The sequence below is a fragment of the Humulus lupulus genome, chromosome 9 (assembly GCF_963169125.1).
Source record: "Humulus lupulus chromosome 9, drHumLupu1.1, whole genome shotgun sequence".
NCBI classification, from domain to species: Eukaryota; Viridiplantae; Streptophyta; class Magnoliopsida; order Rosales; family Cannabaceae; genus Humulus; species Humulus lupulus.
In genome coordinates this window covers 41371720-41443105 of record NC_084801.1, presented here as the reverse complement: position 1 = coordinate 41443105, position 71386 = coordinate 41371720, and the positions used below count along the sequence as shown (strand labels likewise).

The following is a 71386-nucleotide window of genomic DNA, read 5'->3' as shown; positions in this document are numbered from 1 at the left end:
AAACAGCTGAAGTAGGTTCACCTTGATAGCTCACATCAAAGCAGCGATATCACTTGAGAACCGTGTGCCCTTGCTTGTTGCACAGCTGACAAGTCGGTCAACCATTGAAACCACGAGTGGAAGATGAACGGTCGCCACGACCACGATGTGGACCTCAACCACGACCATTTTTGTGGCCACGGGACTGAGTGGATGCCTCTCTCCAATTAGGAGTGGCATAATTCGTAGTTGGATTATGGAGATCCAAAGCAGCAATAGCAGTCTGTTGCTCAAGCCTCAGCTCTTGGCTTTGCAACATAAATTGAACATCCTGTAAAGTGACAGAGTCTTTAGAAGTTAGATTAACAATAACAGATTCATACTCACTACCTAATCCACCAAGAATGTACATAATCAAATCATCATCTAGAATGTGATGACCAGTCGCCATGAGCGCATCAGCCAAACATCTCATCTTGAGGTTGTACTCATCTGCTGGTGTAGACCCATTCTTAGTGGTTTGAAGTAGACCACGAAGCTGAAGAACTCAAGCCTTGGATGAATTAGAGAACAATTGAATCATAACACTCCACATTTCTTGCACCGAGTTGCAATGCGCGACATGACCCAGCATATTCTCAAAGATGGAGTTGAAAAGCCAACTCATGAGGAATTGATCAAGACGAATCCAATCAGTGAAGGCTGGGTTGGGGACGGTCTTGTCGGCTGCATCTGGATCCACCATCGTTGGCAGAGGCCGAGCACGAGATCCATCAAGAAAACCTTCCAATTGATGTGCATGAACAGTCGACAACACCTGAGATCGCCAGTAGAAGTAATTTTTTCGATCCAATCGAAGATTGAGAGGAGCAATCTGAGTAGGAATCACAGTCACCGGAGCCTGAACGACACCAGAGGATGAGGAGGAGGGAACTCTAGTACTGACACTAGAAGAGGATGCCATGACGAGAAAGAGAGAAAAAAAATTGAACCTAAGCTCGTGACACCAAATTGAGAAAAGAGTAAACTGAAAGGTGTAAGAAAATCAAGTGAGCAAAACATGACTTGATTGTATTTCATTTCAGTATTTATAAGTGTGAAGTGTAATCCATATGAAAATCTGAAATAGAACTACTGTTACTATGTTTTAATAGTTAGTTAAAAAGGTTGTTATATGTTAGTTGTTAGTTGAAGTCATAAGTCGGTTGGCTAAGTTTTGTAAAGCTATATAAGCTGTGCTATTAAGTCATTATAAACAGTATGTGAGATAGAGAAACATCTGAGACTAGAGATTGATAAGATAGAGAGAAAAGCTGACCAAGATTCAAGAAGAAAGGTGCTACTTAACCATGGCATTCATGGTGGATTGACAAGCAAGAAGAAAGTCAGATTAGTGGTGTTCAGTTGTAACATTGCATAGCTTGAATTGGTGTTTGTAATCAATCTTTTGATAGTGGAGAAACTCCTTGAGGGAGAGCTGGATTAGGACTCACATTGAGATCCGAACCAGGATAAATTTCTTTGTCTTGTCTCTTTAATTTTTTCTCTGTTTTATAATTGATTTCATTTCTCGTTTAATCATATTGATTGTTTGAATTGCTGTGATATTGCTGTAGCAAAACTGAGTCTGTGTTGTAAGAAATCACAACAATAAGATTACAAAAGAAGCTTAAAGAAGCTTTTGGAAAAGAATTATGTTACAAACTAACTTAGACAAAATAACAAACTCTGTAACAGAAATACAGCTGGAAGAAATTAACAAGAACTGGAATTAGTTGCAGTACTAACATTTATAAATATAAATAAAAAAATCACTTATAATTTAAAAAAAGGAACAATGGAGGACATCGACATTTGCTCGAAGTTGTAAATGTCTTCCAGCTGTGTACCAATGCTTGACCTAAACTTATCAAACCGCATTTTGGCCGCCCCACTTAATATTGCTAGGAACATAACACATCGTAAGTCGAATCCTTTGATGTGAGCTCACATCAAGGTATTAAATGTGTCTATATGGCAATTTGGATTAGTTGTTCTGTTGTAAGTGGCCATTTTGGGCATCTTTAATCCAGCTGGATATGCAGCTAAAACAATATAGGGCACGAAAGATTCAATCTCTTCATCTAAATCATATGTCATTGCCTTGTTCTTTTCAGCCAGTAAAAGCCTCATTTGCTCCTCGACAAATGCCAGTCTTTCTTGGGTTAGATCTCGTTGTATCATAAGAACCTGTGGGACCTAGTAAAAAACTCTAGTTCCCACGGGTGCATTGTGTGGCGTGCTGCCCCTTTGGCACACCCACATGGGGCCATTTTGTAAGTGAGCATGCCTTGGTGCTTGATCATTAGTCAAGTCTTGCACCAAGCAACCTCATGGGGTAGGGTAATGGAAATTTTGTAATTATACATGTGTCTCCTAGACAAAAATCATATATGTTACTAGGAAGACCTTGTATCCCTAGAAGGCTCCTTAGGGGGAGGTGACTTGGTAACTTAGGAAAGCATCATGGCCACCAGCAAATAGGGGCTAAAGTTGTGTACTCCCTTTCCCTATCAAGGCTATATATTAATAAAATGATGTTTATCCATACTTGCCCTTGTATGCTTCCTTGTTTCCTATGTGTTACTTGTTTGTCATCTTTGTTGGGCCATCGCGTGCCAATTGTGTGCTTTGTGTTGTGTGGACATTCCAAGGAATGACTTGCTTTGTGCTTGCTCATACTTCGTTATTGCAAGTTGCATGTTTGAGATGTGTTTGTGGCTAACCACTGAGTTTGTTTGCCTGCAGGTGTGTGTTGTAGGCTAACTTGCTAGCTTTAAGTGTTTGCAAGTGCCGCACGTTCCGTCTACTTGGAGCACCCAAATAGCCGGCCCGTGACAGTTGGTATCAGAGCCAGGTTAGAGAAATCTTGGCAAAACACACTAATGGTGAGCAACACTCAGAGGATCAAAGCAATTGAGAAGCGTGCGGGGGAATTAGATGGCCTGGACGAAAGGGTTGGGGATCTTTCCTCTGCAAGTCATAACTCCGGATCGTCAGATGAAAGCTGTTGACGCGGTTCTTCGGCAACAGGTAATTAAGAGAAGAAGAGAAAGAGATTAGTACTTAAAAGTAGAACCGCCGCAGATATGAAATCTTTGTGAGAAGAACTAGGTGACCCTAAACACGTTTTTTAAGTGGTTCGAAGGTTAAAATCCTTCTACTCCACTAGTCAATATTATTGATCTTTTCTGGGTAATTGGTTTACAAAATATATAGTTCTTACAAGACTATTTTTTCCAACCTCTATCAATTCCCAGGGTCTCCATATTTATAGGAGAAGGCACCTGGAAATTGGTAGGGAGGTCATCCCGTGACCTTACCATTTGTCATATCAAGTCTGTGATATTCATGATTACTTCCTAAACCTGACACACAAGTGTGGTCTAATCAGTATGGAAGGAGATAATGGGCCGCACGGCCCAACCCATCCGTGGGTGTCTGAATACGCACGTTCCTGCGGCGTGTCCGAGAAGTCAGGGGGATATCGGACACGTGATGGCAGGATTATGCACGTTTATCTTGCGTGTTGACCTCCCATAGGGTCAGAGCTTCCTGAGAAGCTCGCTACCGGAGCAATCCATAACCCGAGCTGATCCTTCAGTGGTCGTCGGATGTTGTTCCCAGCTCCTGGAACAACAAGAAGGAGCAGGAAACTCCATCCCCTCGAGCTAGAAAGGGCCCGTCCTGAAGATAAAGCCTCTGGCCTGTGGGAGCCTCGGGCTAAATCATGTTTAGTCCAAGGATCGTCCTGCTAAACAGCCCGTGGGAAATCCAGGGCGTACATCTGCCCCCCAAGCTCCTGCTCGTGGTCCATGACGTCAGACATGGGAGACCACAGTTGGAGCTTTTAGACTTCTCCCACAACCCTTCGCATTCCATGCTTTTCGCATGCGTCTGATACGTGGAACGCCGCGGGTGGCGACGGTACATTCTACGAGAACCGCATTAAATGGCCTAGCCTACTGTCCAGCCGTCGTCTCACATTTCGAGTGGAGGGTCTCCCAGGAGCCTTTTACACGTGATCCCCCCTTGTATAAAAAGGGGGTGGTCATCCCACGCACGGACCACCTTACCATTCAGAACCTCTCAAATTTCCTTCTTTTCTCTCTGACCTTCCGAAGAGCAAAACCCTCATTTCCATTGCTCTCATCTTCTCCGTTCATGAAGCTTAAGCGTGCGAGTTCCTTCAAGGCCTTGGAGACTACTGTGCCAACGAAGCTCCTACCAGCGCAGCAACCTCGCTCACCATCCAACCCTATACTGTAAGTCTTCTGTCCCTATTTATTTTTGAAAGCATGCCACTGTAGCCTAGGTAAAAAATTTTACTGTAGCCACATGCAGAGGTTTTCTGGGTCGCGCGGATATGGAGGGTGATGGCCCTTCTTTGATTAGGGCACATTTGCCATGGGACATCGCCTTAGAACATGGGTTCCATGATTCTTTCTTAGGAACAATTTCTGGTAGGATCCGTAGGAACTTTGGGTGCAAAAACCGGGTAGCTTAGGGAATACGCCTTAAAAGCGGTTTTGCCACGCCTTGCCTGTTGAAACTTTCCCCCCAAGGCAAAAAAAAAATTTCTTACTCTGAGCCATCTGACACACGAATTCCGAGTAATCTGGGATCTGTTGAGGGCATAGGCGCGTGTTCCTAGGAACGCGTGGCACCACTCTCCACGGGCTGGGCTTACCCCAGCTCGTGTACTTAATGCTTGCCTCACTCTCCTGCTTGGGTCGCCTTTTCTAAAGTGTTTTCTTTTGTTCGATAGGCGACCAGATGGCTCCAAAGAGAAATCTGCCACAGAAGAATGTGGGAAGTTCGGCCTCCCAGAAGGATAAAGGAAAGGCGGTGGTGACCAGCTCGCCAATTCCTCACTTTGGACCGGCGGTGGAGAAGCAGGCCGAGGTGGCTCCTGATGCGTTTTTCGAGGCGGAGAGAATCGTCTCGAAGATAACCAGCCAGGCAAAGATCACCAAAATCTTCCTTAACCACAACATTCCTCTGGGGAAGACCTCCGTGATCGCCCGACCTGCTGCGGATGGGGAGAGGAGCTGCACGCCGCTCGACGAGTCGTTCGCGGCCTGGAGCGGGGAACACTTCAAGGCAGGGGCCTTCCTCCCCCTGGATCAGTATTTTGCTGATTTTCTGAACTACGTGGGGTTGGCCCCATTTCAGCTCCCCCCCAATTCCTACCGTCTGCTGGCGGGACTGAGGTATTTGTTCCAAAAGCATGAGTGGGAGGTCCCCACTCCTGCTGATATCTTGTATTTCTTCTGCCTCAAAGCCAGCCCGGACCAGAGGGGGCGAGGCGACGGGTTCTATTACTTAACCCGCTTCCCTAACACAGCAGCAGTGATCGAGCTGCCGAGCCATCCAAACGACTTCAAAGACCAGTTTTTTATGTCTACTGGGTTCCGAAACTGCGATCATCATTATTTCAACCGCCCTCGTAAGTAATCCTCCATTTAGCTCGCCTTTTAACGGTTATCTTATTTTAGCTCGTCCCTTATTCCAATTCTGATTTCGACCAACCTTGCAGCCATCTACTCGAGGACCGAAAAGTCCGTGACCCTCGGGGGTCAATACGACACACTGGCGAACCTGCCTCCCAGTGAGAAAGACTACCGCGTGCTCCTGACGGACGAGACGATGGTATTCTGCAAGCTGATTTTCCCAAATCAGACTTTGAATTTGAAAAGGCCCCGGGGGCCTCCCCCAGCCCGCGACAACAGGCCGATCGTCGCGGAGGAGGTCGCAGATGACGAAGGCGAGGAAGAAGGTGAGGAAGTTCCTCTGGTGAGGAACAGGAAGCGGAGCTTGGAGGTCGCCCCGGGGATGATCGAGGAGAGGGCCCAATCCGGAGCAGCCGCGGGTCCTTCCGGTCAAGGTAACTTTTACTTATTTAAGAACGTAGATAGGGCCACTGCAGACCCCCGGCTGGTTAGGTTCAACCCTAGGCAGCTCGTCCATCGTCACCCAAGGAATCCGGACCTGGACACGCTTCTGCTCCACTGCGTTGACCAGCTCATGCTGGACAACCAAGAGAGTCGGCCCAAGGGTACCGTAGTAGTAGATAATACCCTAGCCTTTAGGTCGGCCATTTTTGAGGAGTACGGGACCAATTTACGCACGTGGCCTGCGCTCCAGAGGGGCGTCTACGCTCCGGGGATTAGGCAGTACGTAGAAGAGTCCAGCCCCGATTCAGAACCGGACCTAGAACCTTCGCCAGTTCGTGAGATAATCGTCCTAGGCTCTTCCAGCTCGGGGGGTAGGGCTCCCTTAGTATTTGCTTTCTTATTGCCTTTATTTCTGTATGATTGCTGATAACCGTGTTTTTTGCTCTTTGGCAGAAGAGATGTCTCAGCCCGGGAATAGTCTGCGGGGCGTTGTGTTTGGTGGGAATCCCCCAGCGGGGCCGAGGTTAAAGAGGCTTCGCGAGTCCAAGAGCTCGACCGGGGTCTCCACCAAATCCCCAGCTACGGAGAAGGGGAGAGACCCGTCATCCCAGGTCGCGGGGGCGAACCTCCCTGTCGCCAGGACAGGACTCATGCATCCGCCACCCCAACGATCTCCACTGGCCGCCCAGGACGGGGTAATAGAGGTCGGGAATCTGGCCGCGGTAGCCCCGGACGTGCGTATCCCGGTCGACCCCCGGGCTCTGGAGAAGATGCCCGAAGCATTCCGGGGTACGGTGTACGAGTCGGCCAGCTACGCCGTCAGCCACTATTACAATATCAGGGACAAGGAGCTCCGGGCCATTGAAACAACGAGCCCGGTCCGAGTTATAGAGTCCGCTATGGACATGACTTTAACGGTAAAGTGCCCCCTTCTTTTAAGGCTTTGACACTCACACGCCGCCTTTCTCCTTCCAGTTTGCTAATTTATCACTCTTTTCTTGCAGGGCATGGCTGCCGCCTATAGAGGCATCGTTAGGACCAAGGCCCAGCTCGAGGGTTTGGAAGCAGATCGCCAGACTGCCCTCCAGGAGTCTCAGGAGGCGAGAGACGCCTTGGCGGCCTCAAAAGCCGAGCTAGAGAAGGTCCGCTCGGAGAACCAAGAGCTTAAACGCTCCCTGGCCGCATCCGAGCTAGAGAAGCTTCGCTCCGAGAACCTAGAGCTTAAAAACTCCCTGGCCGCATCGCGGGCAGACCTTGAGGTGGCGAAGGCCGAAGTCCAGACCTCCCAGACCGCCCTGAAAGACGAGCGGGTCGTGTCGGAGCAGTCCTTACAGGACCTATTCTATCACTGCTGGTCCCACAATCCGGACGCGGACTTCTCCTTCATGCCGTCGGACCTCTGGGCATTCCTGTTGCCGCGGCTTCAAGCCCGCCTGAATAAGGAGGCTCCTCCATCGGAGACTGGAGAGGCCTCTGCCGCGGCGGAGCAGGGTGAGACCGCGACCTCCAAAGGGCCAGCTGATGGGGCTTAGGATGCTTCTTGTTTTCGTATTTTGAACTCTTTTTTTTTTATTGTAATTATTTTTTTTATGTGAGGCGTTTCCGCCTCGAGACAATTTGCTCAACCGGTTTTACATATATATTTTCATGTATTTGGTCATAATTTATCTCTTTATTTTTATGAACGTAGTTCGAGTTAACTTTATCTGTATCCCGGGCTCTTTAAATAAGATCCGCGTTCAACAATTTTCTAGTTCACTCCTAAGTTTTCTGACCTGGTTAAGACCAGGAGCTTATTTTGAAAAAACTCAGATCGCGTCAACTTTTATCCGTATCCCGGGATCTTTAAAGAAGAACCTCGGTCAACAAATTTTAGCTAACTTCTAAGTTTTATGACCTGGTTAAGACCAGGAACTTATTTTGAAAAAACTTAGTTCGTGTCAACTTTTATCCGTATCCCGGGCTCTTTAAAGAAGAACCTCGGTCAACAAATTTTAGCTAACTTCTAAGTTTTATGACCTGGTTAAGACCAGGAGCTTATTTTGAAAAAACTTAGTTCGGGTCAACTTTTATCCGTATCCCGGGCTCTTTAAAGAAGAACCTCGGTCAACAAATTTTAGCTAACTTCTAAGTTTTATGACCTGGTTAAGACCAGGAACTTATTTTGAAAAAACTTAGTTCGTGTCAACTTTTATCCGTATCCCGGGCTCTTTAAAGAAGAACCTCGGTCAACAAATTTTAGCTAACTTCTAAGTTTTATGACCTGGTTAAGACCAGGAACTTATTTTGAAAAAACTTAGTTCGTGTCAACTTTTATCCGTATCCCGGGCTCTTTAAAGAAGAACCTCGGTCAACAAATTTTAGCTAACTTCTAAGTTTTATGACCTGGTTAAGACCAGGATAGGACTTAGTTTGTGATAACTCTTATCCATAGATAAAAATTAACACCTAAGTCGTTAAGGAGACCTGGATATATCCGGGTACCATATGCCCCCCAAGTAACTGGGAAAGGGTCTTTCGTTGTTACTTTAAAATTACCCTTGCAAATAACGAGAAACATTTGATTTTTATTTATACATGGGAGGTGACCTTCTAGGTCTTACACATGTTTATTGATAATATTTCTTTAGGTGGATTGCATTCCAAGTCCGCGGGACCGCCCCTCCACCAAGTCGAGCTAATTTATACGTCCCTTCTTTGATGACTTCGATGACCTGGTATGGTCCTTCCCAGCTTGGTCCCAGAACCCCATCTTTGGGATCTTTTCCGGCCAGGAAAACTCTCCTCAAGACCAAATCGCCGACGCTAAAGGCACGTCTTTTGACCTTAGCGTTGAAGTAGCGAGTGATTTTCTGTTGATAATGGGCGAGCTGGAGTTGTGAATCCTCTCGCCTCTCATCCATCATGTCTAAGGAGTGGCATAGGAGCTCGTGGTTTTTGTTCTGTTCGTAGGACCGGACCCTGTGCGATAGGACCTTTACCTCCACGGGGAGGACCGCTTCACTTCCAAAGGTTAGGGAGAAAGGAGTGTGACCCGTGGGAGTCCGATGTGAGGTCCTATAGGCCCACAGAACTTGGGGGAGCTGTTCTGGCCAGATCCCCTTTGCCTCATCTAGCCTCTTCTTGAGGCTTGCCTTCAGAGTTTTATTGACAGCTTCGACCTGGCCGTTCGCCTGGGGATAGGCCACGGATGAGAAACTTTTCACAATTCCGTTCTTTTCACAAAATTCGGTGAACAGGTCGCTGTCAAATTGAGTGCCATTGTCGGAAACGATCTTTTTGGGTAGGCTGAAGCGACAAATGATGCTTTTAACCACGAAGTCTAGCACCTTTTTCGATGTTATTGTCGCCAACGGCTCTGCTTCGGCCCACTTTGTGAAGTAGTCAATGGCTACCACGGCGTAACGGACCCCGCCCTTTCCGGTGGGCAGGGCGCCTATTAGATCTATGCCCCAAATGGCGAAGGGCCAGGGAGACGATATCATTTTTAGCTCGGTCGGGGGTGCTCGTGCAACCGCGGCGAACCGCTGACATTTGTCGCACTTTTTTACGTATGAGATCGAGTCTTTGGACAGAGTCGGCCAGTAAAAACCCTGCCGAAGGATCTTCAAGGCCAGGCTTTGCCCCCCAGTGTGATCTCCGCAGAATCCGTCATGAACTTCCTGCAGGATGGCCTTCGCCTCACTTGGAAGAACACACCGGAGGAGAGGTAATGAATGCCCACGTCGGTACAACACCCCCTCGACTAGCATATATCTCGGAGCTTGATAAAGGACTCGCCGTACGTCGTTGCGCCCTTCGGGTAACTTGCCCTCGACGAGGTACTCAACAATGGGAGTCATCCAGGTCGGCCTGATGTCAATCATCTCAATATCCGCTCGATCTCCGTCTATGCTTGGTTTGTCCAAGAACTCAATTGGCACCAACCCCAGGGTTTCTGCCTCCCCCGAGGTGGCGAGCTTGGCGAGAGCATCTGCATTGGCATTCTGCTCCCGAGGTATCTGCTCGATCGACCCTTGCCCAAACGTAGATAATTCGGATTTTACCTTAGCCAAATAAGAGGCCATCTTGGGACCCCGCGCCTGATACTCGCCTAAGACCTGATTCACCACGAGCTGGGAGTCGCTGAAGCACTGGACAGAGCTTGCCTTTAGCTCGCTAGCTATCCTAAGTCCGGCTAACAAGGCCTCGTACTCTGCCTCGTTGTTGGACGCCTTGAACCCGAATCTCAGCGCCGAATGGAATCTATGTCCTTCTGGGGATATCAGAATAATTCCGGCCCCGGAGCCGTTCTCGTTAGATGAGCCATCAACGAAGATCCTCCACGATGAGCCTGAGGATCTGAGCTGCTGTGAATCTTCCGATGGGATCTCACGGAATCCCGCGCATTCTGCCACGAAGTCGGCCAAGGCTTGACTTTTTATGGTAGTTCGGGGAGTATAGAAAATCTCGAACTGACTGAGTTCGACCGCCCACTTTAGCAAGCGTCCCGAGGCTTCAGGCTTTTGCAAAACCTGCCTTAGAGGCTGATCGGTCATGACGTGTACAGAGTGGGACTGGAAGTATGGCCTGAGTTTTCGCGAGGCCGTGATTAGGCAGAACGCCAGCTTTTCCATCAACGGGTACCTTGATTCAGCTCCGAGGAGTCTCTTGCTGATGTAATAAACCGGTTTCTGAGACCGGTCCTCTTCTCGCACCAGAACGGCACTAGCTGCGTCCTCAGTCACGGCCATGTAGAGGAAAAGAGGTTCTCCTACCCTAGGCTTTGATAGCACAGGTGGCTCGGCCAGGTGCGTTTTTAGGTCGAGGAATGCGCCCTCGCATTCTACTGTCCATTCGAACTTCTTGTTTCCGCGGAGCAGGTTGTAGAAAGGCAGGCACTTGTCGGTCGATTTGGAAATGTCCTGTGAGTCCTTGGACATCTTTCCGCGACCTGGGGGATGGAAGCTCGAGCAGTGACCTGATCTTGTCGGGATTTGCCTCGATTCCTCGGGTATTGACTATGAAACCCAAGAACTTCCCCGATGCGACACCGAAAGTGCATTTCTGAGGATTGAGCCTCATGCCATATTCTCGCAGTATGTTAAAACATTCTTCCAGGTCGGCAACGTGGTTGGTGGCAGTCTTTGACTTGACAAGCATATCATCGACGTACACTTCCATGTTCTTCCCGATCTGATCCGCGAACATTCTATTTACCAGCCTTTGGTAGGTAGCTCCGGCGTTCTTTAGACCGAACGGCATGACCTTATAGCAATAGACATTAGTCGGGGTCATGAAGCTGGTGTGATCCTGGTCTGCTGGATTCATCGCGATCTGATTGTAGCCCGAGTACGCGTCCATGAAGGACATGAGCTCGTGCCCCGCCGTGGCATCCACCAGTTGATCGATCCTCGGCAACGGAAAGCAATCCTTGGGGCAGGCTTTATTCAGGTCGGAAAAATCAATACAGGTCCGCCACTTGCCATTGGGCTTTGGAACTAACACGGGATTGGCAACCCAAACGGGAAATCTGGCTTCGCGGATAAAGCCACATTTCTTGAGCCGGGCCACTTCTTCTTCAAGGGCCTCGGCTCGGGTTGTCCCTAAACGCCTCTGCTTTTGAGACTTTGCAGGGACGCTTTTGTCTAGGTGGAGCGTGTGCATGATTACGCTCGGACTGATCCCTATCATGTCCTCGTGCGACCATGCGAATACGTCTAGGTTCTTTTTCAGAAACGCGGTCAGATCCGCCTTTCTTCTATCGCAGAGGTTCTTTCCGAGCTTCACCGTCCGTGAAGGGGTTTGTTCATCGATGCCTACCTCCTCGAGATCTTCAATAGCTTGGAGCTCGGACCTGTCCTCGCCTACTCGGGGGTCAATGTCCTCGCTTAAGGCGAGCTTTTCGTCTTCGGAAACCCGAGGTTTTTCAATCTCAGCCTTGGGTCCCTGCGATTCCTCTTCATCCTGAATGGCCATCGCCACCTGCCCGGGTTTAGATTTTCCCTTCATGGAAATGCTGTAGCATTCCCTGGCAGCGAGCTGATCGCCCTTGATAGTGCAGACCCCTGTCGAAGTAGGGAACTTCATGGCGAGGTGCCGGACGGATGTGATGGCTTCGAAAGCAACGAGCGTTGGTCGGCCCAAAATTGCATTGTAGGCAGCGGAGCAGTCAATGACTACGAATTCGAGCAGTTTGGACACTGTTCGGGACTCGTCGCCTAGGGTGATCACCAGCTCGATCGTTCCTATCGCTGCTGACCCTTCGCCTGAAAAACCATATAGCATCATCGAGGTTGCCTTTAGCTCGGAGACGGTCAGACCCATTTTTTCTAAGGTTGAACGGAATAGGAGATTCACCGAGCTCCCATTGTCCACTAACACCCTCCTTACTCTCCGGTTGGCGAGCTGGACTGCTACGACCAAGGGATCGTTATGAGGGAATTGGACATGGCCCGCGTCCTCCTCCGTGAAAGTGACTGGTTGTTTCTCTAACCTTTGTTGTTTTGATTGACGCTGTTCCGGGACGAACTCCCCTCCATTGTGGGCCTTCAACTCATTTATGTACCTCTTCTGGGCGCCTCTGCTCGTGCCAGCCATGTGTGGCCCCCCAGAGATGGTGGAAATCTCTCCCTCGGCCACGGGGGGAGGGACGTCCTGATCTACTCGAGGTCCAGGTTGACTGGCTGGGATCTCCGGAGCAGGTCGACCTGTGGGGACCCTGTTCCGCGAGTATTGCGCCAACGGACCTGCTCGGATGAGAGTCTCGATTTCATCTTTGAGGTGCCTGCAGTCGTCGGTATTGTGCCCGACGTCGTTATGAAAACGGCAGAATTTGGAAGCGTCTCTCTTTCCCTTAGGGTGATTTATTGGCTCCGGTCTTTTCCAGGGGACTCGCGTAGCGTTGGCCAGGAAAATATTCTCTCTGGTTTGGGTGAGCTCGGTATACGCTGTGAACACGGGCTTGAATTTATCCACGGACTTATTCTTCTTTTGACCGTGCTGGACGTTTTCACCATTTCCTTTTCTTTTGCCGCCACCGGGCTGGTTGCTCTGCGTGACGTCGGGAGTCGCTACTACGATCTCTGTTCCCGCCCCAGCGAGCTTCTCAAGGACCTGGCTGGTCCCCGTGGCTGAAGCTTCAGCTTGCTCCAAGTTTATCCATTCTTGGGCTCTGTTGAGGAATTCACTAACTGAGCTGACCCCCCTCCTTTGAATATCCTTCCACAGATCTCCGCCTACTAGGATCCCGGTCCTCATAGCCATGAGTTTGGAGCTGTCGTCGGCATCTCTGGCTCGAGCAGCGACATTTGCAAATCTGCTCAAGTAGGCTTTTAGCGTTTCTCCAGGTTGCTGTCTCACGTTAGCTACGGAGTCGGCCTGGACCCTGGCGGCCTGAGAGGCGCGGAATGCCCTCTTGAAGTCAGCCGAAAAGGTCTTCCAGGAGCTGATTGACTGCCTTTTACTTTGTTTGAACCACTGCCTGGCAGGTCCAGTTAGGGTGGAAGGAAAGATCAAGCAACGAAGCTCTGGCCCGATGTTATGAGCCATCATTAGGGTGTTGAACATCCCTAAGTGGTCAGATGGGTCTCCATCCCCGTTGAACTTTGACAAGTGAGGCATACGAAAGCCAGAAGGGTATGCCGTTGCTGCTATGTTGGGGGCGAAGAGCTCCATCTCATCCCCTGAATCATATTCGTCTTTTTCTTTCTCTGACAGGAGCTTCTTCATCAGCTCCTCCATTTTAGTTAAGCGCTCTAAGGTTTTGTCCTGAGATCCTGGGTTATTCCGGGGCTGTTCAACAGCTCCGGACCCGTTGTACATATTAGGCGGGTTATTGCCCCTCCTATCTGGAGATAGGTCATTTGGGGCATTCCCGCCATTACGTACTTCGGATTGGACCCCAACTGAGCGGGCCTGGCTACCATCCCTAACTCGATCCTCTCTGTGAGAGTTGAGGCGATCTCGAAGGTCGCCTCCATGGGTATTATGGTGACTTTGTGCTGAACTTAGTCGCTGTCGCAGGTCTCCTCCTGAAAGATCACTCCGTGCACTACCGGTCCTGTGACTCCTGCTGGACAGGCTCGATGTGCGTCTTTGGCGGCTCCGACCTGATCCTTCCCCCGGCACCCTGCTGCGCCGGGAAGGCCCGGCCGATGGCGGGTCTCTCCTACTATTTATGTAGGCCGGGATGTCTCGGATGGTTTGAGGAGACGGATATCTGATGGGAGAGGGAGGATGTCTGACCGGAGAGGCGATCCTAGTGCCGTCTGGACGGACTAAATTTGGTGGGGGCCTCTCGGCCCTGCCAGCTTGATGGTTTCGCGCTGGGCGATCTGGACGAGGAACTGGACGCTCTTCGGGGACGGGCTGACGTCTCCGGATCTCCTCGGCCCTCCTTTGGGAATTTCCCCTATCTCTTCCGGGTGTCCTCGAGGAAGGCTGAGAGCTAGGGGTTGATGTCCTAACCGAACGGCTGTATTGCTGCGGTTCGGTCTGAGGCATTTCCCTGAAGTTCGCCTCTTGATGGCGTGATGAAGGGGTGGAGTTGGCTGCAGGGAGTCTACCCGAACGGCTATACCTGGATCGATTACTCCGGCGAGACTTAGGAGCCTCGCCTTGCCTCTCTCCAACGTTACCGTTGGTTGTGAGAGGGGGTAGTCGACTCAGAATATCCTGGATTTGCTGACCAGCTGCTGCTAGCTGGCTCCTCAGTTGAGCATTCTCCATCTCCACCGCAGTATAATAACCTGGATTCGGATTAGGCGGCCGGGGCGTCGAACTACCAGTGTCGTCTTGGCCGGCCGGCTGCTTTCCTGGCCTTTGCTGGACTTCAGGAACTTGCTCCTCGGGGAGGGCAACATGGCGGGCCTCCTGCCCATCATGCTGTTCTGTCTCGTTGCCATGTTTGGATCGAGTGGTCACCATAGTTGTATGTTTGTGGTAGTACTAATTGGACTTCCTCTCAATGAAAGCACCAAACTGTTGACGCGGTTCTTCGGCAATAGGTAATTAAGAGAAGAAGAGAAAGAGATTAGTACTTAAAAGTAGAACCGCCGCAGATATGAAATCTTTGTGAGAAGAACTAGGTGACCCTAAACACGTTTTTTAAGTGGTTCGAAGGTTAAAATCCTTCTACTCCACTAGTCAATATTATTGATCTTTTCTGGGTAATTGGTTTACAAAATATATAGTTCTTACAAGACTATTTTTTCCAACCTCTATCAATTCCCAGGGTCTCCATATTTATAGGAGAAGGCACCTGGAAATTGGTAGGGAGGTCATCCCGTGACCTTACCATTTGTCATATCAAGTCTGTGATATTCATGATTACTTCCTAAACCTGACACACAAGTGTGGTCTAATCAGTATGGAAGGAGATAATGGGCCGCACGGCCCAACCCATCCGTGGGTGTCTGAATACGCACGTTCCTGCGGCGTGTCCGAGAAGTCAGGGGGATATCGGACACGTGATGGCAGGATTATGCACGTTTATCTTGCGTGTTGACCTCCCATAGGGTCAGAGCTTCCTGAGAAGCTCGCTACCGGAGCAATCCATAACCCGAGCTGATCCTTCAGTGGTCGTCGGATGTTGTTCCCAGCTCCTGGAACAACAAGAAGGAGCAGGAAACTCCATCCCCTCGAGCTAGAAAGGGCCCGTCCTGAAGATAAAGCCTCTGGCCTGTGGGAGCCTCGGGCTAAATCATGTTTAGTCCGAGGATCGTCCTGCTAAACAGCCCGTGGGAAATCCAAGGCGTACAAAAGCAATCGCATAGCTGCGCTAGAGAAGGAAAATGATGTTATGCTATCCCAAATAATCGCGTTGGAGCAAAGAAACACTCCAACAAGTACTTTTGTTTCCCCTCGGTGGGAAGAGCGCATTGCGGCTGTAACGCCCTACTTCCTTAGAGTCGTTACTAAGTGAGTTTAAAATGTGCATTTAACTCGCTAATCGAGGTGTTAAGGAAAAAGTGTGAATAAACCATAATCAAAGTCACAAACTTTGAAAATAACTCTATTTACTGAAAATTATAAAGTGTTTGACATTTGGGATCCCAAAATACTGTTTAGAAATATTTACAGCATATAATTATAACCAAAGTCGACTAGATGACAAAATCTGAGTTTAGTTCAACCATTTCCCAAAAATATCCCTGGTCGTGGCAGCCAGGCAGGCCAAACATGTACGCACCGCCTCACGCTCTTTGTACTCATGGTTGGTCGACTTTCCCCTTGCCCTTACCTGCACCACAGAGCACCTGTGAGCCGAAGCCCAGCAGGAAAACCCTTACAAGCAGAAAACATGTGAATAACAAACACTCAGCATATAAACAGGCCATCAATAGGCTAAACACATACGCCCATGCCATCCCAGGCGCTTTACCAGGCCCTGGGTTCACAGTCCACATCGTGAGGATATCTCAGGTATCCTTTAGGGTCTCGCCCTGGCAACTCGCACTCTGCGTGCTAAACGCTGCCCCCGGCCCCTTGCCGCACTCGGCCTTGCACTCCACGTGCTTTACGCCGTTCTCGGCCCCTTGCCGTTCCCGGCCTTTCCGACCTCGGCCTGCGTCGTTCCCGACTCTTGCCGAACATTTACACCTATGCATACATAGCATAATAAAGAAAATACTAAACATAAACAAATTCAATCAAGGGCTATGCTCTGCAACACAATCACATAGGGCCCTGCCCTGCATACAAGCTCTATGGGAACAGTGGTTTTCTTACCTGTGTCCCGAGCTTCCAAAGCACCGCGATCGCGAGCACAGTCCTCTATCCCGAGCCTCGAAGAGATCCTAGTCACAACGCATGAACCATAATCAACCAGCACGTTCTAATCCACTAAATAGTTGCGAGCCATAATTCTACCCTCTGGGACCTTGGTTTTGTACCAAACCGGGTGATAGGAACCTTCCCGAGCCTTAACGTTCAAATTCCCAAGATAAAAACCCTCATTTTGCCAAAAATTCACATTTGGGCCGCGGCTCAGCCTCCCCTAAGTGTCGCGCCGTGCCCCTAGACAAAGGCAAAGTTGCCTCATATCTGCCAGCCTAGGGCCACGGCGCGAGCCCGAAACCCAGAAATTCCATGAAATTTTCACAAACTAACTCCCCTGGAAATCATCCGAAACGCATCCCAATAACAGAATTGAGTCCCATAATCATTCTAACACACCTTAAGCAGCACATCAGCCCAGAAAAACCAACAAAGATCCTACTATAACTCAGAAATGATCCATCACTCAAAACACATGCAACACTCTAATATTCAGCTTAAAACCAGTGTAATAAACCAAGATCAAAGCTTACATAGAGCTGAGTTAAGTCTCTGAATTTGGTCCTTAAGCCTCAAGCTTCTAGCTTCCAAGATTTCCCAGCCCAATTCCTTATTTTGATTAGCTTCCACCACATTTTTCCTTTGATATGCCTTAGAGAAAACAAAGGGAGAGAAGAGGAAATGCTTGGGTCGGTTTCTACCAACTTCTTAGTGTTTCCCTTTCTTTTGTTTTATTAAACTTAAGTTTTAAGGTTACCTCAAGGCTCGGGGTACCAAAAACGTCCCCGAGGGCAAAATGGTAAATTTCCCCAATATTCCCTCCCAAACATTCTAACCTCAAATATATCTCCAAATATTTATTTCCATAACCCGATAACCCCATAAAATATCTAATACCCGAAATACCCCTCGACTCTCCCCGAGTCAGATATTCAACCCCGTTGTGATTTTCTGACTAACGGCTCCCTAGGACTGTCTCGGTTCGTGCTACGCAGATATATCACACATATATTACATGTATGCCCTCAACGAGCTAAAATTACAAACATACCCCTAATATTCAAACGGGGCCCACATGCATATTTAATTCAACTAAACATGCATTTATATCACATATTCACATATTATATCCATAATTCACTTATTGCCCTCCAAGCACACTAATCAAGGCCCTAAGCCTTATTAGCAAATTTGGATCGTTATAGCGGCGGTGGAGCACATGCTGAAGGAACAACAAGTTTCCATAAATGACACTACGGAAGACTGCAGGGAGGCAGTTGGCATGCTCAGAGAATAAATGACTGAGCTACTGCAAAGGTAAACCTAACCATGCGAGCGGTTGAGAATGCACCTGCAACAGGGCCGATAGGTATGGAATATGGCTGAGTTAAAGTGCCTGAGTCGAGGCCCTATAACGGGGCTAGAGATGCAAAGGACTTGGAAAATTTTCTCTTCGACATGGAACACTATTTTAGAGACGTGCGGGCCGATTCTGAAGAAGGAAAGGTCACCATGGCTACCATGTACTTGTCTGGGGATGCCAAGGTGTGGTGGAGGACAAAGTATAACGACATTGAGAATGGTAGATGCACCATCACATCTTGGGGGGACTTGAAGAGAGAACTGAAGACGCAATTTCTGCCAGAAAATGTCGCCTACATGGCTCGATGCCAGTTGAGAGAGCTTAAACAAGTCGGGACAGTCCGAGAATATGTGAAGAAGTTTTCAGGACTAATGCTCGATATAAAGGACATGCCCGAAGTAGACAGGCTCTTCTGCTTCCTCGAGGGATTGAAACCGTGGGCCAAGCAAGAACTTTAGAGACAACGTGTGTCTAACCTAGCCACCGCTCAAGTTGTTGCTGAACGCTTGACAGACTACACTCTGGAGAGCAGCCTGCCGAAGAGGACTACCCCTCCAACCAGCTCAAGTAGCGCTGGGAGTAAGAAGTCTGGGAAGTCATGGCAGGGCAAGAGTGGGGGAGAAAAGAGGACAACAGAGTCCAGTTCTTCCAGCGGTATAGATGCTGCTGTAGGGAGGAAGCCGCTAGCTTGTTGGCTCTGCAAAGGACCACATAAGTCGGTAGTTTGCCCTTACAGGGGCAAGTTGAATGCCCTCATTGGCCAAGAAGAACAGTGCAAAGGAGAAGATGAGGATGAAGAGTACGCGCACATGGACGTTGTCCGCCTGTTGAATGCTCTCAAGAAGCATGGCGACGAAAAAGGGAAGAAGACCCTGGGGAAGGGGCTAATGTTCGTGGATGCCACCATCAATGACAAGCCCGCCAAAAGTGTGATGATTTATACTAGCGCCACCCACAACTTCATCTCAAAACTTTTAGCAAGCGACTGGGACTAAAACCGGAGAAAGATGCAAGCCGCATGAAAGTGGTCAACTCCAAGGCCTTGACCACAACTGGAGTGGCTAAGGGTGTAAAAGTTAAGATCAACACGTGGGAGGGGCAGACTGACTTAGTCGTGGTCCATATGGACACTTTGATGTAGTTTTGGGAATGGACTTCCTAACCGAGAAAGGTGCCATCCCGATTCCTGCTACTGGGAGTTTGCTCATAATGGGAGAGACTCCTTCAATGGTGCCTGCAAAGGTGAAACCACCCCCTGGTGTGAAGCTTCTATCAGCTTTACAATTTAAGAAGGGTGTGAAGAAACAGGAACCCATTTATGTAGCGGTACCCACCGTGTTCGAAGAAACAATGGAAGAGATTGTTCCACTTGAAATTACGAGGGTCTTGAAGATGTATGGGGATGTGATGCCAGATATACTCCCCAAAGCCTTGCCGCCAAGAAGGGAGATTGATCACTAGATAGAGCTGGTGCCGAGAGCGAAACCTCCAACAAAATCGCCTTACAGAATGGCACCCCCTTAGCTAGAAGAGTTGAGGAAGCAGCTAAAGGAGTTATTGGAGGCATGCTTCATCAGACCGTCAAAGGCGCCATTTGGTGCACCTGTACTATTCCAGAAGAATCACGATGGGAGCTTGAGACTGTGCATTGATTATAAGGCTCTCAACAAGGTGACAGTTCTCAACACCTACCCCATCCCTCTGATCGCTGATTTGTTCGACCAACTAAGTGGAGCCAAATATTTCACAAAGTTGGACTTGAGATCGGCTTATTATCAGGTGAGGATCGCAGATGGGGATGAACCAAAGACAACGTGCGTTACTCGATATGGAGCATTTGAGTGTCGAGTAATGCCGTTTGGGTTGACAAATGCACCTGCCACTTTCTGCACACTGATGAACCAAGTATTCCACGAGTATCTAGATAAGTTCGTGGTGGTGTACTTGGATGATATCGTGGTTTATAGCGCCACGATTGAAGAGCATCAAGAACACTTGGCTCAAGTGTTTTAGAATTTGAGAGAGAACCATCTATATGTGAAGCGCGAGAAATGCTCATTTGCACAGGAGAGGATCAAGTTCCTAAGCCACGTTGTGGAACGTGGGCGAATTAGTATGGATCTGAAGAAGGTGAGGGCAATCCAAGAATGGAAAGCCCCCACAAACGTGAAAAAACTTCGCTCTTTCTTGGGCCTAGCCAACTACTATAGGCAATTTGTGGACGGCTACTCAAGAAGAGCGACACCCTTGACCGAGCTGCTGAAAAAGGGTGTGACTTGGGCGTGGACTGACAAGTGTGCTGAAGCATTCAGGAGTTTGAAGGAAGCCATGATGAAGGATCTTGTTCTTGCCTTGCCAGATGTTAGCAAGCCCTTCGAAGTACAGATAAATGCATCAGATTATGCTTTGGGAGGGGTACTGGTATAAGAAGACCACCCGGTAACATATGAGAGTCGCAAGTTGTCTAAAGCTGAGAGGCGGTATACTGCCCAAGAGAAGGAACTCCTCGCGGTTATCCATTGCTTGCGGGTGTGGAGACATTACTTGCTGGGGTCGAAGTTTGTGGTGAAGACGGATAAGGCATCGGTTAGTCATTTCCTTACATAGCCGAAACTGACCCCTAAGCAGGCTCGATGGCAGGAGTTCGTTTTGAGCACAAGGCAAGATGCTTGAACCAGGTAGCTGATGCCTTGAGTCACAAAGCAGAATTGGCGACTCTAAAGATCTTGGCTAGTTTGTCAGCTAGCGTGGTGAACACTCCACTCAAGGATCAAAGAAAGCCTGGAGAAAGACCCGGTTGTCAGAACCATCCTGAAGCTCGTGAAAGAAGGCAAGACTCGCCAGTTCTGGGTGGAGAATGATCTTCTGTGGGCCAAAGGGGGCCGCTTGTATGTTCCGAAAGCTGGAGATTTGCAGAAGACATTACTAAGTGAGTGTCATGACACCTTGCGGGCAGGTCATCCAGGGTGGCAGAGAACGCATGCCCTTTTGAAGCAGGGATACTAATGGCCACAAATGCAAGATGATGTAGTGGAGTACACCAAGACCTATCTCATCTGTCAGCAAGACAAGGTCGAAAGGAACAAGACACCGGGGTTGTTGGAGCTGTTGCAAGTCCCAAGCCAACCATGGGAGAGTGTGTCGCTTGACTTTATAACCAGCCTACCGAAGACAGGGGATTTAAGTGCGATCTTGGTGGTCGTGGACAGATTCTCAAAATACGCAACATTCATCTGGGTGTCGAAGTACTGTTCGACAGAGGAGATAGCACGACAATTCTTCAAGAATATTGTGAAATATTTGGGAGTGCCTCAGAACATTGTTAGTGACTGAGATGGAAGATTCATTGGGACCTTTTGGTCCGAACTATTCAGTCTCTTGGGGTCACAATTGAACATATCCTCGAGCTACCATCCACAGACAGATGGGCAGACAAAAAGATTTAACGGGATGTTGGAGGAGTACTTGCGCCACTTTGTCAATGCCAATCAGAAGAACTGGCCGCAACTACTCGATGTAGCTCAATTTTGCTTCAACTCTCAAAAGAGTTCTTCATCGAATAAGAGCCCTTTTGAAGTTGTTAATGGACAGCAGCCACTATTGCCCCACACAGCGGACGAATACCTCGATTGGAACCCGCGAGCCTTTCACTTCACAAAAGATTGGAAGAAAACGACAGAGATTGCCCGAGCTTATTTAGAAAAAGCATCAAGAAGAATGAAGAAGTGGGCAGATCAGAAGCACAGACCACTAGAGTTCAAAGCAAGTGACGTAGTGTTAATCAAGCTAAGGCCCAAACAGTTGAGATTCCGAGGGGACAAAGACATCAGACTCGTTTGCAAGTACGAGGGTCCGGTCTCAATCATCTCAAAAGTTGGCCTAACTTCCTACAAAGTCGACCTACCAGCATGGATGAAGATACACCCGGTCCTTCACGTTAGCAACTTGAAGCCATATCATGAAGATCCAAAAAATCTAGAGCGCAACCAGTCAACCAGAGGAGGAGTCATCATTCAGCCAAGGAGCAAGCGTCAACTTGAAGAAATCCTGGTGGAGAGGACGGTCACCACTGATCATAAAAATCATAAGGAGTATCTGGTAAAATGGAAGGGGCTCGCAGATGACGAGATCAGCTGGGAGAGGGCGGAAGACTTGAAGAAGCTCACGCAGAAGATTGAAGATCTATAAGCTACTTCGTCGAGGACGCTGAAGAATTGAGTGGGGGAGAGTGTGGTGTGCTGCCCCTTTGGCACACCCACATGGGGCCATTTTGTAAGAGAGCATGCCTTGGTGCTTGATCATTAGTCAAGTCTTGCACCAAGCAACCTCATGGGGTAGGGTAGTGGCAATTTTGTAATTATACATATGTCTCCCAGAAAAAAATCATATATGTTACTGGGAAGACCTTGTATCCCTAGAAGGCTCCTTAGGGGGAGGTGACCTGGTGACTTAGGGAAGCACCATGGCCACCAGCAGATAGGGGCCAAAGCTGTGTACTCCCTTGCCCTATCAAGGCTATATATTAATAAAACGATGTTTATCCATACTTGCCCTTGTATGCTTCCTTGTTTCCTATGTGTTACTTGTTTGTCATCTTTGTTGGGCATTGCGTGCCACTTGCCTTGTTGTGTGCTTTGTGTTGTGTGGACGTTCCAAGGAATGACTTGCTTTGTGTTTGCTCATACTTCGTTATTGCCCGTTGCATGTCCGAGATGTGTTTGTGGCTAACCACTGAGTTTGTTTGCCCGCAGGTGTGTGTTGTAGACTGACTTGCTAGCTTGAAGTGTCTGCAAATGCCGCACGTTCCATCTACTTGGAGCACCCAAATAGTCGGCCCGTGACACATTGTACAGGTAAAGATCCTCCTGAGCTAGAGCTTGGTTAATAGAAGCATTCCTGCTTTCCTGTGGGTTTATTGGACCATTGCTCAGCCGTTCAGATTAATTTTTGGGTCGTCTTTGGGCATTTAGGTGTTCGTGCAAATCTCATAGTGTTTGATCACGATGATTTTCCCCTCTATTCAAATGCTCGCATTGATCGAGTTCTTGCAAATTCTATGGGTAATTGTGATAATTTCGCAGAATGGTGCTATTACTATAAACATTCACCAACCTATCTAGATTGTGGTTGTCGTTCCAATGTCTTTCTTCTACAAAGTTGACGACTCACTACTGAGGTCGAGGAGGCGGAAGATTGTTCACATGAATCCTAATCTCAGTGGTATGGAATTGAGGCACATAGCATGCTTCTGCTCGTGGTTGTGGTTGAATTCCTGCATCATTCTGCCTATTTTTGCAAGTAGAAACACTTCTTTCTTCTCGAGTGAAATTCCCGCGAGATCTTGGGCGTAGAGATTTAGGTCGCGGAGGTGATGGATGCCTGATTAGAGAAGCTGGATGACGAATAAAAGAAGGAACTCGCCTATTTTCCTATTTCGAACCTTGCCTAGGTCGTGGTTGTTCAACATTAACCCGTATTTCTCTAATGTCAATGAGATGGTCGACATTTCATGCTCCCGAACTATTTCATTTCTGGTCGTGTGACCCTTGGAATGATTGTTTCCTCTGGTTGCCCGACCTTGGGGTTGACCATTAGTTTGCTATTGCACGCCCGTATCTCCAGCCTCTTGAGTCCTATGCATTGCAGTCCTAACATAACAGTTTTTGCTCTCACAAGGCCTCCCTTGAGACCGATTTTGTTGTGAGGTATTCAGTCCCTTATAAATCTTTTGCCCGGCTGCAGGTGGCAATCTTGCCATAATTTCATTGATGCACCAATGAGCGCTATCGAGCTGATCCTTAAGCTACACATTCTCTTGTTCGACAAGAGATACATAATAAGTCGATGCACGATCTCCTTCACCAAGTCTTGTGGGAGATGATGAGCTCCCTGCAAGCTCTCACTGGTTATTCCCAGCGTTAATCTGAAGATGCTTCTCAACATGCCGCAAATTGCCTTCTCCCGTGGGAACTACAGGTACGCATTCCTCCTGAAAATGGGGAAGATCATTTTTCCATCTCATGTTGAACGTTTGGTCGTCATTACTATATTTTTTAGAATGGTGTTCTTTTTTGAGGAAGAAAAGAGACGAAAAGTTGAAACTAGCCTAATGCTCTTAATTAAAACACCAAATTGTTGACTTGATTTTTTGTCAACTAAAAATAAGAGTGTTTAGGCTTAATAAAACCAAATTAATAAAAATAAATATAAAACACAAGAAATTTTTACATGGTTTATAGTTAAAATCTACAGTGCCTGCAAGTCTATTATTTTTGAGTAGTTTTCTCGAGTTTAGAGCACAAAGGACTTTCTCCGAAGTTTTGCATATATTTTTTTTCCATCATTTATATTGTTGTTATTCCCTCTCTATTTATTTATTTATAGGGCAAATTAGCATATAGGTTTCCCCAATTCAAATAAGGAAGTTGCCCTTTGCAAAATATTACAATACATTACATAATAAATGCCCAAGATTATTCAAATTGTTCATTTAATGGACAATATTTGCCATTATTTCCTTGATTCGATCTGATTCCTAATTCAGGATAGAATCCCTGTATTTATGGGATTCGGAAAAGAAACAATCTCGGTGACATTCTTTGACTCCTCCGAGCAAAATAATATTGAGACGAATGTAATTAAGCTCGACTTCTAACTCCCTAAGTTCAAGGAATCTCATGCCTTGGTTCTCATCTATATTGATGAAATATCCCTTAGCTATTTCATATGCTACTCAATTAATGGAATATACGAGCTGCGGTTTGGTGTCCGGAGCTAATTATATTTAGCTCGAATTCGGATATAACACCATTACAAAGCTATATTAGAAATAAAAGCAAACCTAATGGATGCATCATGCATTGTTGAATCGGTGATTAAATTCTATTCAAACTAATAACATTAGAGGATGTCCAACTCCAACTGATATTAAAATAAAAGAAGCATATATCCATGTAAGAAAAGAAGAATCTTTCTTGAAGCTTATACCAAAGGTATATAATGTCTTCATTTCGTAGAAAACCTTATGTCACTGGATCTGAATGAAGTTCTATACTGAAGGATAATGAGATGCAGGTGAAGTTTTAATCGCCCAAGATTCGGTCTGCCAGTGGAGGAAGGTATCCTCTCCAGATTTTTCCGTGATCAGCTTCTCCAACTTTGTCCGTACCAAATTTGGAGCAAACTCTTTTGGGTCCATCGTAATTGATGAGTATACTGCTATTGATGATTTCTAACGACGGTACCTCTCTCACCAACCAAGGATCAGAAAGCTTGAGATATCTATTGTACAGTGCTAACACAAATGCTGTGTTCTCAGTGCCATTCCTGTGACCATGAAAAGTATATGAAAAATTCAATTAGACAAAGAAATTATAGGAAGAATTATATGAACATGATACTGAAAAGTGAAAATCCTCAAGGGGGGAAAATAAGCACCCATATGAAATGTTTTTGACTATCACGCAAGTCCATTTCATTAGCACAAGCTAACAATTACTGGTTTGGGAATAATCTAGCAATGTACCTATTTCAAAATTATGGTGATATTGAATTTAAAACAAGTTCATTAGTTTGCCAAGAACTAGGCTTCCACATTTATATCATTCTCATCTCTCCCGTAACAAATATCAAATTTCGTTTGATGCCTTAACAGTAAAATATGGAATGCTAACACATACAATGTCCAAAAAGCAAAAGAGATGCACAGCAAAATAGAAAAAGAAACATAAACACAAAACCTTTCACTCTGATTTAGAACTTTTCTCCACCATAGGACAGCTTGCAGAAAGTCTCCTTCAAATTTCCTTGCATTGATCAACAGCACATTTAAGTCTGGTACGCATGAATTCTTGGCATAAGGGGTCTCAGAAACCCATGGCTTTGAAACAGATCTTTGGATAGCATCCAACACATCTGTATTAACCAAATTGCTTAATTTTTTGTCACAGTTCTCCGCAGCTGCAACTGCATAATTGCTCAACTCAATTCCAATTAGTTCTTCAACTCTTCCCTGAACCATAGAACACAAATATTGAAGGAATCGAACCTTAAGAGATGCAAGCAACTTAATTACATGACTGGGTCTTAACATTAGGATAATGATTGTTATTCACTTAATAATAAAGATCTATCGTTCATTGGGACATGAATGCAAAGCAGGATGTTTCTCACCCAAAGAGAGGAAATACAGAACCCAAAACACTAATAGACAACTTATTGAGCTATTAGATAGAAATCCATACACTAACCGTCATTATTACACTTGGTGACACATATATGAACTTCTTTAAATACTGGTGGACTTTTGGAATGACAAAAGGTGCTACTTTCTCAAAACTTAATTCTGAATATTCTACCCCAGATATAGCTGTGTTGACTGCTTCCTTGACTTCTTCCTGCCTTAGATTTTAGACAAGCATCAATAAATATCCAAGAAAGACTTGGTGGAGTTCACAAACCGACTTTAAGCAAACTAAACTTACCCATGAATTTTGATGTTTGAGTGTGGAAATAATACTTTCAACTTAAAATATGATACTGTATCTTCAATTCCATTAGGAATAAAGAAATGAAAGAAAATCATTTCTGAAGACCTGAATAGCACAAAACAAAAGTGAATGGGAATCAAAATTTAACTGGCCATACCTATTTCTCAATAAATATGATTCTTTAAGTACATCAGCAAGCCCAAATAGAAGAATGAAACCAAATAGCTATGCACAAAAATGCTGATGCTGTAATAGTTAGTCCATGGAATGCAACATGTGAATCTCAAACACAAACCAACCTTGAGCTCGACAGCGTGGAATTAGCAAGGACAGCAAGTAATCGAAGGTCTAAACAGTCCATCCAGGAGACAATGTGCACCATTCCATCATTTCCATCCTTTTCCGTCTTGAGACTAGAACTTCCCTCAACAAAAGCCCTATCTTTTATTAACTACAAAGATAGTAGCTAGCTAGCATTACTATTTAAAAAAACAAGACTAAATAAGCGGTGTCATTCCTTTTCTTGCAGAGCTTTTCACAGAATAGAAAGTAAATTAACGTGTGGCAACTAATATTTCTAGAATACAGATTGCAAAACTTTCTGAAATTTCATACACACAGTAACACAAACAGGGCCATACACGAATTTCATAGCTACAGTTTTCTCAACAAGTAATAGTATATAGATTATATACATTATCATCAATTAAGCAACTTCTCACTGTCAATGCATGAAAAAGAATAAGATGCCACATACAAACTAGGTACCACTTCATACATCTATGTCTCATTACTGAAAGGAAAAAGAAAAAGTCAAAAGATGCCAAAATTATAACTTTTGCAAGTATAAAACAGAAAGGAAGTTATTAACCACTCACAGTAGGAGGGAAAGGGAACCAATTTCTGAGACGATCAGAGGGGTGACGAAAATGGGTTGCGGGTAAGAACTGCAGGAAGAGGAGTAATATGATTGACCCGAATGCTAGGACCTTGAATACCGGTCGGGGATTCGGACCCGGATCAATGTCGAGTTGTATGGGTCCACAAACCGAAGTAATTACTTGCTCCTTGATGCTTTGAGGTTTTCTCCGGTGATGTGTTGCGGTTGTGGAGTAGAATGGTGAAGACATTATTATTGGGTTTTTCACAGAGGACAATACTTAATCGTTACAGACTTACAGGTCTAACGGATATGGTGAGCCCTGGGATCAATCCAGAGATGTGTATTCGTAGCAGTCAACCAAACACTTCAATTCAATTCAGCTTGATCATAAAAGTCAACCATAGTTATATAGAAAGATACTTTTTTCGATCAAATAATGTTAAGACTTTTAAAATAATGATTAAAATCAATAACTTAATTTTAAACAATTGAGTATTTAAGTACTATAAATGCTTAATGGAATCTAAATCATCTTATTGTGAAAGTAACACCTCACAATAAGATTCAGCTGTTTAGTGGGGACCAGCCACCAGCCAAAGCATATAAAAAAACCACACAAAAGTCTAAAGAGAAGTGAACATTCGAAAACTCCTAGACAAATCAGAAAGTTGAAAACAACAAATCTTAGGAAAGTGTGATTATAATGGCGGATTCCTCAAAGACTCTGATCAAGCTCCTGTCTTGTTTCTTTGTTTTAGTCTTCATGCCAACCGTCCTAATAATAAAACCTCCTCATAAATGCCAGTCTCTTCTAATCTATTCTCTCTTTACTGCATTCTCTCTGTCTAATATGGGTTCTCCAAGAGCTTTTGCTAGCCAGCAACAGGTTAGAAAAACATATTTACTGTAAATTACTACTGAAAAACATTGCAATGCTATCCAATATGATTTGATATTTGAGGTCATAGTGGCAAATTGATTTTTCATTCCATTTCTCATAATAGAATGGTAACCATAATTCGGTTGAGGTAGGCTAGACTGTGTTGAGAATATTTTTAGAATAGAAAAGAAAAATTAAATAATTTTAGACATCTTTTCCTTTATGATTCTTTCCATCACAAATAGTACACATGTGGTTTCAAACACAATCATGTGTAGCGTTATTGACACAATTTGTGTAGTCATACTTCTAATGTTTTCAAATAAATTGAATCGCATTACTAATAGCGGAATAATTTATTGTATCCTACCCTCCTTTTTCAAAAAAAAATTCGAATTTCAAATTTTTGGTTTATTATACAGTTATTGCAAAGTTAAGATGGAGATATTTGAGTTGTTGATTTAGGCTTCATTAGATTAGGCGTGACCAATGTGGGTTTTAAATGCTATATGCCTATTGGATGTTATTTGATGTTACTGGAAAACTTGGCAAAAAAAAAACATCCAGGACAAGTTTGGATTATCCTAAGATGCTCAGCCAAAACCCTTCCAAGAGTAGCCTTTTATTTTGATATGGGTTGGAACTCCAAAATCATTTCTAGTAGAAATTTTCTTACATCTGTCATCTGAATTCACATTTGGTTTAGATTTCGTCGTTCATTTTGCAATATGCATTGTTGGCTACTTCTCATAAAATATAATATATGAGCAGTGCATCAAGTTTCCCAGTGTTGTCAGTCTTTGTCCTGCAGAATATGCTAGCATACACAGTAGTGAGTTTGAGAATTCTTATGAATAGTCTGATGTATTTCTGGAATTCTTCTTTTAAAACTAAATAGGGTAAATACTCATTTGTACTTTATCGAAATAAAAACTTGTTACATATGTTTTCAATAATGCTCATCTGGTAATTTGAAATCGTACATATTTGGATATTTGGTACCCTGAACTCAAATTTAATAAGTAAAATTTTATCAATATGATCAAACTGCCCTTAATTATATGAGTTTTAAATCCAAATGTAATTACTTAATTACATTTAAATAAGGGTAGTTTGTTCATATTGAGAAAATTTGAGTGTATACGATTTTAAATTACAAGGTACCAATTATGTATTTCAATAAAATATAGTTACCAAATGGTTATTTACCCAGCTTGTGGTGCTCAAAGCTATCACCAACCAAGAACGAACTTGAACAAGATCTTTCAAGATTGATATTAATCTTAGTTACAAATAACAAATCTGATATGCAGAATTAACGACACAATTATGGAACTAAATTTCAGAAGTAGAATCAATATTAATCAGAAAAACAACAATGGAATTGCGTGGTTCATCCCTGTTGTCAGGGACTACCTCCACGAGAAAACAACCACAGAAAGGGCTTGCACTTATCTTTATTAATGGTGTCAATAACAATGGCAGGTTGTATATTAATGATTGTCCAAGGAACCCTTCAGGTATCTTGTTCCTTTACGCAAAGAGAAAATGAGAGAACAATACAACTCTTCTAAACTCTCTCACTCACCAGAAACTCTCTAAGAAAACTAAAATTGAATTCTTTTTCTTATTCTGTAAATGAGTTGTGTCCTCCCTTATATAGCTAGTATCAAAATAGAGAACTCCAACTAACTTGACAGCTGGTAATTTTACTCCAGCTCAGTTGCCATGTATTGTTGATATATTTAAGTGGCTGGACCACATTCTTACACAAATCCACCTTGGTTCAGTTACTTGAATATTAAGATAAAATGCAGGATTGTTTCCACTTTGCCTCACATGAGGCATATCAACAGTTACCAGTGTTCAGCAAGTCTAGGCAGTGCCTAAACTTTGCTTAAGTTACTCCTTTTGTGAAAATATCTGTCGGATTGTGGTCAATTGCAATCTTCTTATCTTGGACTTCTTTGCTTGCTATGACATCTCTTATAAAGTGTAGCTTGATATCTATATGCTTGGACCTTTCATGAAACATGGGGTTCTTCATTAAGTGGATAGCACTTTGATTATCACAATGTACAGTGATATCTTCAGAGTTGAATCCCAGTTCATTTGTGAGACCTTTGAGCTACAATGCTTCTTTGATTGCTTCAATGGCTGTCATGTATTCAGCCTCTGTTGAAGACAGAGCTACAACTTTCTGCAAGTTCGATTTCCAACTAACACATCCACCTTGCGTTGTAAACACATATCTTGATAGTGATCTTCTAGTGTCTAAACAACCAGCATAGTCTGAGGCTACATACCCGATTACCTCTCCTTGTTTCAAGTCATTGAACTTGTAGATGAGTCCAACATCAAGAGAACGTTTAATGTATCTGAGAATCCATTTAAGTGCACTCCAATGTTCTTCACCTGTATCTGAAATGAATCTACTAATGATGCTCATAGCATGGGCTAAGTCCAGTCTTGTGCAAACCATTGCATACATAAGGCTGCCAACTCCACTTGCATAAGGAATTGAATCCATGTGCATCCTGTCCATTTCTGATTTTGGAGACTGATCTTTAGACAATTTAAAATGAGAAGTCAGTGGAGTAGATACTGGTTTAGCTTGATTCATGTTGAATTTGTTTAATACTTTCAGCAAGTAATTCTTCTAAGATAGAGATATAAAACCAGTCTGGATCTTTTAATATCAATTCCTAATATCCTTCTAGCTTCTCCCATGTCCTTCATCTCAAATTCACTCTTCAAATGACATTTGAGTTTATTTATTTCTGCCCTGTCTTTACCAACTATTAAAATGTTATCTACATAGAGCAGTAAATAAATTTTTCCATTCAAATATACAAATGGGTCATATTTACTTTTAGTAAATCTAATTCTTGTCATGAACTCATTAAATTTAATATTCCATTGCCTTGGTGCTTGCCTTAAACCATAAAGAGACTTAAGTAAAAGGCAAACCTGAATTGGGTTGTTACTCTCAAAACCTTCAGGTTGTCTCATGTAGATCTTCTCATCTAATTTTGCATGTAGAAAAGCTGTTCTAACATCCATCTGATCTATTTCAAGATCCATTTGAGCTGCTTTAGCCATTATTGCTCCTATAGATGCTTGCTTAACAACTGGTGAGAATATATCATTGAAATCAATGCCCTCTTTCTAAGTAAACCCTTTTGCAACTAGTCTTGCTTTAAACCTTGCTTGTTCCACTCCTTGAATTCCCTCCTTTTTTCTGAAAATCCACTTGCATCCGACTAGTCTTTGACCTTTTGGCTTGTCTACTAAAACCCAAGTTTTTTTTCCTCTGTAATGATTCCATTTCCTCATGTATTGTTGAAGTCATTCAACCCTTTCTTTGCTTTTAATAGCCTCCTAGTATGGTGATGGTTCTGAATTTTCTAAGTCACTAGCTGCTGCAAGTGCAAATGCTGTAAAATCAGCAAATCCCAATCAGTCAGGTGCTTTTATATCTCTTCTTTCATGATCTTTGGCCAGCTGATAACTTTCCAAACTTCCTTGTGTCTCATCATCGTCATCTAAAATTGAATGTTGCTGTTGAGTTTGATCTGGTATACTTCTGCCATTTTCCACCTCAATCTGAACCATATCTGAACTCTGCTCCTTTTCTGAATTCATATTCTGATCTGAGCTTGATGTAGGTTCCATCTTCATTTCCATCTCGTCCTCTTTAAACACAACATCACGACTGATTATGCATTTCTTGAATCCCAGTTCCAAGCACCACAGTTTGTAGCCTTTAACACCATCGGGATACCCAAGAAACATGCACTTTATGGCTCTTGGCTGTAGCTTATCTTGTATGATGGGTGCATAAGTTGTGCACCCAAATATTTTGAGATGATCAAAGCTTGGTGCATGGCCTGTCCATTTCTCTTGAGGAGTTATAAAGTTTAGAGCTGCTGATGGACATCGATTTATTAGATAGCAGGCTGCTTTGACAACCACTCCCCAGAATTTTCTATCGAATCCAGCTCCCTTTAACATGCATCTCACCCTTTCTAAGATTTTTTTGTTCATCCTCTAAGCCGTTTTGTTGTGGTGTCTTTGGTACTGTGTGATGCCTTGCAATACCCTCTTTGCTGCAGAATTGTTTGAACTCGTTTGAGCAGAACTCGAGCCCATTTTCAGTCCTCAATTTCTTAATCCTCTTACCCGTTTGACTCTCAACTAACTTCTTCCAAGTTACAAAATGCCTCATCTTTGGTCTTTAATAAGGACACACAAACTTTCCTTGAAAAATCGTCAACGATGCTTAGAAAGTAGTTAGCACCACCAAGAGTTGAAACTTTTGAAGGTCCCCAAAGGTTTGAATGAATGTAACCAAGCTGCTCCTTTGTAGTGTGAACCCCTGAGCTGAATTTTACCTTACAACTCTTTCCATAAACACACTCTTCACAAAATTGTAGTTTACCATTTAGCTTTCCTTTTCAGATACCTTGTTTCTCTAATTCTGACAGACCTCTTTCACTAACATGACCCAATGTAAGGTGCCATAACCTTGTCATGTTTTTCTCATCTGTAGTTGACACACTTGAAACCAAACCAGTAATAGTTTTGCCAATTAAAAAATGTAAGCCATTTCTACATTCTCCCTTCATCACAACTAGATTACCTTTGATTACTTTAAATGAGTTTTCATCAATTTTATAGTGCATCCATTAATTGCAAATACTCCAATAGATAGCAAGTTTATCTTTAGTTCAGGATCATACCTTACAATTTGTATTGTCCTCTGAACTCCATCATGAAGTTTCATTACAAATGAACCAATACTTTGGATTGTGCAAGCTTTATTCTTTCCCAACAAAATTGTACCACCAGTCTTTTCTTCTAAAGTGCAAAACAAATTCTTGTTAGGACACATATGAAAAGAGCAACCTGAACCAAGAATCCATTCATCATCTGACTCTGTGTTTGTCACCACCAACACATCAGCTGAGTCATATCCATCTTCAGCAACACTTGCTTTGCCTTTGTCTTTGTTCTTGTGATTATTTTCTTGTTTTAACTTGCCTCTTAATGCATAGCACTCATCTCTGAAGTGCCCTTCCTTTTTTCAACATTTCTTGATTTAGATTTGGATCTGTGACCCCCTCGGCTATTGTTTTTATGCCCCTTGTGTTCTCTTTTATCTGACCTTCCTCTTGCAAATTATCCTTCAGCGTTTGATTCTTATTTGTCATCACTTCTTTTCTGAATTTCTTTTGAGTTTAGTGCTGCTTTCACCTCTGTCATTGTTAGAGTGTCTTTGCCATAAAAAATTGTATCTATGAAGTGTTCATATATTTTTGGCAAAGAACTTAGTAGGATAATTTATTGATCCTCATCTTCCAATTTTACACCAATGTTAGTTAAATCAAAAATAATTTTATTAAAATCATCTAAATGCTTACGTAATTCTTTTGTGTCCTCCATTCGCAAGGTGTAATGTAAAGCTTCTTCTCTAGATATAATTTGTTAGCTAAAGATTTCTTCAAATAGATGGGAGGCCAATTTGTTCCATAAACCAAGAGCCTTCTCTTCCTTAGAACTTCCCTCAGTACCTCATCTCCTAAACTCAGTTTAGTGATTTTCATTTTATGGTCTAAGAACGGTTTGTGTTTCATTTTCTTAATCATATTTTTTTCTTCTTCCTAATTAGTAATGCATTTGTTTACTTAATTTACAGGAAACATTCACCCGTAAACGTGAGAGTCCATTTTACAAGGGTCTGTTAAAACATGATCAGAATTTTACCTTCGATTTTCCTACAAGTACTGGCAACCAGAACGTTTCCCGGTCAGACATTGGTCATAGAAGACTTAAAAATTTTGATTATGGAAATGAGACGTCCATGGAATCCTCATTCGAAGATTCACTGACAAATACCAATTTTGAGCCTTTTCAACAAACTACTTTTGAGAAGTCAACAAAAGTTTCCAAAACAACTCCAGCTGTGTTTGCAAGAGCTAGATCGGATTCAGATTACAGTTTTAGAAGTTTACAAGATTCCATAAATGAGCTTGGTGCTTTAACACTTGAGAAATATGAAGGTCATCCAACCTTTCATGGTTCCTCAAAACCAAGTGAAAAAACATATCTAGTAAAGAAAAGAAAAGTAGACCTATCAAGTGTTCCACTTCCTCAATCTGCAGCATCATTTTACAATGGAATCTCACCAAACATGGAAGTTGTCGAACAGTGTGAAACTGCTAAGAGACTTAATTTATATCTAAGAGCAAGAAAGGATGAAGTCAATGCTGGTGTACCTGGAAGATTCTTGCATGCTGTAATTGGCCAAGATGTCCCTGGTAATCCTTTTTAGAACCATTGTTTTCCTATCCATAGTTTATCATGACATTTCTCCTAACCTTGTTTGCACAATTGTGGGGTTCAAATGTACTGCTTGATGATCTCTTGCCATAATATCTTTGCATGTAAAGAACTAAAAGATACACTGTAGTTACTCTCATGATTTGGACTATCAATGAACCGTTGAAACTGTTCTATGTTTTTGAGTAAATCACACTCATTCTGACCAATTGCAATGTTTATATCGTTCTCATTGACTCTAAGCTTGTACAGATGTTGGTTCTGTTGCTTCCACCATCGCTTATGCCTTCTACCTCAATGAAACACATAAAATGGACAAATACTGCACTGTGCCAGTCATCAACATGAAGAGGGAAGAATTAAGCGCTCATGTTGAAATTAAATGGTTGTTTGAGTCATGCCAATTGGACCATACATCCTTAATTTTTATCGATGAGGTGTGCCCTATTTGACTGCATAGAAATCTTAATTAATGTGTATAATTGTTAGCTGCAAGAGAAAAAGCTAGAGAGAACCTTGGTCTACAACTATTTTATTAGACAAGATCATTGTTGATAGTGTAGTTTTCTCGGTGGCACCATTTTAGAAATTGTTTCTATTTATTTGAGTTCATTCAATGTTCTTTGAAAGTTGGAAACATAAATAACATTTGTCCAACTTCCATTGTCTTTGACTACCTTACATCATGTTCCTTCCTATTGGAATCTAAGTTAGTTCTTTCAGTCTTGGTATGGAATCAAGTAATTCGGTTTGGACTTCGTTCTGAAATTATATTGTTTATCATATTGGCCAACTGCTCCATTTTCATCCTTGTCCTCAGTGAGAAGCAGTTATTATCTGTGGTGTATAAATTCATGTACACACAATTTGAATATATATTGATGTAGATGCTAATAGCCACGTGTACTTTATAATTGTATATGCTTGTGCCATGTATATATAAATTTTAATATGCCCTTCCAACTAAATACTGTTTTGTAATTATGGACTTGTGATTAGGTTGATCTGTTCTATTATGATCTGTTTGGGAGCCTTAAGCTAGTTTTGTTAAATGGTCAAAACCTGCCTGCTAAACAAGAGGTATCAGTTCATTTGAAAAAAAAAAAAGTTTAATACTTCAGCAGTTAGTTGTAGAAAATGATATACTTGTCTGTCTTTGTTTCTAAAACAGGCACTGAAGGATGCAATAGTTGAAATTTTAACTAGCCAAAAGGTGATCTATCTAACAACGCACTAAAATTTTGAGTTACTTGTAGATTTTCAGAACTAGAACCAATTAAAAGATTATATCTATTTGGTTGACAGGGTGAATCGGCATATCCTGGGGTTAAAATTGTTACTGAAACTGAGGTATAACATTGTGGTTGAGAGTATATATCTTGCTGTGTTTACATTTTATTTTATTTTTCATAGTTCTGTACCTACTTTTCATAAATATAGGTAGGTTGATTTTGATTATTTTGTGGGCAAAAATGACCCAAAAGTGTAGTCTCATTTTAGATTTGGAGGCTTTACATGAAATAGCAATGAGCTAATTTTCTTCTTTGCTCTATCTGCTTTTTATTCAGGATCTCAGTTATTAACGGATTCAAAATTTTGAAATCTGATTTGTAGTTTTTTTTTTCACACATTTGTGCATCATTGACTCCCTACTCTTATATTAATTGCCTTTTAGCAACTGAATTCCAAGAGCTTACTAAATATTGTTAAGAAGTTGAAATGATGACAAGGGAAAACATTAGAACATTTAAAAAGTGGAAGAAAAATCGCATGCAAACTTCGTATGTGAATTTGAGTTTTATAGGACATTTTATCTGCTATGGTCAAGACATTTTGATGCTCTTCGCTTTTCATGTAGATAATTTTGTTTCTTGAAACAGTCAATCTATATAATGTATAGTTATGTTCGTAACTACTCTAAGATAGTTTATGCATTTGTGTATCTTATATCTGAAAGCACATGTACTGAAAGCATGTAGATATCAATCTGCTGATTTCTCAATGAATGAAACAGGACTGCTCATGCTGCACAATTGTTGCCGAGAAGTTTGCACTGACTTCACCAGAAACGTTGGTTGGGAAAGGATTCAGTAGACTATTGGTAACTTCCTTTAGTTCTATTCAACCAAAGAAAGAAATTTTGGCTATGATTCTGAGTTCATCTTTTGATTCTCTCTCTCTCTCTCTCTCCACTGTTTTTTCAACCTATCTCCCTTCCCAGACTTCCCTATGACACACTTTCTCTCCTGTTTAACTTAGTTTAAGTATACATAGGATGTAATGATATAAACTTGCCCAAGTCTTCTCATTAGATTGTAAGCTGCTGTACTAAAAAATTCATTTCCTGCCATATGTAAATTTTAATATTTTTTGTTCTTCCTTCCTGAATATTCAAGGACTAAATGTTCAGTTAACTATGGAATACTATCTTTTTCTTCATTGGCTTTTCTTTGCTAGCCTTCTTTTATGCTTGCAGTTAGCTGGAATCCTGTCAGACACTGAGGACCTAACCAAACCTCTTTGTTCCTCCAAAGATAAGTACATGGCTACACTTCTAATCCATGGTGCAGGTCGCCTGGGGTACAGTGGCCTTTATCAATTATGTATGTATTCTATCATCTAATATGAATGCAATCTTTGTTAACCAAAGGAAGTTAGTTAGTTGGCTGATTAAGCAAGTTGGCAGTTAGTTAAGTGGTAGCTAATCGATCTGTTAAGGTTTGTTATTATGAGTCTGTTAGTCTTGCTCTTAGTTTTTAGCTCATTATGAATAAGTATTGTATTCTCTTCTTATATTCAACACTTCCATTTCGATAAAGCTTAGTTTATTCACTCTCTATTCTCTCTCTTTCATTGTTCTTTTCTCTGTGTTTCATCAAAGCTAATAATCTTATCATGCTATTTATATGCATAAAAGTCACCTTTTGGAGGTGTAATCTATGGTTTGCAGTGAAATACAAGAAGCATGATGTATCAGAGCTTAAAGTGGTTGACATATTGCGCAAAGATTTCAAGAGATGGACAAGAGTAGGTCTGATATTTTCACAACCTTTGAATAACTATTCAATAATCAATAAAATATACCTGTGATCATTCGTTACCTAGAATTTTAATGGTCATTTAGCACCATCATATTGAATGGATTGTCATGGTACTTTCTAAAATGAAGTGAATAAGATAGGCATTAGAAGCTTCCAATGCAAGAATGACAAGAAATTTAAGGAACCAGTGTCATCCTTGGAGCTATTTTGATGGATTAAACCTATAGACCACAAGAACCTTGGTAAATATTTTCACTGAATTGATATAATTATATATAAATTTGGCGACTCCCCATATGATAGAATATAAAAAATTTCTCAGATTCTGGCTTATCAAAGTCTTAAAGTAGGCACAAGTTGCATTTGATTCAAATGCTCACTGTTATTGATATTAAATTAGGATAAAAACCAGCTCCAGGATATTCGAGTCACTTGGAGAACACCACACGAGAAAACTCTCTGATTTTCACAAATATTCCACACCCCTCTCAATAGTTTACATTTAGACCCTCCTCGAATATGTGTACTGAATTGGTGGTCTAATAAGTGTCACAGTTTATAACTTTATATTGGATCATGCTTTAAATCATGTGTGATCATTTTCATTTTTTTTTTATTCTGTTGCAACATTTTAATTTTTGTACAAGAAGATTCCATTACTTGTTAATTTTTTTGTGGCATCCTTGCTCATCTCATTTATTCCTCTCCGATATGGAACACTTTTCACTTTGTGATAAATTTTTATAACCATAAAAATATAAAAGCAGGTATACAAGACAGTTCTGGTTCAAGATTGTCTAACAACGGGATGAGTTCTATTGGAATTTCTATTGGACAACTTCTCTCTCACGAGAGTGCTGCATCACAACAAATTAAGTACTTTCAGCGTAAGTAGTAAACTTCACCATCCTAATCAGTGATTTTTATAGACATGTTATCTTTACAATCTTTTATACAAATTGACCACATTATATCTGTTTGGAAAACTATTGCAATAAACACAAACTTTTTCCTCTTTGCATGTCAATAATGAAATTACTTATCAAACACCACAACTAGCAATATCCACCAATGCAACACAAACAATATAAATCATAAACAATGATAAAAGTGAGACACCAAAATTTTTACGTGGAATCCCAACGTGGGAAAAACCACGAGGACCGTTGTCTACTTAAATCATCCACTATCACCAAAGTCCAATAATGAGATTACAATGTTCTTCTTAAGTATAACTAAAGGCTCACAACAATATCAAAATTACAATTTTGTATCAACAATACATATAGCCATTATTTATAAAGATGGATAGACCAAAAAAAAAATTTGGGTCTCACCAAATGAGTATGGTGGGAGAGTATCGAAACTGGTAAATTTGTAGAGCACCTTGCAAGAATTCACCACCCAAAATTTGAGCTCAAATGGATGAGAATCAACCACTCAATCTTCAAATCACCCAAAATTTGGATGAGATTCAACCACTCAATCTTCAAATCACCCAAAATTTGCTCAAATGGATGAGAATCAACCACTCAATCTTCAAATCAAAGTGCCAAAACCCACTCTTTCTCACTCTAGCTTTTCTCTCATCTTTCCCTCTTTTTCTTCTCTGTTTTCACTGCTGGCTTCTCTCCTCTCACCACCCGACCCCTTCTTTTACTTTTTTTTTTTTATTAATGCAGCTCACATGAGCTGCCTTCTTTTTTTTTTCTTTTGGGCTCAAAGCCCTTATTTGGTCCAAGGCCCAACAAAGGGGACCTAAAAATATCCATCATTTCCACATAGCTAGTTTATATATTCATGATTTTCTATAATTTGATTAGTTCAAGGGCTTAGCATTTAATTTCCTTAGTCCAAAAGCAAGTTATGATTCTGATAGGCCACCACCATTGACATACGTGTATGCCAGAAGGTATAGAGGCAAAAAGAATGCCAATTCAGCAAGTGAAAGAGTTAGTTAGAGGGGGAATTGTTGGGTGTATGGGGAACACGGAAGTAAGATAAGCCAGAGTATAAATAGTATTTTGTAAAGTGTTTTGGATGTGCAATTTCTGTTATAAACTCTATTGTGTTTGGAGAGAACCAAGCTCTCAAATTCTTAGTATTTTCTAATGAAAAAGTCTGGCTGATTATCCATTTATTGAATTGTGAATTTGGGTACTGCTATCATAGTGGTATCAGGGTCCAGATCTACTATGGGACCTAAGGCAAATGTTCAGTTGGAAATGGTGGAAGAAAAGCTGGAAGGGGTGCAGTCGGAGCTACGTCGGGAGGTTTCGAAAATCCGGGCACAAGTGCAACAGTTCCCACACGATTTGGAAGCTCTTCGAGCTGACACTCAGAGAATACCCAGTTTGGAGAAGAAGGTGGAGTACTTAATTGGGCACATCACTCAACTCTTACACACTTCACATCGCACGGGAACGGGTGGACCAAGTGAAGGAGATGATCGGCATCGAAAGGCAGTTGACGGAGATAGCTCTTCTTCTCACATACCGATGGCAGATCCGGCGATGAACCAACCTCCGCCTAGGACGACGACGAGCAGTCCGTTTGCTGCGACGGAATCGCAAGGAGGACGGGATTTCCGACCGCCGAGGATGGAGTTACCGTTGTTTTCGGGAGAGAATCCCGATGGGTGGGTTTTTAGAGTAGAGCGATATTTTTTACTGAGTCGATTGTCGGAGGCCCGTATGTTGGAGGCGGCCATCATCGGCCTAAAAGGCGATGCTCTGACTTGGTTCCAATGGGAGCATCAACGTCGCCCGATTACTTCCTGGTCGGCGCTCAAACACCTTTTGCTGTTACGGTTTCGAGAAGTGCCCGTCGGCTCCACAACGGAAGAGCTCTTGTCGGTCCGGCAAGAGTCAACAGTGAAGTATATCGATTGAAATGGGAAGCTCTGGCTTCGAGAGTGGTCGGCGTACCTGAACACATCTTGGAAGGTAGTTTCATCAAGGGTCTGAAAGAAGAAGTGAAAGGGACACTGCATGTGCTACAGCCAACGGGCCTAGCCCACATAATGGAGACGGCCCAGAGGATTGAAGAGGGCCATTATTTACTCAGCTTGGGCCTCCATCAGAAGGGAGGAAACAGTAGGTCTACTCCCAGCCCAATTGCGATTCCACGATACACGCCGATGCCATCATCCTCAAGGAGCTCGACTTCTTTTTTCCAGGGACCATCTGGGCAATCGACTGGGAGTGCAGGGAACACAGCTGGGAAACCGATTAGCACTGCTGGACAGAGGAGATTGACTGAGGCTGAATACCAGGATAAGAAGAATAGGGGAATATGTTTTAAATGTGACAAAAAATTTCACAGAGGACATGTCTGTGAGCAGAAAACATTGCAGGTGCTGTTAATGGCGGACGACAGTGAAGAGTCCGAAACTCAGGAAACTCCCCCGCTCAGCCCAGATGCTAGTATCGATAGCGAACTTTGGCAAAACGACGCAATCAAAAGTTAGGACCTTTGTTCTTTGGACCATTCCAGATTCAGTCACAAATTGGGGAGACCGCCTATAAATTACAGCTTCCAACGGATGCCAAAATACATCATGTCTTCCATGTTTCCATGCTTCGACCAGCCTTGGGCCCTCACCAAACAGCAACACCGCTTCCTAAGGACCTGACAGCGGAGCTGGAATGGCTCTTAGAACCGGAAGTTGTATTAGATATGCGACCAGGAACGCACAAGGAGCAGCCGCAGGTATTGATTAAATGGATGCACTTACCAGATTTTGAGTCCACTTGGGAGAACTTTATGACGATCCGGCAGCAATTTCCCACTTTTCACCTTGAGGACAAGGTGCGTCTTTGGGGCGGGGGTAATGATAGGCCACCACCATTGACATACGTGTATGCCAGAAGGTATAGAGGCAAAAAGAAGGCCAAGTTAGCAGTGAGTGACAGAGTTAGTTAGAGGGAGAATTGTTGGGTGTATGAGGTACACGGGAGTGAGATAAGCCAGAGTATTAATAGTATTTTGTAAAGTGTTTTGGGTGTGCAATTTCTGTTATAAACTCTATTGTGTTTGGAGAGAACCAAGCTATCGAATTCTTGGTATTTTCTAATGAAAAGTCTAGTTGATTATTCATTTATTGAATTGTGAGTTTGGGTATTGCTATCAGATTCATGATCATGTTTGGTTGTCCCTCTAATAGTTGGTTCAAATTTCAGGGTTGGAGAAACTTAGGCTTCTCATGATTGTCTCTGGATATTACGATTCGAATAAAAACTTCAAGGTTAGATAATATAATATTTTGTGTTCATTATTTTGATTCAAAACTAGTAATTTTATCTAATTTGTGTTGTACTTAGAATATGCAATAACAACAATGCACGAGTACCATAAATCAAAACTTCACATCTCCATATGATCATCATCTCATATGTAATTCAATAGAGCTTATTATGCATACAAAAATGGGGGAAGGCATTCAAAGTTTGGGCTCCACACATTGCATGAGGTCCCCTTTCACTTTGTTTATCTGATCTAGTCATAGAATTTGACATTTCTAGCTACGTCTGTTGTATTTTAGAGGGAGATTCTAGTCTCTACCGAGTCTGTTGAGCTGATGAAGACTCTGCTCGTGTTCTTTAACTCAAATGCGGCACATTTTCCTCTCAAAGATCTCCATCGACCAGGCAAGTTTTTCTCCTAAATCATACACATGATGAACTTGTTTTATTCGGCGAACATTTACCAGCTACATATCAATTTTGTAATCTTGTTTGAGAAGAAGCTATATCATAAGATGAATTTGTAATGAAGGATATATTTTCAAACAAAATCATACCCAACTACAGCATAGACAAAGTTGGGCTCATTTTACGAGTAGCTGAAAGCAATAGACAGTATAACAAATGATGATTTAGCTGATATGAATATGTTTGCATTGCATTTTCTCATAAATGAATTGAATTAACATGTAACCTTTGTGCAGGTCTTATGAAGGAGATGAGAGCATTCGAAATCGACAAGGTTATATCGAGAAAGACAATTGAACGCCTCCTAGGTGATTTCGGGGGGAATTCAAAAGGGCAGCCAGGGTTGTGATCAAGTATGCTAAACCTGGAGAGTAAGGTTTGTCATTAAGTTTGGAGATGTATGTATGACACAGACATAATGAAAAATGAAGAATACAATATAGCTCACTCTGGTTAATTTCATGTGTTGAAAGGTACATTCAAATTAGAATTATATGAGAACTTTTATAGTTTTCATGTTTTTAAAGTTATACGATTCGATACCAAAGCCAATTTATGATCTATTTGTGATCTTATGTCATGTTAAATGTTTGTAAAGATACAAATCTAGTGCATAAAAAACTCAGTAAAATGAAGAGCTGACTTGAGATAAAAATGTATCCAACTATGTACTGTGATACCATATATGATCCCAGTTAAGATGAGCAGAACTGCTGGATATTAAAATGTGCATTATTTAGACATTTGAATCTCCACATATTAATTCTATATAAGAGAAAATAATGTTGTACATACATTTGAGATGCAAAATTAACATCTAAATCTAACAAGTGACAACATCTAATCTAATAAAATTCGGTCATTGTTGTTCTACTACTAGCTTTTTGAATCGTTATTAGTATAAACTACTTGTTAAAGCAAAACAAAAATTATAATTTATGTTGATACGAACTTGCAACTTGGATTCATCAAGTAAAACAAAAAAAAGACGAGTATTGGAGGCAAAAAAAAAAAAGACTATTTGTCTAAACTGTGGTGACAGAATATTTTCATCATAAAGCTTCAGCTAGGAGAAAAAAGAACAGTATCAAGGAGCTTTTTGATAAGGCTCGGCGTTGGCAATCGAGACTAATAACATTGAAGATTTCATAAGCAAGTACTTTTCAAAAATCTTCACTTCATCTCGACCCCATTTTAAACATTGAAGATGTTTAAAACTTCAAAAATCCAAGATAATAACAATGAAGATGTCATAAGACTCATAACCCATTTTAAACATGTTACATTTCACTTCAAACGACGTTTATAAACGGAATATAAATTGATAATCAGGTATTTATGCCATTGAAAACATTTTTGAGTTGGTCGAAACAAAATCATATTAGATACTAGGGTTTTATTTTTCTTTTGCAAAACTTTTGAGTCATATTAAGTTCTTCTAGTGAATGTCTGATTTGTTAAACTTGCCCACTTCTATCATTTGGACAGCTTAGTTTTAAATCTCCAATATACTAAATATGACTCAAAAGTTTATAAATCTCCAATATACTAAATACTAATATTATGACAGTTCAGCCCCAAAATAACCAGAAGTAATCATTAGATAAGAAAAAGGTCACTGACCATTTTCTTTTTTAATTTTAACTAGTTTTTATTTGTTTTTCACTCAATTTCTTAATTACCTTCTCATTCTGGAAAATACTCTAGCCAAAAGTGAGAACTAACTTGAACTCTTCACCCATAAGCAGTGGCAAACCAGTCATCTCCACTGTGCTGAACTTTCCAAAGCTATAAAAACTTGTTTTAATGCTAGAATTATTTATCAACGTTCCTCCAGAATATAGCTTGTACTCTTTCACCTTCTTCGCTTTTTCTAGTCCTATAAGTGTGATTTTATTGATGATCCACTTCTGAGTCACAGCAAATTGTCCATTGGAAATGTTTGATCCAATGATGACCCCATCCCTTCCTACTGAGCTTGAAAAACTTACTAGACTCCACTTCCCTCCCACCTCTCCCATCTTCACATCCTCGCCATCATCCAAAAACACTTCCCCAGTGCTTTTTGTGCTGATACTAGAAACGACCAAGAGGTTGAAAGCTGTTTTACGAGCTGCTTGAGTTGTCATTGCTTCTCCTTGCAGGGCCAAGATATTGCCTTCTCTAACATGAACATTTATATGATCTGCAGGAGCACTGAGTGTGACATACTGACCTGTTCTTCCACTCACGGAACGTGAGTAGTTGAACAGATCAAACCAGTTTCCTACTGGGAAGTATGCATTAACTGAAACTGTTTTAGGCTTCAATACAGGTGACACCAATATTCCTCTACCAAGTAAAAACTGTGAATTGATCTTGTAAGTTTTGGTGTCTTTAGGAAATGAAAAGAAAAGGGGTCTTGCAATAGGGGTTCCCTTTTTGTGTGCCTCGTACATTAATGTGTAGAATGTGGGAAGTAGCCGGTAGCGGAGGCCAAGAACCTTCCTAGCTGATGCAGCCACTGAATTCCAAAGATAGAGCTCTTGACGAATTGTAAACTTTTCAGAGTGATCCCTTGCAAAGGGGTAAAAGGCACCAAGCTGCATTTTACAAAGTCATGCAATTTAATTAAGATGGATTATAAAAATCATAATATTGTTTAAATGAACGGGATAAATGAAAACTTAACACTGTCCTAATACCAATGAACTTTAAGAATGATGCATAAATAAACCAAGACTGATTAAATAGTTTTTCTATAAGAATGTGATTGTTTGCAAGCAAGAACAGCAAATAACTTGTTAGGTTGTGTAACAACATTCCATATGATGTTAAGAAACAAATGCTCTGAGCATTTACCTGAATCCATCGCCTACAGAGCTCCTCGGTGGTGTTTCTACTGAAACCACATATATCAGCTCCAACCATTGGAATTCCAAAGAGTCCAAAGTTCAAAATGGATGGAATGGTATAAGCCAAATCATCCCATGTGGCTGCATTATCTCCAGTCCAATGAGCAGTGTACTTACCAGAGCCAACAAAAGTTGATCTAGAAAGTATAAAGGGTCTTTTACCAGTCACATTGACTAAGGCAGCATTGGTGACTTTGCATTCAAATAAGCCATAAAGGTTATGTGCATTGTACTCTGTTACATTACCATAATGCAAACATGTTGCTGGTAAGGTATTATTGTTAATTGGTCGCCTAATTGCAGCATTGTTGATTTTGTAAGGAGGGTTGTCAAGTTTAGAAGAATACTTTGGAGGTGAAGTAATGAAATTGGAAACCTCATTCATATCCAGCCAGAGACCATCAAAGGGAAGAAAATCTCGAAACAGTTTGATCTCAGTACTCCAATATTTATATGAAGCAGGATTCAAGAAATCAGGGAAGTAGACTGGTCCAGGCCAAACCTGCCCCAAGTACGGAACACCATCACGCTTTATATAAACATCAGCTTCCATCCCTCTTAAGTAGGTATCATAAGTTTTGTTCACACCAATGCCTGTGAAGGGGGGTTAACCACAATTATTACAACAGAGTAATAGTGAGGAACAATTTACATAACTTATTTGTTAAAAGACAAAAGTCCTCTGTTTTTTGTCAGTGCATACCAGGATCTATGATGAGGACATATTTCTGTCCATTTTGATGAACTTTGTTAACAAAACGCTTCATCTCTTTGACTGGAAAATTAATAGGATCAAGAGTGAAATCCTTAAAGGCATCCATGTAGTCAATGTCTGTCCAGATAACTTCAAGAGGGATTTTAGCTGCTGCATAACCAGCCACAACTCCTTCGACATCAGAAACATTCTTGTAACCGTAGCGACATTGATGGAATCCTTGAGAAAAGGAAACGAACAAAATGAAGAGTATTATTCTTTGCATTTCCAGGAACGTAAGTAAATTTTGCTATATGGTTGCAACTTCATGACTTCTCAATTTCAAATTAACTACTCAGAGACTCATAATTCTTTTTTTCTTTCTCAACAAATTTGTAGAAATCTTGAAATTTCTCTCAAGCTTTGTTGAGCGACAGAGAGCTAACAACTTGTAACTAAGAAAAACAATTAGCAATCCTAGAATACAAGTTTCCATCCAAACATAGTGGGAAAAGAAAAATGTTGTTCTTTATGTAAAATTCCTATTAAACAAAAACTTGCTTTAATTTCATTCTATGCATCAAAGTATGAATAATCATTTATAGCTAAACCTCTAACGCAGTTTCCTACATAATAGAAACTTAATCATATAGCCCAAATCTGACAACAACAAAACGACAATCAACATACCAGCAAAACAATAATTTGACACAAAATATGTCTAAAAATTTACCATACATTAAAGTGGTGTGCAGTTTCCTTTTCCTTTTCTTTTTCTTATTTGTTTTTTAGAAAGATCAGTATAGAGACAGTTCTACCTACCAAATGACCAGTAGGGCATTGGGGTCGGACGACCAATGAGCGCAGTATATTGGTCCAACACCGATTCGGGATTGGGCCCAGCAAAGAAATACAAGTCAATAAGCCCTCCAATCATCTTGTAGGTGATCCTGTCTCCACTATAATCTATATCCATACCATTACTATTGAGCAACAAAACTCCATGAGTGGATCCAGATGGGGACCTCACATCCATATAGAAAGGGTGTGAACCATAGAGATTAACATTGGTATTAACACTACCAATGTCAGCATTCCACAAAGTCAGAGTCTGGTTGGGGCTCAGCCTGAACGATTTCCTTGTTTGCTCGCCCAGTCCGTACAGGTTGGACCGGTCCTTGGGGAGAGCCGAAGAGATCTGTAAGAACTGGTCCTTAAAAACCAAGCGAGTCTCGGGTTTTGATTTCACCGGAGAAGTGTCGAAAAGGGTCTCTCCAGTGGATCTCCGGGAGATGGTGAAGCCGAATGGGGTGGTGTTTTGGAAGGTCAGGACCAGGTCTGAATTGGGTTTCGCCGGGAACTGAAGTTCTGGCGAGGTGAGGTGGTTTTCTGGCAAGAATCGGTACTGGGATTGGGTGAGGCTTTGGCGAGGGACGATGTCTTTGGGTACTTCCCATCGCTTCTTTTTGGCGTCTGTAATTCGGATTCTGAGACGGTCTGCTGTGTCGTAACTGAATTGAAGCAATAGTATCAATAATATTCAGAGCTTATATGTATACATATACATATACATATTGCTGGCGTAATATTCTAATTTTAAATGTTTGATCCAGAAAAGACAAAGTTCTTTTAAAGCATTAATATGAACTCCACAAAAATACACTTAGATTCACTATTCCATAACCAATCAAATGTTATTCGAATATGATTTGTGTAAGCACTAAACACATATAAAGTGACTTGACCTTATGTTAGTTTTTAAGTGTCAGAAACATAAAAATCTTACATTTCTTTGAGATGCAGACAAGAAATTGAATTTTATACACTGTTTAACTGTAGTAACAATAATAATAAAAGTATATTATATCAAATTAACTTTCATGATTAGTTGGGTTTCCTGTATTGGGTATAATGAGGGTTTGACCAATCAAAAAAACAATTTGGGGATAAGGTTTGGCTAATTTCTTTACTTAGCAAAATAAAAGCTTTAAACAAACAAAAACAAAGAAAGTGAGAGAAATTCACCTAGCAGTGAGAGTAAGAGATTGAATATCAGAACCATAAGTTGAACTGTTCTTGATTAGTTGAAGACTGGCAGTCAACAATTTGCCCGAGTACTCACTACTAATAGATTTGATTTTGTAGCCATACCCAACAACAGCTGTTTCTTGAGCTGTGGAAGAAAGAAAACAAGTTGAGAAATGAAGAAGAAGAAGAAGAAAATGATGAATTTGATTATGGAAAATTAGTGGTGGAATAGCTCTGTTTTTGGAGCTATCCATTATCACTTGGACAAGGAAACACAGGCGTTGTTAATATCTCTACTTGACTTTTACAAGTCCCATAGTCACCAAGGCACCAATGTGATCCTCAATATTCAAGATGAACGACAAAAACGTACCATTCTATGGCCCCACTTTCCCACTTTTCTTTTCCGCTTAGTCTACTTCGATATGTTTTTCTTTTTCAGCTAACCCAAAAATTCGGTCTACTTTGATACCTTGAACTGTTTTTTTTTCTTCTTACTAAATTAGTGGTTTCTCCAAGACATGCTTTGCACGTGTGTAGCTAAAAATCTTTTTTATGGATAATTGTTCACATAGTCTACGACGTGATTTGGGGTTTATTACGAGTAAAAGGAAGCTACATTAATGAATTGAGGATATCGAATAATGTTATGCAAAGCAAGAACACTCCCAAACCGGCCAAGAACTTCAATGAACAATAACCTCCAAGAACACATGCACAATTTACGTAGTTTCCTAGTGAGACAATTAAGATCCCACTAGACTAGTCCACGGCAGAAAACTCTCTCTAACTTTATTGATATATCTAAAAATAAGTTTACAATTGAGTGTGTCTTTACAAAAGATAGAATAGTGCTATATATAGCGAACCCGAGAGTACAAAGAAATAACAGTAATAACTGTTACTCAACTAACTAACTAACTCAATGAAGACTGAGGTAGATTGACAGGTCATTACAACAATTCTCCATCTTGATGTATTAATGTACATTACAAATCAATAAACAAACAAAAAACATTTATAATGTAAACTAGAACAGAGATTCCTCATATCACAATGCTCAAATGTGTGTGATTTGAAGAAAGCCTAGACAATGTCTAAACTTGGTTGTTGGCTGTGATTTTGTGAGCATATCTGAGGGGTTATTTTCTGTGGCAATCTTGTGCAATTGAACCCTTCCTTTTGCAATGATATCTCAGATGAAGTGTAATCTTACATCAATATATTTGGTCATCTCATGAAACACTTGATTTTTGCTTAGATGCAGGGCACTTTGGTTGTCCCAGTAGACAATTACATACATTTGATATATGCCTAGCTCTCGAGTGATCCCTTTAAGCCATAAGGCTTCCTTAACAGCTTATGTACATGCAATATATTCTGCTTCTGTTGGTGAGAGAGCTACAATAGATTGAAGGTTAGCTTTCCAACTAATAGTACAACCATTAAGTTGAAAAACAAAACCAGTTTGAGACCTTCTTGTGTCTAAATCTCCTGCATAGTCATAGTCAACAAATCCCAATATACCTGTTTTGTTGCAATCAGAAGCATATATTAATCCTATATCAGATGTTCCCTTTAGATACCTCATGAGCCACATTACAACTTTCCAATGTTCAATACCTGGCTTCCCCATAAACCTACTCACAACACTAACACCATAGCATAAATCGGGTCTTGTACAGACCATGATGTACATTATGCTACCTACCACATTAGTATAGGAAATAGATTCCATTAACTTTTCTTCTTTATCAGTAGAGGGAGAATGTTGCGTAAATTTAAGCAATTAAAATGTGCAAGTATACACAGTCGGCAACGAGTAATATAGTAGTAAGTGAGTATCGTCTCCACAGGGATTTCAAATTAAGCAAATGCAAAACCAACTAAATAACAATTTAAAAGTAAAAGAAAAAGGAATTATGAGAATGAATGTAATATGGATCTGAAATTAAATGGTTGCAATTAATTCTAATTAAAATATAGCTAAGATGTCAGCAAAATTTAATTCGAGAAAAGTGTCTATGGACTAATGGATCTGAATGGCTATTTCCCCCTATGTTGATCTGCCCAGTTGTTATAGCAATCGTTCAGCAATTATGCACAGAGTTAACAGATTTCTAAATAAGCCAGTGAGATTTTTCCAAAACCCACTGAGGTAATTCCACAACGTAATTCAATACATTCCTATATTAAACCAGGTTGTAAAACATGCAATTACACACCAAATCTCAGGTTATACAAGGTAGCAAAATATTCCTATTTCACTCACTAAGAACTACCTAAACATGGTATTCCTCTTGTATCATTCAAGTTAACTCCACTAGATAGATTCTTCCCAAAATCAGATCTAGCTAATTAAATTGTTAGTCATGGCCAGTAATTAACAATCATTTAACATTCATCTCACTTGAATGAACAAAGGAAAATTACTAAACTCATGCATTTCATTAATAAGTCATAACATAGGGTTCATAGCCATCCAAATCTCAAAATGATTAGTTCATGTCTAAACTGAAAATTACAATCCCATGTAAAAATAGTTCATCCATGGTAACAACAGTTCACAGATTAATCAAAATAAGAGTATACACTACAAAAGAAGGAATGTAGAAGAAAGAGAGAGTAGTAAAGTCTTGTGCTAAAACCCTCTTCCTTCCTAGCCGTGAGCTTCTTTGATCTTTCCCTTCTGTGTATCTCTCTGTTTTTTCTCTTTTTTTCTGTACTCTTCTTGCTGAAAAAATGTATATTCCTCCACGTACTGTGTCCTCCACCCTTCTATTTCGGCTGTCCTCTCTTCTTGGGGTACTTTCCTTTTCACCTTACCCTAATTAGAAAGCTCATTTCCATCTTTGGTCCATTACTCCTTGCCACCTCAGCCAGCTGACTTAATTCTTTAAATGGGTGCCACATAGGCACTGAAATCAGTAAATAACTGCAGCTGGCTTTTGTCCACGTCAGTCTTCATTTTCCAGATTTGCTAACATTCTGGCCTACAGCATTCGAGCAGCAATTCCAACTTTCTGTCCCCTTTTTCTTTTGATTCCCTTGGCGAGTTTAAGGTTCCTTCCCTAGATAACAAAACACACATATTTACAATTACTACCAACAAATCACAAGACTCTTGAATTGACACACTAATTAGAAAATAAAGGTAAAAACTAAACAAACTTACAATTAACAACACCCTCATTACTCTTTTCACCCAAAATTCAAGTTCAAAGTTAATAAAAATAACTCTAAATCATAGAGTTATCAGAGAATGAGAATTTGAGAGTTTAAATTGTTGAGCTATAGGGGTACTTACAGAACTGACCTTATCAAAGCCAAACTAAGATAAAGTTTTTAGAACATACCCCTTTTGAGATAGCTTCAATCTCCTTAGCTTTCTGTCTCTAGTGATCTCGATTGCAAGTATTTTCTTGGCAGACCTCAAATCCTTCATGTCAAATTCCCTGTTTTAACTTTGTCAATCTCAGTCATATATGTTTGCTAGCAATTAGCATGTCATCCACATATAACAAAAGAAAGAAAATTAACTTTGCATTCATAACATACACACAGTTGTCATAAGCACTCCTTTTGAAACCAATTTTAGTAACAAAATCATCAAATCGCTTATACCATTGCCTTGGTGATTGTTTTAAGCCATACAAAGATTTCATTAATAAGCAAACTTGATTTTCTTTACCCTTTACCTCAAAACATTCTGGTTGTTTCATCAGGATTTCTTCTTCAAGATCACCATGCTTATATGGATATATGGATAAGCATGCTTATATGGATATATGTATATATGAGATGCATGATTATGAGTATTAGTATGCATGTAGGCCCTGTTTAGATTATAGGGGCATATCTGTAATTTTGGCCCGTCGATGGCATAAATGTGATTATTCGCGATAAATTGTTGAGACCACATTATTATGTGGATATATTTGCAGCATATGGCTCGAGACGGTCATAGTGAGCGATTTGGCGAAATAGTCACGGCGAGGATTTATATCCGGCTCGGGGGAACTTGAGGGTATTTTCGGAATTTAGAGGATATATTGGAGATTATTAGACTTTGTGTAAATAATTAGTGATTAATTGGGCGATGGGATTTAAATGGTAAATATTAGGAACACTTGAGGAATTAGTGGGAATTGGGAATAAATGGCCATTCTACCCCTAGGCTGGGGGAAACTTTGAGGACAATTGAAGGAGAATTGAAGAAAGAAAAAAAAAATTGAGGTCTTTCTCTCTCTCCCTCACCCTCACGCACACACTCTCTCTCTCTCTCACTCTTCATTATTGATGCTTGAAGCTAAGCTTAGGCTGGGGGAAACTTTGAGGAAAATTGAAGGAGAATTCAGTTGGGACTTGGAGGAAATTTAGCTGGGTGATTGGGCTATGATTGAGGTAAAATTCTGAGCTTTCATCTCTGAATTTGATTAGGTTTATGTTGAGGAATTTTGAGTATTTGAATGTATGAATTGGATTGAGTTTTGGGTATCAATTGGCTGAGTGTTGAGTGGTGAATTCTTCTAAGTTGGGGTATTGTTTTTGGTGCAAATGTTTAGGAGATTTATGTTTAAAGTAAATGAATTAAGATGTTGAGTTAGTGGTTGGTTTGGTGTTGAATTTGGGGAAGTTTTGAGGGAAAATTCTGGGTAGAATTTAGGTGTTGATGGGTGGAAGAAGAAGGAGGAAAACCCAGGTTTTCCCTGGGTTCGCAGGGCGCGCCGCGACCCAGCCTGGGGGAGCCGCGACGCATGTGGCCCTCCTAGCCATGGGAGCTCTCTGACTTGGGGGCGCACCGCGACTTGCTTGGCCAAGTCGCGACCCGCCTCCCCTTTGGTGGGAGAGCTTTCTCTCTGACTTGGGGCAAGCCGCAACTTGTTGAGCCAAGTTGCGACCCGCTTGGGGGTTTTGAGCTTGGAAGTGTTGTTAGGGCTCGGGGGTTCAAACCTAGGGGCTCGGGACAATTTCTACAGCCCGGTTTAGTAGAAATTGAGGTCCCGGAGGCTAGTTTTGCTACCTAAGTATTTTATTTCTGATTGGAAGTTGATAGCTATCGATAATTCTTGTGACTAGGTTTGTCGCCAAGGCTCGAGGCTAGGGATCGTGCTCGAAATCAGTTCACCTTCTCCACCCGAAATCTAAAGTAAGAAAACTACACCCGGTTGTGTGATTGTGTTGGGACTAAGAGTTCCATATACTTGTATGCAATGTCATATGATGGTATTATGTCATGTGAACATGAAATTAAACGGCCTAAGAGTGTCAGAATTAGTATTGGCGCACATGAACGTGGCTCGACCACTGGTAGCTGAGGTTAATTATATAATCACTGAGCTAGGCCTAAGTGAGCCGGAGTCAGTGGGATAAACAGAGGGTGCGGCCTAAGGGCATCGACCCTGGAAATTGTGTGATATGTTTACTGTTATTAATCTGATAATTATGGCATGTTTATTACCTGGATTATTGATTATTGGTTTGCATATTGACATCACTGATTATGTGAATAATGTGGTCTGCTGAGTGTCTGATTGATGATTTGTGAATTATTTGGCTATTGATTATTGATTATGCTTTGTTATATGGTTTTCTTGCTGGGCCTTGGCTCACGGGTGCTACGTGGTGCAGATAAAGGCAAGGGTAAGCTGGTCCAACCCTGAATTGGAGAGCTCTGGGGGCGGAATGTACATAGTCAGCTGCTTGGCCGCCACAGCCGAGGGATGATACAAGGACAGGAGAACCTAAAATGTCTATTTTGCCATTAGAGTGGCTTGTGGTAGTATATAACCTTTGAAATTTTGTAAATTGTTCTTTAACCGTGTTTATTTTTGGGATCCCGTGTAACAAACACTTATTTAAATAAAATTGATCTTTTATGACCAAAGCCTTTTAACCCTAGTTCATTTATGGTTTAGGGTCACATTTTCAATTAAATGGCTTGATTAGCAAGTCTTGCACCTTTATAAACACACAATGTAACAATCTCGGCTATCCAGGGTGTTACAACTTGGTATCAGAGCGGTCTAGGTTTAAGGGTTCCTAAAGACTGGCTGGACATGTACATTCTCCGCTAAAGACAAGCTCGACTCAGGGTTTGGTAATTGTGTATACGTGTTTATGTGCTTACGTGACTAGATAGAAATATGAATGTTGATATCTATTTGATTAATATGGAGCATGACATACTGATAGGGCCTGGCCCTTGACTGCTGTGTGATGATATTAAGGCACGCTTATTAGCATTGATGTTGCATGTGGATGCATATTTGGATAAACTATTATATCTTGACTGCTTGTGATTGGTTGTGTTTTCAATGGTGATGCATGGAAGGATTGTTACCCTGTCATCATAGTCTGACTGCGGAGTCATTGATTGCAGATTAACTTAGATAACTATGCGTCCAAGATGATTTGTACGACTAGCCGGCACTGGGTATGAGACTAGAGATGATGACCAGGGTCAGAACCCTCCACCAGTCCCTGAGAATTGACAGCAGATTATGGCAGATATGCAAGCTCGACTTCAGAGCCAAGATGAGCATATCCGACTTCTGAGACAGCAGGCTCCGTCAGGGAGTGATGCATCCATTGTGCCACATGCAGTGGCACCAGTTATACAGCCAGTGGAGGTTGGGAATAGGTGGGAACCGTTGTATGAGCGGTTCAGGAGACAACATCCTCCAACTTTTGAGGGGGGACCAGATCCACTAAAGGTCGAGCAGTGGATGAGTATGATTACCGCTATCCTGGACTTCATGAGGGTAGAGGGTCATGACAGGGTGGCCTATGCCGCATATATGCTGAGAGAGGATGCCCGCATTTGGTGGGAAGCGGCATCACATACTAGGGATGCTACTACTCTAGGTTGGGATGGATTCAAGGATTTATTCAGTTAGAAGTATTACACTGTTGCCATCAGGACAGCAAAGTGAATGAATTTGTGGGGTTGGTTCAGGGAAGCATGACAGTTATAGAGTATGCCCTGAAGTTTGATAGACTTGCGAAGTCCGCACCAGATCTTGTGCCTACTGATGCAGCTAGGCAGGACAGATTTATCAGATGGCTTAATGCTATGATAGCTCGGGATGTGAGGATTACAACAGTACCTGGGGGAACGACTTATGCCCAGGCTGTTGAGAAGACTCTTACCACTGAGGAAGCGGAGAATAAGATTTGGAGGGAGAATGCTGCAAGACGGGAGGGTCGCAAAGCGGTGCCTCCATATTCTGGGTCTGGTAGGGGCAAAGGCCCCAGTGATTTGAAGAAGAATACCCCTGCTACTTCGACCGCTCCTGGTCTTGATAGGAGAGGTCGGGGTACTCAGGGTGGGCGCCAGGGAGGCGGTGATACATGGAGGAGCTATCCAGATTGCACGAGGTGTAGAAGGCGCCATCCGGGCAAATGTCGGGCTAAGGCCTATTATGTGTGTGGGGTGGTGGGACACCTCAAGAAGGACTACCCAATAGTGAAGAAAGGGGATGCAGGGAAGGTGGACAGCTTGACTCCAGCTCAAGTGTTCACCTTGACTCAGGCAGAGGCCGAGGCTAGTCTCTCGGTAGTGACAGGTCAGCTTTCTAGCGCTGGTTCCCTTTTTACTGTATTGATTGACTCTGGTGCTACACATTCATTTGTTTCTAGTAAGGTAATTGATAGATTGTGTAGACCTAGTGAGTATTGTACTGCGGGGTTTGGGACTATATTGCCTACAGGGGAACTGGTAGTTTCTAGGAGATGGATTAGAGCACTGCCTGTGACGGCCCTAAGGTAGGGTACGTCTGCCACATACTCGTAATTCCAGGGTTTACGAGTGTTGTGAATTTTCTAACGATTAAAATATGCGCAAGTATACACAATCGACAACAAGTAATACAGTGATAATGTATCAAAGTTCGTCTCCACAGGGACTTTTCAACTAAATTAATGTAAAATCAACCAAAAACAACTTATAAAATAGTAACCAAAACAAAGGAAAGAGTGGGTAATTAACTCTGAAAATAATTTTAGACAAACAAAGGAATTAAACCAAAAATCAGAGATTAAAATGACAAAATACTGGGTGGTTTTCAGATATAAGAAAAATGGGTTCGGGTGATTAATTCCCCTCGGTTCGTTCCAGTTGTTACAGCAATGGGTTAGCAATTTTGACAGTGTTAACAAATTTCGTAAAACCCAGCAAGTTTTTCCCAAAACGTGCAATCTAATGTCTATACTCCCCTTCTATACATTCCTGCATGAAACCAGATTATAAACATTCAATTAAGCATCAAATCTGACGTTATGCAAGGTAGCAAAACATTCCTATTCTACTACTCACAATCACCTAAAACTAGATGAATCTCTTGCATCAATTGAATGGGTTCAGCTAGACTTCCCTCTTCCAAGTTAGATCTAGCTTAGCACATGCTAAAAATGGCCAATAATTAACAGTCAATAACAGTAAAGCACATTCAATTGAACAAAGACATAATCACTTAGCCATTGCATTTGTATATTGAGTTCACACTTGAGGGTTCATAATCACCCTAGCCCTTAAGAAATTAGTTCATAGTTGCAAACTTAAACATGAAAATAATACAGAAGTAATCCATGGAGTTTGCAGAAATTAGATGAAATTAATACAAAAAGAAAGAGATGGTGTAGGACGAATGAGTTGTGAGCTCAAATCCCCCTTATGGCATCAGCCTTCTTTCTTCTCTTTTGGTCGTACTCTTCTCAAATCTTCTCCCTGAAACCTCCTCTGTACTTAGCCAGAAGTTCTCTCTCTTTCTAAAATGGTCCCCATCCCAGAATAATACCGCCCCTCCTTTAATTCTAGGGTACTTTCCTTTACCCTAATTGGACAATCCAGATCATTTGCCTACATGTACTTTGTCCCACATACTCAGCTGACTCAGTACTCAGTACACTTGCCACCTTTCTACTTCATTTAATCCAGCTGGAGCATTGTTTTCACGAAGTCCTTTTTCTCTAGCTTCAGTTTAATTGCTAAGACTGACTGCTACAGCATTGTTGAGTTAGCATCCTCCCCTTTTCAGCAACATTTCCCTTTGATTTACAGTTCCCTCAGCTCCTGTTTTGTAAGCTTCCCTTTCCTGATTAATACAACACAGAAATTTACATAAAAAAACACTGAAAAATATGACAATGCAAACACAAGGTCCCTAGCTACACAGACACACTAAATTGAACACAATTACAAGAAATAAAAACTCATTACTCTTTTGTTTGGTTCAAAAATTAAGTTTAAAGATGTGAAAATAACTCTAAATCCTAGAGTTATCAACACCCCAAACTTAGCCTATTGCTCGTCCTCGAGTAATGATGACACAAAAATAAACACAATAAACAAAATAAAATACACAACTTAACAGATGAGAGATCCAAAAGATTCAAAATGGCCTAGTGAACATGTTGCTCTCAGAAAAATGGAATTAAGTGGAATAGCGAAGTGTTTCTGCCTTAACCGTATATGCTGCCCTTCTCAAATTTAGCTCACTGGATATCACTAATATCTCCCCAAAGTCACCTAATCAATAGTGTATACAAGTGCATCCCACCTAACCTTGAATTTCTCTACAACTACCCTTTGATTTTTTTTCATTCATTATAGCTCCATAAGTTGAATTAGTGCACTCCTCTCCACTAATGTAGTCTAAACTTATCCCCTCAATCAATAGGACTTTACTAAGCTTGTAATGTAAGGCTTGGGCTAGGGTATGGTAAAGGATGTCTTTTACTAGCTTAAACCTAACCACCTCACTTGTCAAAAACCGAGCCTCTCCCTCATGATTTATCTCTCTTGAATTACTTCCCTAAACGTTTTCTACTCACAAAGACATGTTGTTGTAATATAATTCTCTTGCTATTTTTATTCTTATCTCTTTTTTTTTTTCTTTCTTTTTCTTTTTCTCTCTTTTTTTTTTTTCTGATATTTCATTTACTGTATATTTTGTTTTTATTTTATTTTATTTTATTTTTTTTTGACTAAACATATTCAAAACAAGAAAGATAACACTATAATACAATTATATGATAGATAGCAAGAGAATATGCTTGATAGTATATAATGGTACGCCTTGTGAGCTAATTCCCCACCCCAAACTTACAACCCAACATTGTCCCCAATGTGGCTAAAATGGTAATCATGAATTAGCTCGCCACAAGCTACACTCACCACACTCACCCCAAACTTAGCATGAAAATCAATTTCTGACAAGTGAGAGCAATTAAGTTGGGACATGTATGGAAAGTGTATTGTAGGGGTAATGGGTATGCATGATCGGGTTGAACACAAAAATAGGCTAATTGGCTCAAAAATTGGGTGACTAAGGGAAAATATTCGTATAAGGGAGGCTAGAAAGGCTCAAGCGTCCAAAGATGGCCTAAATCATTTCTAAGGGATAAGTCTAGCTAGGATTTCGCCTCAAGGAAATGCACTAACCAATTCTAGATGCTAATATTACATATGCAGCAGTCATTTGAAAAATTCAAAGTATGGTGGGAAAACAAAAGTATAAAACTATTGAGGAGAGACTAAAAGGAAACATCCATGATATCCAGCAACTTAACAAGCAGAGGCAACATATAAAACCAGGCAGCAACATGCATGGAATGAATGGAAAGTATCATCATCGAGCAGAACACTAGGCCATAGGAATATATTTTAAATCTCTCAATGACACACTAAAACACACAAACAACAACAAGACAACACAGAAACATAAATCTAACAACAAAACCTACACAGAACATAAAACTAAAACAACATAACACAGAACAAAAACTGAAAAAAAAAATAGTTAATAGGAAAGGGAACCCCCTCTACTCGGAGTCCTCATCGGGAGCTTTCGGATTGGGAGCAGGGGCTGAGTATTCCGCCCATGGGTCGAGGGATGTGGTGGTGCGGATTGATGCGACGGAGCTGGCTATGGAGAGGGGCGGCTGCTGTGTTTGGTGCGGAGCAGAGGTACAGGGACATGGGCACTGGAGGCTTGGGCTAACGGCGGCTTAGATCAGGGAGGTGCGAGGTACATGGTGGTCGGTTTGGGCGGCAGGGCAGTGGGCATCGGCGCACGACTGGGTGCGAAGCAAGGGACTGGTGCAGCTGAGGCGGCTCGGAGTGAGAATGAGGAAAGGGTAGGGTTAACTTGGTGGGCCAATGGTGAGTCAATGGTGGCTTCTTGGGCCTACCGAGTATAAGAATCAACTCAGTGTCATAGGGCCCAGTTGACTTTATATAAGTCAGCCCAAAACCCATCTGGTCTGGCCGAATATGAAAATGCATGGGGCCCTTTGTTATTTGAATAATTAATCCCCAAAATTTGCAAATGGATCTCCTTTTGTTTTAATTCTTTAAGTGGTCCCACTAATTCTTTAAATAAGCCCAATGATTGAATACTCATCTCCCACTCATTGGCTCACTTAAAATGTTGCTTTCTTTTCGATCATGTGCCCATTAATTCTCACAGCCCCAAGTACCCCAGCTTCGAGCCCGAGACTTCTCGTTTTTGAACCCAGCTTTGACAAATTGCTGCCCAGCAATTGCTACATGAATTGCTATAGCAACTGGGCAATACTTCTACACCCCAAACTTAATATCTTTCCCAGATTCCAGATTTTCCAGATCCTGACTTCCTTCCAGAATTTAACTTTATTTATTTACAACTGTCTCTTTCACTCATGGGTTGCCCAAATGTGCTACAAGAAATACATGGCAACCCATAGCCTTTCTCCTTCAAACATCCTTCAGATTGACGGAGGTCTTTTCTCTGTCAACCTCCCCACCAAAATAATGTTTCAGCCGCTGTCCGTTAACTGTGAACTCCCTCCCAGACTGATCTTCGCGAATTAAAACAGCTCCAAAGGGGTAGACTTTAGTCACTGTGAAGGGGCCCGACCAACGGGATTTTAGCTTGCCAGGAAACAGTTTCAACCTGGAATTAAACAACAAAACCTTCTGGTTCTTTTCAAACACCCGCTCCTTAATTCTTTGATCATGCCACCTCTTTGTTTTCTCTTTATATAGCTTGGCGTTTTCATAAGCAAACAGCCGCATCTCATCTAATTCATTCAGTTGCAACTTTCTTGCTTCTCCAGCCACTACAAGATCCAAATTTAACTTCTTCAACGCCCAAAACGCCTTATGCTCTAATTCTACAGGAAGATGACATGCCTTCCCATAAACTAGGCGATAAGGGGACATGTCTAGTGGAGTTTTATAAGCTGTCCGGTAAGCCCAAAGTGCATCGTCTAGGCGCTGGGACCAATCCTTTCTGGTTGGATTTACAACTTTCTCCAAAATGCCTTTAATTTCTCGATTTGATATTTCAGCTTGCCCGTTGGTCTGTGGGTGATAGGCAGTGGCAATTTTATGTTTAACACTGTACTTTGCCAAGAGGGCAGCCAAGACTTTGTTCACGAAGTGTGTTCCCTCATCGCTAATCAAGGCTCTAGGTGTCCCAAACCTTGTAAACACATGTTTATGAAGGAACTTCATAACCACTCTAGCATCATTTGTCGGACTAGCAATTGCCTCTACCCATTTCGATACATAATCCACCGCCACTAGAATGTAGAGATTCCCAAAAGATTGCGGGAAGGGACCCATAAAGTCGATACCCCACACGTCAAACAATTCCACCTCCAAAATGCAATTAAGAGGCATTTCATTCCTAGCGGAGATATTGCCCACTCGCTGGCAGCGATCACAATGTTGAACAAAATTATGGGCATCCTTGAAAATAGAAGGCCAATAGTATCCTGACTGAAATATTTTGGCAGCAGTTCGTTGCCCACCAAAATGACCACCATAAGGGGCTGAATGGCAGCTCTCTAGGATGCTGGAAACTTCACTTCCTGGGACACATCTTCGCATTATTCGATCTGGGCACTGTTTATATAAGTAAGGTTCATCCCAACAATAAAATCTGACATCATGTAGGAACTTTTTGAGCTGCTGTTTGGTAAAATCTGGTGGATACACGCCCCCAACTAAAAAGTTCACGATATCCGCATACCATGGTACTTCCTCTTGTTCCACAGCCAGCAATTGCTCATCAGGAAAAGTGTCTTGAATCTGCAATTTTTCCTCTGAATTGCTGCTGTAAGTGCTTGATTCCAGCCTTGATAAATGGTCCGCTACTTGATTTTCAGTGCCTTTCCTATCTTGGATTTCTAAATCGAATTCTTGCAGCAAGAGAACCCAACGTATAAGCCTCGGTTTAGAATCCTTTTTGGCTATCAATACTTGATAGCGGAGTGATCCGTGTACACAATAACTTTAGTCCCCACAAGATAGGAGCGAAATTTTTCAAAGGCAAAGATCACGGCCAGCAGCTCTTTTTCTGTTGTAGTGTAATTAATCTGGGCATCCACCAATGTTTTGCTTGCATAGTAAATAGAATGAAAAATTTTGTTCTTCCGCTGCCCAAGAACAGCCCCAATAGCGAAGTCGCTAGCATCGCACATAAGTTCAAAAGGTAGAGACCAGTCAGGAGCTGTGATCACTGGTGCTGTAACAAGGGCTGACTTCAATCTCAGAAATGCCTCTTGACATTCATCAGTAAAATCAAAAGGCCTATTTTGCTCCAGCAAGCTGCATAAAGGTTTGGACACCTTCGAAAAATCCTTGATAAAACGCCTGTAAAAGCCAGCATGACCGAGGAAACTTCTAATGCCTTTTACTGTGGTAGGGGCTGGTAGTTTCTCAATAACTTCCAGTTTAGCCTTGTCAACCTCTATCCCCTTGCTAGACACTTTATGCCCCAACACAATGCCTTCTTGCACCATGAAATGGCATTTTTCCCAGTTCAACACTAGATGAGTTTCTTCACACCTCTTTAAGACTTTTTCTAAATTCTCCAAGCAACCTTCAAATGAATCCCCATAGACGGAGAAATCGTCCATGAATATCTCCAAAATACTCTCAGCCATATCTGAAAAAATCGCCATCATGCACCGCTGAAATGTGGCCGGTGCATTGCACAAACCGAAAGGCATTCTTCTAAAAGAGAATGTGCCGTATGGACAGGTGAAAGTGGTCTTCTCTTGGTCCTCCGGCGCTATAGAAATTTGATTATACCCAGAATACCCGTCAAGAAAACAGAAGAACTCCTTTCCCGCCAAGCGGTCCAACATTTGGTCGATGAAGGGCAAAGGGAAATGATCCTTTCTAGTGGCCTTGTTGAGTTTTCTGTAATCCATGCAAACCCGCCATCCGGTGACTGTACGAGTGGGAATAAGCTCATTGTTATCATTAGTAACTACTGTAACGCCCCCTTTCTTCGGAACACATTGGACAGGACTCACCCACTTGCTGTCAGAAATTGGATAAATAATCCCATAGTCAAGCCACTTAATGACCTCTTTTCGAACTACATCTTTCATTACTGGATTCAAACGCCTTTGCTGCTCCACAGAACTAGTACAATCAGATTCCAGCAAGATTTTATGCATACAAAGCGCTGGACTAATCCCTTGAATATCAGCCATTGTCCATCCAATCGCCCTTTTATGCTGCTTCAGCAGTTTCAGCAATGCCTCTTCAGCAACAGACTCCAGACAGCTAGATATTATCACAGGTAAAGTATCATTGTCGCCCAAGTACACATACTTTAAATGACTTGGCAGTGGCTTTAACTCCAGCTGGGGTGGTTCTTCAACAGATGGTTTAGGGGCCTGAAAGTGCTTTTCTGGCAGATTTAGAGTTTCAAACACCTTACTAAATTTCTTGGTTGGTTGGCAAGAATCTACCCATGTAAGCATCTCTTCATCTTCACTGCTATACTCCTCCTCATCTCCAAAAATCTGGGTTCCCATAGCAGCTTTTTCCACCCTTTTATTGAACTTCTCAGCTACCAAAGTATCAACAACGTCAACTCTAGAGCATTCTTCCACTTCATCCGGGAATTTCATAGCTTTAAACACACTAAAGGTGATTTGTTGGTCATTCACCCTCATGGTAAGTTCACCATTTTGCACGTCAATAAGAGTACGCCCTGTAGCAAGGAAAGGCCTACCCAAGATTATAGGCACCTCTCTATCCGCTTCATAGTCTAAAATGATGAAATCCGCCGGAAATATAAATTTATCCACTTGAACTAACACATCTTCAATCTTGCCCTCGGGATGAGCCATAGATCTGTCCGCAAGCTGTAATGTAACGGTAGTGGGTCGTGCTTCACCAATACCCAACTTTTTGAAGATTGACATAGGCATAAGGTTGATGCTAGCGCCCAAATCGCATAATGCTCTTCCAACATCTCTACCTCCAATAGAACACGGAATCGTGAAACTGCCAGGATCTTTTAACTTAGGAGGGATCCTGCTTTTCAACATCGCGCTACATCCTTCTGTGAGAGCCACAGTTTCAAACTCCCCCAATCGCCTTTTCTTTGTCAAAATATCCTTTAAGAACTTGACATAATTCGGCATTTGCTCCAATGCTTCGACCAAGGGGATATTAATGTGCAACTGTTTCAGTACATCCAAAAACTTTCTGAACTGACCATCCTGTTGTTGTTTGCGAAATCGCTGCGGAAATGGAAGGGGCGGTTTAGGACCAGAATTTACTGGAGCAGTTTGTTGACCCCTTGCTGTAGCAACTGGGCCAGTTTCAGCAATTTCCTGGGCAGTTTTGTTACTTGTTTCTCCTTCACTTTGGATTGAAGTGGGCTCTCCACTACCCTGTATTTCCTCAGAATTTCCCAGATTTTTACCATTCCGCAGCTGAATAGCTTTACAGTGTTCTTTCCCATCTCTCCTTGGATTTTCTGTATCACTAGGCAAAGATCCTTGCGGCCTAGTTTTCATTTCATTGGCTAGCTGGCCGAGCTGCATCTCAAGATTACGAAGAGAAGCTGCTTGGCTCTGTATTACTGCATCATTCTTAGCCATATACTCCCTCATTAGATTCTCCAAAGAGTTCGGCTGGGAGTTTTGAACATGTTGTGAAGGTCTTGGCTGCTGTGAAAAACCTGGTGGATATGCTTGTCTTCCTTGTGCTGGTGCTGTGCTTGAACTTGCTCCTTGACCCCCCCATGACAGATTAGGATGATTCTTCCATGCTGGATTGTAAGTGTTCGAATATGGGTTGTTGTTGCGGTTGAGATTCTGATTTCCCACATAACAAACTGAGGCTGGATTTGAAGGGCAATTCTCAAAAGTATGCCCGTCCCCACAGTACACGCATGACACTTCTGCACTTTGAATGGCAGCAGCTGGCTGAATACTTCCTCCCAAACTCATATTCTTCAAGATGTTGGTCATTGAGGCCATTTGAGCTGTTAGAGCCGTTAGTGCATCTACTTCAAGAACTCCCGCCACCTTCCTACTTGTAGTAGCTCTAGTGTTTGACCATTGATAGTTATTACTTGCGATCCTTTCCAAAATCTCAAATGCTTCGTTGTAAGACTTGGAAAGAATGGCTCCATTGGCTGACGCGTCCAATACCATTCTAGAAGCTGCATTGAGGCCATTATAGAAGGTCTCCATCTGTATACAGTGTGGGATACCGTGGTGTGGACATTTTCTTAAAAGCTCTTTGAATCTTTCCCACGCGTCACTAGTGGACTCATCTTCCAGCTGCTGAAATGACATAATCTCACTTCTAAACTTTGCATTTCTGGTGGGAGGGAAATATTTGCGCAGAAACTTTTCAGCAAGATCATTCCAATTTGTGACGGAATCAGGAGGCAAAGTGTTGAGCCATGATCTAGCTCGGTCTCTTAATGAGAATGGAAATAGCTTCAGCCTTAATGCTTCTTCACTCACTCCTTGAAGCTTAAAAGAATCGCTCACCTCCAAGAATGAACGAAGGTGAAGGTGAGGATCCTCCGTTGGAATCCCGCTGAACTGCCCCACGGTTTGGAGCATTTGAAACATGACCGGCTTGAGCTCGAATTGAGCTGCTTGTATTTCCGGCCTCACAATGCCTGGATTTAACTCATTAAACATGGGGGCAGCGTATTCCCGTATTGCTCTGGCTCTGTCATCCGCCAAAACAATGGGATTAGTAACTTGCTGGCCATCCCCCTCATCTTCAACACGTTCAGCCATAGTGCCTCGACTTTTAGCCTTTTGATCTTTTCTCCTTTTTCTGAAAGTGCGTTCGATCTCGGGGTCAATAGGAGCAAGTTCACTGTCCTCTTGCTGGTTCATACACTGTAGGTACCTGAGATTTCACAACCCGAACCAACAAGGTTAAAAACAATGAAAATAAATTGTCAAATAGTTGATAAAACAGAATTTAATTTTAAAGTCCCCGGTAACGGCGCCAAAAACTTGTTGTGAATTTTCTAACGATTAAAATATGCGCAAGTATACACAATCGACAACAAGTAATACAGTGATAATGTATCAAAGTTCGTCTCCACAGGGACTTTTCAACTAAATTAATGTAAAATCAACCAAAAACAACTTATAAAATAGTAACCAAAACAAAGGAAAGAGTGGGTAATTAACTCTGAAAATAATTTTAGACAAACAAAGGAATTAAACCAAAAATCAGAGATTAAAATGACAAAATACTGGGTGGTTTTCAGATATAAGAAAAATGGGTTCGGGTGATTAATTCCCCTCGGTTCGTTCCAGTTGTTACAGCAATGGGTTAGCAATTTTGACAGTGTTAACAAATTTCGTAAAACCCAGCAAGTTTTTCCCAAAACGTGCAATCTAATGTCTATACTCCCCTTCTATACATTCCTGCATGAAACCAGATTATAAACATTCAATTAAGCATCAAATCTGACGTTATGCAAGGTAGCAAAACATTCCTATTCTACTACTCACAATCACCTAAAACTAGATGAATCTCTTGCATCAATTGAATGGGTTCAGCTAGACTTCCCTCTTCCAAGTTAGATCTAGCTTAGCACATGCTAAAAATGGCCAATAATTAACAGTCAATAACAGTAAAGCACATTCAATTGAACAAAGACATAATCACTTAGCCATTGCATTTGTATATTGAGTTCACACTTGAGGGTTCATAATCACCCTAGCCCTTAAGAAATTAGTTCATAGTTGCAAACTTAAACATGAAAATAATACAGAAGTAATCCATGGAGTTTGCAGAAATTAGATGAAATTAATACAAAAAGAAAGAGATGGTGTAGGACGAATGAGTTGTGAGCTCAAATCCCCCTTATGGCATCAGCCTTCTTTCTTCTCTTTTGGTCGTACTCTTCTCAAATCTTCTCCCTGAAACCTCCTCTGTACTTAGCCAGAAGTTCTCTCTCTTTCTAAAATGGTCCCCATCCCAGAATAATACCGCCCCTCCTTTAATTCTAGGGTACTTTCCTTTACCCTAATTGGACAATCCAGATCATTTGCCTACATGTACTTTGTCCCACATACTCAGCTGACTCAGTACTCAGTACACTTGCCACCTTTCTACTTCATTTAATCCAGCTGGAGCATTGTTTTCACGAAGTCCTTTTTCTCTAGCTTCAGTTTAATTGCTAAGACTGACTGCTACAGCATTGTTGAGTTAGCATCCTCCCCTTTTCAGCAACATTTCCCTTTGATTTACAGTTCCCTCAGCTCCTGTTTTGTAAGCTTCCCTTTCCTGATTAATACAACACAGAAATTTACATAAAAAAACACTGAAAAATATGACAATGCAAACACAAGGTCCCTAGCTACACAGACACACTAAATTGAACACAATTACAAGAAATAAAAACTCATTACTCTTTTGTTTGGTTCAAAAATTAAGTTTAAAGATGTGAAAATAACTCTAAATCCTAGAGTTATCAACGAGTATGTTAGGCACTTGACCAAATGAATTAAATAAAATGATACTAAGAAATACATAAAAATTTAAAACTTTTATATAAACTTATTAACATAAATTATTACACGTATGAATACTTTAAATTTAACGTAGCAATATGAAAAACCCTAAACCACTATTGCATTGCTACTGAGTCCGTGCTCCACAAGTTGCTCAACATCTAAAGCCACACCTGGAAAAATGTTGGAAAATAACATAATGAGCTAACGCTCAGTAAGTAAATCTCATGCATACACATACACATGAATGTCGTGAGTTTGAAGTGCACATATACTAATATGCTGACTTATATACTTATGCATTTCATTTATTGCTCATGCACTTTCAAACTTTACTTTTATGCTCTTTCTTTTACTTTCACATTTTTATGGGCCCAATTTCACTTGTGCACACTGTTTGATTCGGCCAATGCCTGTAGGGCTTGTTACACATATCATATAAAATCTCATGGGTTCTCCTCCGACTAGCCATCATCGCAGCTAGGCTCATCATAACACTCATTTCATTGTTGCCATAGTTGACATACTTATTACACATATGGAGGAGAAAGACGGGAACATGGCAAACATATCTGAATGGTCAACTCTGACCTAGCCCACACTAGTGGGCAGCCACTATAAGTCTTATAGACCTCTGTCTTCTTTACTGAACTTACTTAATTGCTTCATCGAAATAGTGGCACCCATTTTAAACATCTTATTATCACTTTGCTTAAGCCTTGTGTCATTAAAATGTTTAACTTTACATAAGACTTTTCAAGGCATTTCATAACTTTTCTCATATTCTTATGCATGATCTCATATCACATAAATGTACATGCCATGCATACATGTAGATGCTGAAATGCTAATGTTCATGTTCATGATTCATGTTTGATGGTATTTAATCAAGGCATTGTATCAAACATCTTTAGTCATAATACATGAAGCTTTGGGTTGGTGGCGTTGTTATACCTTAACGTAGAGCTATGGCTCAGATCTAAGGTTTCCAGCCTAAAAACTTAAATGCTTCATATATCATAACATATAAAAAAATCATGAACATAAAAGTAATCCACATATTCATCAACATAAGAACACATACTTGCACATAATTCATATCAATCTTAACGAAGTAAGACATCTTTCACATATCACGAAAATTCATCAATTATATATCACACAACACCATTATTGTAACAACCCAGATTTTCAAGACTCGATAATGCGAAAATATAAATGTTTTCATTTAACAAAATGTCTCAAAAACCCGTATAAAAAAACTTTTTTAAAAATTCGTATGGCCATACTTAACATTTTGTTACAAACATATTTTATAAAGAGTAGAGGGAGCCTAGTTTAGGAAAATTACACAACATTTCCAAAAATAAAACGGCTTCCCAAAAGGTCGGTCTACATGTACATTTGCAAGGTAGACTCCGGCTCTCACTGCTCTGCCTTGCCCTTGCTCTTACCTACAACATGAAACAACTAGGTAAGCGAAAATGCTTAGTAAGTTCAACTTTCAAACAAAAGCATGTAGAGAAATTAGGGTTCCGGATCCATCCAGACCCTACACAATCAATTTCAAGAACGCAAAGCATCCTGGCAAACTTATGGTCATGCCTGATAACCAATGATAAATTATTACTATGAACAGATAAAACCCGGCACGTAGAAAATCCCAGAGCAAACAGATATATCAAATCACAATATAATTCGAGACCAACGCTCGACAACTTCCAACAATTCCAGCGTAATGCGCCCTCCAACATAATTGCTAATCTGTAAGAGAGAACTGAGTCTCAACACTAAGATATAGCCAATAAATATCTCTATCAAGGGTAACTATCGAGTTACCTAGGGCATCGCTACTTTTTCCAAGAGTGAAATCAAATTTACACGGTTTTACAGAGACTTCTATGTTAACCAGTGGTGCTGGTGAGCAGTTTCCCCTAGGGTGTTCAGCCTCACTCAAACTTGGCAACCCCTAGTTTCTATAGGCACTCTCACTGAATAACACTCCTGCTATCCGGGAATAACTTAATAGAGCACTTGCTCGGGTTCTAACCATTCAATGATTAAGTAAGCATGAAGGCCCCTAGGTCCCATTTATTTTGGCGCCCCTAGGTTTAACCAGCTAATCCTCACCTCTTGGCCACTCGTCGCGGTAATGTGCCGGACATAATAAAATCAAGCAGTGTGACAAAGATCAACCGTCTAGGATATGAAGGATATCTACCGTTCATATTTTCTAAATCAGCACTCACTAGACTAACGTCTCTAAGAAACTTTCTACAAAAATCTATATATGTGCATGTATCCCTATACTAACATACAAGACAATAATCGTTTCATGTTGCAGCCATACAATATAAGTTGACTTGCTTGGAGTCCTTAGCGCTCAGCAGGTTTTCACCCTCCAACGTTCAATTCAGTTACGCTTAGCCAATACTGTAGTTATCCATACAGTATACTCGGATTAATTATGACACATAATTCATTATTATTATTTTGGGCAGTTTGGTCATTTTCAAAATCATTTGTAAGGATTTATGATCCTTATTTGGTTTTAAACCCATTAAGGAAATTCATACAAAAATATTTGAGACTACACTCTAAGTCTCGGGGAGACCTATCCTAAGGTCTCGATACCTAGGCTCGGGTATCACAATGGTATTTTCCCACAATCCGCTAAAAATCTTATTCTTTCAAGGTATCGCTATTAACTCGCACTTTTGACAAGTCGGTTAAAATATGTAAGATTTTAGCCGGTATTATATCCAGAAAATACTAATAAATTCCTTAATTATTTTTAAAGAAAATAAACTCTTAATTTTTCCCTTTTATTTTTCTTAAGGTTTTAATCTCTAAAAACCGTTTTAAGAAAATTGCCTAATTTGTCTTAATTAGGAAAATCGTTAAAAATTTCCCATCTTGACTAGTTAATTTTCCAAAATCAATTAATCAATTTTACTTACTAAAAACTAATTCATTTAATTATTTTATCAAAATATAGGGTTTTAAACCCTCTTTTAATTTATTAACTATCAATAAATTAAATCTTTTATTTTTAAAAAGAATAAATTAATAATTTTTTTTTGAAAGAAAAAAACACTGTTCCCAAGCAATTTCCCCCTCTTCCATGGCAAAGAAGAAGAAATTGGCAAGGAAACCAGTGACAAGATCAGAAGCTCAAGGCCTGCCTTCAATCCAAAATGAGAATACTCAGACCAAATTCGTTCATGAAGAGGCTGTTGGCAAGGGCAATGTTCAAGCAATGGGTAAGACCCTAATTGAGTCTGATTTGGGAGAGATCGCTGATGGTGAAGTACAGGAAGGTGAGCCAAAAGTTCCTGAGTTTGCTGCTTCTAGCTGGGCGGACAAAGTGGAAGCTAGAGACTATCAATCTTCGGCCCAAAAGCATTGGAATCAATTCAAATCGGGTAAGCTTTCTTTTAGTGATCAGAAACTAGAATATGCTGAACCACTGGTTAAGGATGGTAAGAGGATTGCCTTAATTGATGAGGATGAAGTGAGAAGCCAGTCGACTATCTGGAACTCAGCAGTCATATGTATGGTTCTCGGAGCTAATCCTCCAATGGCTGTGTTTGAAGGATTTATCAAGAGAGTTTGGGGTCATCTAGGGATTGCTCAAATTGCTAGGATGACTATGGGTCTGATAATGGTTAAGTTTAATGATGAGGCTACTCGAAGCCATGTTTTGGAGAATGGTTGCCTTCATTTTGACAGAAAACCAGTGATTGTTCGACCATGGACAACCGATTTAAGTGCGATTCGTTTGATCCGCTCAGTTCCTCTGTGGATTAGACTACATGATCTTGGCCTTCAATATTGGGGAAGCAAATGCCTTAGTGCTTTAGTTAGTACTATAGGAAAACCGATAATGGTCGATAAGTTTACTCGAGAGATAACTAGAGTTCAGTTTGCTAGGATTTTGGTGGAGGTCGAACTTTCAGATAATCCTCCTAGGATTATACATTATATGAATGAGCAAGGTCAACTAGTGGAGCAAGGGGTGGAATATGAATGGCTGCCTGTCAAATGCAAAAAATGTGATGGTTATGCACATATTATGACTGATTGCCGCAAGGAACTGATGCCACAATCGGTTCAAAAAGCTACTCTACCTAAAACATCTCATGAGATTGGACGGGATAAGGAAAAACAAGTGTTGAATTCAACTCCAGAACTAGCTAAGGAGCATATTGTAGATGCTGAAGCTGGACAGGGACAATGTTTAGGAACTAAGGAGGTGATTGAGGAGACGTCTGATGTTGAGGGCCAGAAATCAAAAAATAAGTGGCAAACTCCTAAGAAACCAGGGTCTCTGAATAAGCAAGGCCAAATAGGTATTCATAACAAGAATGCAAACAAAAATGAGGTCCAAGGGAAGAAGTCGAAAAATTTGTTTGGGGTGCTTCAGGAACAGACAGAAAGGAATGAAGGAGGAAGGGGTAAATCGCAATCTTCTAATGGATAATTGTAATATCCTCAGCTGGAATATTAGGGGATTGAATAGCCCGAAAAAACATGTTGCTGTGTTAGATATTTGTAGTAAGAATAAAGTAGGGATTGGAGCTATTTTGGAG

General features: G+C 41.4%; 4 protein-coding genes, 1 long non-coding RNA gene and 1 other non-coding gene across 7 annotated transcripts; 3 read left to right on the top strand and 3 right to left on the bottom strand.

The window, feature by feature from the left end:
- Positions 1 to 24773: 24773 nt before the first annotated feature.
- LOC133802463 (uncharacterized) lies at positions 24774 to 27816 on the bottom strand. Its single transcript, XM_062240776.1, has 6 exons — positions 27404 to 27816; positions 26825 to 26976; positions 26520 to 26630; positions 26286 to 26436; positions 25776 to 26047; positions 24774 to 25362 (listed from the first exon to the last, which is right to left on the bottom strand). The coding sequence occupies exons 1-6, from the start codon at positions 27653 to 27655 to the stop codon at positions 25119 to 25121; spliced, it is 1182 nt and encodes a 393-aa protein (XP_062096760.1). The 5' UTR covers positions 27656 to 27816; the 3' UTR covers positions 24774 to 25118.
- A 137-nt stretch (positions 27817 to 27953) lies between these two features.
- Positions 27954 to 42944, top strand: LOC133802462 (uncharacterized). 2 transcript variants are annotated; one of them, XM_062240774.1, is made up of 13 exons: positions 27954 to 28294; positions 33987 to 34608; positions 34883 to 35067; positions 35630 to 35710; positions 35802 to 35843; positions 35936 to 35980; positions 36645 to 36731; positions 37107 to 37233; positions 37581 to 37661; positions 38439 to 38558; positions 41853 to 41917; positions 42215 to 42320; positions 42620 to 42944. In XM_062240774.1, exons 1-13 carry the CDS (start codon positions 28112 to 28114, stop codon positions 42730 to 42732), a joined length of 1857 nt encoding a protein of 618 aa, XP_062096758.1. In that variant the 5' UTR covers positions 27954 to 28111; the 3' UTR covers positions 42733 to 42944. The 2 variants fall into 2 exon arrangements, 1 of the variants encoding a protein (XP_062096758.1); XR_009877352.1 differs by lacking the exons at positions 42215 to 42320; positions 42620 to 42944 and having other exon boundaries at positions 37581 to 37657.
- LOC133802464 (uncharacterized) lies at positions 42159 to 42741 on the bottom strand. Its single transcript, XR_009877353.1, has 2 exons — positions 42610 to 42741; positions 42159 to 42514 (listed from the first exon to the last, which is right to left on the bottom strand). It is a non-coding gene; the product is annotated as an uncharacterized LOC133802464 (long non-coding RNA).
- Positions 42945 to 43912: 968 nt separating the features above from the next.
- Positions 43913 to 48303, bottom strand: LOC133802461 (alpha-glucosidase). The gene is made up of 5 exons (XM_062240773.1): positions 47997 to 48303; positions 46794 to 47482; positions 45981 to 46211; positions 45225 to 45871; positions 43913 to 44965 (listed from the first exon to the last, which is right to left on the bottom strand). Exons 1-5 carry the CDS (start codon positions 48251 to 48253, stop codon positions 44087 to 44089), a joined length of 2703 nt encoding a protein of 900 aa, XP_062096757.1. The 5' UTR covers positions 48254 to 48303; the 3' UTR covers positions 43913 to 44086.
- A 16206-nt stretch (positions 48304 to 64509) lies between these two features.
- LOC133802927 (small nucleolar RNA R71) lies at positions 64510 to 64616 on the top strand. The gene has a single exon (XR_009877670.1). It is a non-coding gene; the product is annotated as a small nucleolar RNA R71 (small nucleolar RNA).
- A 5302-nt stretch (positions 64617 to 69918) lies between these two features.
- On the top strand, positions 69919 to 71277 carry LOC133799646 (uncharacterized). The gene has a single exon (XM_062237644.1). It carries the CDS (start codon positions 69919 to 69921, stop codon positions 71275 to 71277), a length of 1359 nt encoding a protein of 452 aa, XP_062093628.1.
- Positions 71278 to 71386: the final 109 nt, after the last annotated feature.

Bases quoted from the DNA above. Each gene is read 5' to 3' on its own strand.
- LOC133802463 (XM_062240776.1), bottom strand. From the start codon at position 27,655: ATGTCTTCACCATTCTACTCCACAACCGCAACACATCACCGGAGAAAA. The intron at 26,977-27,403 runs GTGAGTGGTTAA...CTATCTTTGTAG, and splicing joins GGTTCCCTTTCCCTCCTACT to TTAATAAAAGATAGGGCTTT. The intron at 26,437-26,519 runs GTAAGTTTAGTT...CTAAAATCTAAG, and splicing joins TCAAACATCAAAATTCATGG to GCAGGAAGAAGTCAAGGAAG.
- LOC133802462 (XM_062240774.1), top strand. From the start codon at position 28,112: ATGGCGGATTCCTCAAAGACTCTGATCAAGCTCCTGTCTTGTTTCTTT. The intron at 28,295-33,986 runs GTTAGAAAAACA...CTTAATTTACAG, and splicing joins CTTTTGCTAGCCAGCAACAG to GAAACATTCACCCGTAAACG. The intron at 37,234-37,580 runs GTATGTATTCTA...TATGGTTTGCAG, and splicing joins CAGTGGCCTTTATCAATTAT to TGAAATACAAGAAGCATGAT.
- LOC133802461 (XM_062240773.1), bottom strand. From the start codon at position 48,253: ATGGATAGCTCCAAAAACAGAGCTATTCCACCACTAATTTTCCATAAT. The intron at 47,483-47,996 runs GTGAATTTCTCT...GCTTCAATTCAG, and splicing joins TCTCTTACTCTCACTGCTAG to TTACGACACAGCAGACCGTC. The intron at 45,872-45,980 runs GTATGCACTGAC...CCCCCTTCACAG, and splicing joins TGTCCTCATCATAGATCCTG to GCATTGGTGTGAACAAAACT.
- LOC133799646 (XM_062237644.1), top strand. From the start codon at position 69,919: ATGGCAAAGAAGAAGAAATTGGCAAGGAAACCAGTGACAAGATCAGAA.